The sequence below is a fragment of the Dasypus novemcinctus genome, chromosome 13, assembly GCF_030445035.2.
Source record: "Dasypus novemcinctus isolate mDasNov1 chromosome 13, mDasNov1.1.hap2, whole genome shotgun sequence".
NCBI classification, from domain to species: domain Eukaryota; kingdom Metazoa; phylum Chordata; class Mammalia; order Cingulata; family Dasypodidae; genus Dasypus; species Dasypus novemcinctus.
This window is the reverse complement of record NC_080685.1, coordinates 81,471,300-81,541,672: the sequence shown is the minus strand read 5'-3', so window position 1 is coordinate 81,541,672 and position 70,373 is coordinate 81,471,300. Positions and strand designations below refer to the sequence as shown.

General features: G+C 36.9%; 1 protein-coding gene, 1 non-coding gene and 1 pseudogene across 3 annotated transcripts; 2 read left to right on the top strand and 1 right to left on the bottom strand.

Moving 5' to 3' along the window:
• Positions 1 to 12,963: 12,963 nt before the first annotated feature.
• Positions 12,964 to 36,873, bottom strand: CFHR2 (complement factor H related 2). 2 transcript variants are annotated; one of them, XM_004476358.5, is made up of 5 exons: positions 36,717 to 36,873; positions 32,778 to 32,972; positions 31,546 to 31,722; positions 16,064 to 16,246; positions 12,964 to 13,240 (listed from the first exon to the last, which is right to left on the bottom strand). In XM_004476358.5, exons 1-5 carry the CDS (start codon positions 36,772 to 36,774, stop codon positions 13,041 to 13,043), a joined length of 813 nt encoding a protein of 270 aa, XP_004476415.1. In that variant the 5' UTR covers positions 36,775 to 36,873; the 3' UTR covers positions 12,964 to 13,040. The 2 variants fall into 2 exon arrangements, with proteins under 2 accessions (XP_004476415.1, XP_071063733.1); XM_071207632.1 differs by having other exon boundaries at positions 32,778 to 32,951; positions 36,717 to 36,866.
• On the top strand, positions 30,567 to 30,699 carry LOC111759970 (small nucleolar RNA SNORA36 family). Its single transcript, XR_002793793.1, has one exon. It is a non-coding gene; the product is annotated as a small nucleolar RNA SNORA36 family (small nucleolar RNA).
• Positions 36,874 to 58,930: 22,057 nt separating the features above from the next.
• Positions 58,931 to 59,626, top strand: LOC111759962 (U6 snRNA phosphodiesterase 1 pseudogene; annotated as a pseudogene).
• The last annotated feature ends 10,747 nt before the right edge of the window (positions 59,627 to 70,373 follow it).

Genomic DNA, 70,373 nt, shown 5'->3' with positions numbered 1-70,373 from the left:
CAGTCTTTTGGGAGAAAACAAAGCTTTATTTATGTCTTGATTTTGTTCTATTCCTAGCTTCAAAACCATGGGCTGCTATGGAAGACAGTTTGACAGTTCCTCAGAAATCTACGTATAGAATTACCATATGATCTGATAGTCCCTCTACTAGGTGTATACCCCCAAAGAATTGAAAGCAGGGACTCAAACAGACATTTGCACACCAATGTTCATAGCAACAGTATTCACAATTTTCAAAAGATGGAAGAAATCCAAGTGCCGCCAACCAATGAATAGATTAGCAGAATGAGTTTATATATACAATGGAATATTATTTAGCAATAAAAGGAATTAAGTACTGGTTCATGAAACAATATAGGTGATCCTTGAAGACATTATGTAGGGTAAAATAAGCCAGACACAAATGGTCCAATAGTGTATGATCTTATTGATATTAAATAATTAGAATAAGCAAACCTGTAGAGTGAGAATCTAGAATATAGGTTTCCAGGAGCTTAGCTGGGTAGGAAATGGAGAGTTAATGTTTAATGTGCTGAATTTCTACGTGGATTGATTCTAAAATTTTGGAAATGGATGGTGGTGATGGTAGAACAACATTGTGAGTATAATTAACAGCATTGAATTACATATGTGAATGTGGTTTTAAAGGGGAAATTTTAGGTCATATACATATTACTAGAAAAAAATTAAGTGATGAAACATAAGGTTGTACAAGACAGTGAAATCTATTGTAAATGATGGACTATAGTTAATAGTAAAATTATGCAAGTGTTCTCTTGCAAATGATAACAGATATACTCACACTAATAAGAGGTGTTAATAATAATGTGGTAAATAGGACAAAAATACACCCCAGTGTAAACCATGCACTATAGTTAATAGTACAATTATAATATTAACAAGTAAAGAAATTGGATCATTAATCAAAAACTTCCCAATAAAGAAAAGCCTAGGGCCAGAAGTCTTCAATGGTGACTTTTAACAAACATTCAACTTATTAACATCAATCTTCTCAAACTCTTCCAAAAAAACCTAAGAGAAGGGAACTCTTCTTATCTCATTTTATGAAGCCAACATGAAAATAATACCAAAGACAGATAAAGACATCATAAAGAAAAAACAACCCACTATGGACTAATTTTCCTCATGAATATACTATAGATGCAAAAATTCTCAACAAAATACTAGCAAACTCAATCCAATAGTACACTAATGGGATTATACACCACAAGTGGGATTTATTGTTGGAATGCGAGAATGGTTTAACATAGCAAATCAATGTAATATGTCACATTAATAGAATAAATGGAAGAAACTACATGATCATAGTAATTGATAAAAAATATGTGACAAAATTCAACATGCTTTCATGATAAAAACATTTGGAAAAATTATCATAGATGATAACTTCCTCAAGATGATAAAAAGCATATATGAAAAATCTACATCTTAACATTTGAGTCAGTGGTGAAATACTGAAAGCCTTTTTCCCGATTTCAGGGACAAGAAAACGATGCTCACTTTCACTACTGCTATTCAACATTGTACTGGAAGTTCTAGCCAGAACAAGCAAGCCAGAAAAAGAAATAAAAAATCTCCAAATTGGAAAGGAAGAAGTAAAACTATCAATATTCAAAGATAACATGATCCTTTATATAAATAATTTCAAAGAATCCACAAGAAACCTGCTAGAGCTAAAAAATGAATTTAGCAATGCTGCAGGCTATGAAATTAACAACAAAAATCAGTTTTTCAGAACAACAGCAAAAAACATTCTGAAATGGAAATAAAAAAAAAAACAAAAAACACCTCATTCACAATAGCTTTTAAAAGAACTAAATGCCTAGAAAAGTATTTAACCAAGGTGGTGGAGGACTTTGACAAGACATTCCATGTTCACGGATGGGAAAATTTAATGTTTTTAAGATATCAGCACTATCCAAAATGAGCTACAAGATTTACCACAATAACTATCAAAATCCCAGCAGCAATTTTTTTTCAGATATGGAAAAGCGTATCCTTATATTCATATGGAATTCAAGGGCCCCAAATTGCCAAGTCAATTTGCAAAAGAACAAGTTGAAGATCTTACACTTCCTGTATTAGTCAGACAAAGGAGTGCTGATTCAAAAGACCAGAAATCTGTTGGTTTTTATAAAGGGTGTTTATTTAGGGTAGAAGATTACAGCTATCAGGCCATAAAGCTTAAGTTAGTTCCACTAAAGTCTATTTCTGTATGTTGGGGCAAGATAGCTGCCAGACATCTGCCAAGAGTTCAGGCTTCTTGGCTTCCTCTCTTCCCAGGGCTCTGGTTCTCTCTGGGCTCAGCTGCTGTGCTTTGTCCACAAGGCATGTTGTAGACAATCAGGTGAATGGTTCTGTCTCTCTCTCTGGGCTTCTGCCATGTCTAAGGAGCTGTCTCTACTCCTCTGTGTTCTTCTCCTGTGTGTTCACTTCCCAGGCTCTAGCTCAAAACTCAGCATCAGAACTCCAATTCTGTCCTTTGCCATGTCTTTTATCTGTGAGTTCCCACCCAGCAAGGGGCAAGGACTCAAAACCCTACTGACATGGCCCAATCAAAGCCCTAATCAAAATTTAACCAAGGTATAGACCAATTTACAAACAGAATCCTATATCACTTTTGGAATCCATGAACATATCAAACTGCTACATTTTCTGATTTCAAAATTTACCACAATTTTACAGTAACCAAACCAGTGTGGGGCTGCCATAAAAATAGTCATATAGACCAATGGAATAGAATTGCGAGTTCAGAAATAAACCCATACATCTATTCCAACTGAATGAATTTCAATCATTCCCTCATGCGACTTGCAAAAATTAACTCTAAATTGATCAAGTACTTAAACATACATGTTAAAATTATAAAACTCCTGGGAGAATACATAGGAGAAACCTTCATAACCTTTTGTTTGGTAGTGATTTCTTACATACTACACCAAATACATGAGCAGCAAAAGTCAAAATAGATAAAATGGCCTCCATTAACCTCAAATACTTTGGTATGTCATAGGACAGTATCATAAAATTTACAAACCCTACAGAATGGCAGAGAATAATTGCTAAGTATATATCCGATAAGGGTTTAATATCCAAAATATTTAAAGAATTACTTCAACTCAACAACAAAAAGACAAATAACCCAATTAAAATGGACATAGGAGTTGAATAGACCCTTCTCCAAAGAAGACATAAAAGTGGCCAATAAGCACATGAAAAGATGATCAAGATCATTGGTTATCAGGGAAATGCAAGTCAAAACTAAAATAAGGTATACCACTTCACACCCAGTAGGATGGAAACAGAAAATAACAAGCATAGGTGAAGATGTGGAAAAAATGGAAACATTACACATTGTTGGTTGGATTCTAAAATGGCACAGTTACTGTGGGAACCAGTTTGACAGTTCTTCAGAAAGTTGAACAAAGCATTATCGTATAACTCAGGAATTCCAATTCTTCATATATAACCCAAAGAATTGAAGGCAGAGACTTGGACAGATATTTGTACACTAATGTTCATAGCTGCATTATTAATAAGAGCCAAAAGATAGAAGCAACCCTAGTGTCTTTCAATGGGTGCATAGGTTAAAAATGTTGTATGTACATGCAATAAAGTATTATTTAACCATAAAAAGGAAGGAAATTCTGATACGTTATAACATGGATGAAATAAACCAGACACAAAAACACATTTTCTCATCTCACTTTTATGAAATACCTAGAAGAAGTAAATTCATAGGCAAAGATAGTAGATTAGTGGTTACCAGGGGCAGGAGCAAGGGGTAAGTGAAGCAGAAGAAATTGTTTAATTGATGTAGAGTTTCTGTTTGAGATGATGAAAAAATTTAGGTAATATATGATGGTGATGATAGCACCATTTTCTGAATGTAATTACTACCACTGAATTGTACACTTGAAAGTAGTTCAAATGGGTAATTATGAGTTGTATATATGTTATACCATAAAAAAATTTTTTAAGGAAAATGTTTGAAGTCTCTGGAAATTGGCTAAAGATAATACTGTTGAGAAATATTCAAGAAAATCTCTATAAATCTGAACAAGAGTGGCTTTTCCAATCCGCATCTCACCTGTGCACAATTCTGACACTTGTACTCCATGTGGGTGGGGCAGTCCATTCCAATTAGGGCGAATGGTGGTTCTAATGTACTGCCTGAAGATAGTAACTTTAAAGCCAAATTTGAAAAATCCATGCCCTAGGGCACTGTTGAATACAATGGAGATTACAATGAGAAAAAAATCATAGAAGGCTAAATTTCTCTATGATAGATGATACTAGTTGGGGCAAGTAACAAAATAGCAGACCAGTCAGAAATTTGACAAAGGGAATTGGAGAAAGCGAGAACCAAAAATGCCCCTACTAATGTGGCACTTTCTGCTGCTGATCCAGAAGACTATGCATATTGCACACAGCTCTACCACTCAGTAAAAGAGAGAGGGCTGCTGTGAGCTGCAAGTCCCTGGCTAGATGAGGGGCAGTCTTGTGAACTTCAGAATTTAGAAAGTGTATCCCAAACCACACATAGAGCCAATAGCAAATTGTGGGATGCTGTGTAGCTCAAAGAGTTTAAAAACAGCATCTAACAAACTTTTGGTCAACTACTAAGCTATGCTGACTCAGAAGTGACCCTTAGGAAGTCAGGCACAAAAACTGAAAAATAAAATAAAATTGAGCAGTGACATTAAAGGTTGTACCATACACCCTATCAGCACCCTTTGAACCGACTCCATCCTCCCCCCTTTCCCCTATACCCCTCTGAAGTCCCTCCCTTCTCCCCACTTACCACTTACTCTCAAGCCTGGCTCCCTGACTTCAATCCCCCTTTCCCAGCTCCTGTCCTCCTTTTCTGAAAAGTGGCCAAAGCAGAAAGCATTGTGTGCATTCACATCCCCTTCTCCCTCTCTGATCTCTCATTTCTTATTATCAAGGAAACCACTTAACTCTGCCTTCCATGAATTCCCCAAACCCTTAATCACTCCTCCATCTAAACACTGAAATTCCTATCATCACTGCCCACCGAACCCCAAAATCCTGTCCCTCTTGATGCCCTGCAAAATAACAAGCCTGCAATTATTCTCCTCCTACAAGTAAGTCCTTAGCTTACTCCTAAATTTTGAGTCTAAGTGTATTCCTAAAAGTAATAATCCAAAATATATGTGTTAATTATCTATCTAAATTGCTAAATTAAAATCTAACTCCATTTATACTGCCCAAATATTCCTTACTGGTTGCTAATTACTAATAAAAGTGTTTCCAAAAACAAGCTTGCATATTACAAGAAACACTGATTCAAAAAAAAAAAAATCTTAAAAGCAGTAAAATCAGAAATGTAATATAATAAAAAGGTTAAAAACAGCCATACCAAAAAGGTAAAAATTATAAGTTAATCATTTTGTGTTTTGGTTGGTGTGTCTTAAATTCTTTTAGTGTTTGTCTGTTGGTTCAGTATCAGTGTATATTTTCATACTTCTGGATGGTAATATTAAATTAATAATTAAAATTCTTAAAAGAGCTCTATTCAAAGGCCAAAAATTCAAATAAGTGCTTATTTTAATAAATAAGTAGAGATGCTAATAAAATAAATTAGCATTATGTGTTAAATCTCTGAGATAATGAAAAGTGTAAGTTTTGACTAATGAATTTACTACAAAGCTCTTAGAAAAATTTTTGCCCAAAATTGAAATGAATAGCTTATTTTTCTTCACAGAATGGAATGAGGAATATGAAACTTAAATAGATATTTAAAAAAGTAAAAAGTCTTTGGAAGTGCTGACTGAAATTTAATAAGTTTGTTCAGGAAAGTACATTTTGTCTTAAAATAAGATGGCTGGTTGTCATAAAGCAGAATGGAAGTATGTAAGACAAAACTTAAATGCATATAGCAAGTTGAGGAAGGTATTGTAGGAGATAACATTAAGTAAGGAACTGTGTTCTATAAAGGTAAAATTTGTTTTAAGATAAAGTAACTATAGTCTATATAATTATATGAATAGTTATGAGTTTGTACATTGTTTAAACTGAAGTATTTAAATAGCTAATTTCAGAAAATCATTATTAAATGGAAGCTGAATTGATGTCAATAGCAAAAAGTACTTCATTTCAGAAAAACCTGTAAAGTCCACCTCAATTTGCAAATTAAAGTGCTGGTAAAGAGAGGATAATCTTGATTCCATTGAAAATCTTAAGTTTTCATAAGGTAATAGAGAAAGTAGTTTTTCCTGAATTGCTAAAACAAAATACATGTTAATTAATGTAATCATGGTAATTATGTGTTGTAAGAAATTTTCTTTAAAACAGTTTCCAAAGTCATTTTGGTAACTTAAGTATGAAAAATATATAAAATGTGTTTTTATTATTAAGAAAAACAAAGCAATTTTGTCCTAAGATAAAATGACTGGCTATTAAGAAAGAGGAAAATGTGGGACAAAACCTGAATAAATACAGAAAGTACAATAAGTTTGTGGAAAAGAAATTTCTGTGGTTAAAGTTAAGAAATATTTATTAGGTCTATCTATAAAGTTTTAAAAGCTGTAGCATCAAATAGCATACTGTGGGATTAGTTCCACCAGGCCAACAAGGGCATGGTTAAATGATTTATTAAAGCTCATCTGTTCTTGCTTCAGAGCAAAAATAGCTCTGTCCTTGCTTATCTCTGCAGAAGCTGTCTCTTTGCTTGAAGTTTGAAAACAACTTCTTCTTGCATCTCTGCTGCTAGAGAGGATGTTAAGCCTAGGAGAAAGGTTCCTTGTTCCAAGACAAAACATCCTTGAGAAATTTAACTTTAACCACAGCCCTTGGCCAAATCCAAAACTACATGATGTATAAGCAAGGGAAATAAACCAGACAAGGCCCTCCCTACATATGAGTGTTTGTGTGTCTTTCATTCCCGTGGCCAAATTAAAATTTTGTTCTTTCTCTGTTAAAGTAACAAAATTTCTTAAATAATTGGTCTGTTTTAATAAAAGCTTATAAGAATTTTCCTCTTGAATAAATATACAAAATATGCAAATAAACAAAGAAAAGAAAATCTGTTTTATCATAATAGCTTCTTGTACTTTAACTTTATTATTTCCTCAGTTGTTTAAGAGAAAAAACAAGCCCTATCACTTTTATAAGAACATAAGGTTCAAACATGCTTTCTCAAAATCAAGCCCTTAAAAGTGTCTTTTTATTTCAAGCTACTGCAAAAGATGTATTCTTTTACCTTGAAAAAAGTGAAGTGCTAAAAATTGTTTAAGTTGTTATAAGTTGAATATAAAGTGTTCAAAAGTGTTATAAAATTAAAAGGGATTCTTTAACCCTCTGTTAATTAAACTTGTATGAGTAAAAGGTTCATAGGAATACTTAAAGAATGTATAAAATTCCTGAAAAGTTAGTTAATGTTTTCTGCATCATATTAGATAAAAGTATCATGCTGTTTATCATGGTTTTAATTATTTTTAAAAATGGTATGTGTCACAGAATCAATCTCTCTGCCTGGTAGCAAGAAGCAAATGCTTTGGCTGATTTGCCCCACCTCTGCTAAAAAAGCATCTCTATAGCTGCAGGAAAGAACTAGCCATTGAAGGCTGCTGTGAGTGGTGTACAACAAGAAGCTATAAGTTAAAGCAACACCACTGCTATATGCAACAATCCCAAATATTGCTAGTGTGGTGCAAAAAATTTATATTCAATTATGTCACTATTACTTTGTTTTAATACATGCTAAAGCTCTCTTCAGTATCTCCTTAGGCAAGTCAAGCCAGCCTGCATTCACCTTAATGTAAAGAGGCCAACAGTGGATTTGGCAGTGTTTCCCCACCTGTGTGCATCGCCCAACCAGCTGTCCTGGCCAGATGTCAAAAAATCTAGGTGCATGAAAGACACCTATGGCTGTAACCCTATTTCATTATACTGATGATATTATGTTAACCAATAATTCATTTTTCAGAATTAAGAGAAGCATCAGATCTTCCTTCATAAGACTTTCATGCGAATGTGCTGGAGGTGCAGTTAATGTTGGGGTTTAAGACATATTTAGGGGATTTGAATCTCTGGACTGGCAAGGTGATAGCCAGGTCCTGAGCCTCAACAGACTCCAGCACCTACAATCTGATTTATTGGACTTACCACACTCAGCTAAGATGGAGTTGAAGAAGGACAACCACCACACCATGGAGCCTAGAGTGATTACAACTGAAAGTGGGAGGATTGCATCCAGCATCCATGTGGAATCTGAGCCTCCTCTTGACATAGAGGTGCAATGGACACAACCAATCCAATGTCCACATAGAAGAGGTGGCATTGGATTGGGAAAAGTGGACATGGTGGCTGATGGGTATGGGGAAAGGCAGGAAGAGATGAGAGGTGGAGGCGTCTTTGGGACATGGAGCTGCCCTGGATGGTGCTTCAGAGGCAATCACCGGACATTGTAAATCCTCACAGGGCCCACTGGATGGAATGGAGGAGAGTATGGGCCATGATGTGGACCATTGACTATGAGGTGCAGAGGTGCCCAAAGATGTACTTACCAAATCCAATGGATGTGTCATGATGATGGGAGGGAGTGTTGCTGGGGGGGGGGAGAGGTGGGGTGGGGGGGTGGGGTTGAATGGGACCTCACATATATATTTTTAATGTAATATTATTACAAAGTCAATAAAAAATATATATATAATAAGGAAAAAAAAAAAAAAAAAGAAGGCACAGGAAGAAAGAAAGCTCCATAGGTACTGGAGAGGAGAGAACTTGGTTATGTTCAGTTCTGCCATTTGATGGAAAGGAGAAAGTTCAAACAGCTAAAGTCAAGGGGGATGCCAAGCCATTTGTCTGAGAGTTTGTAGCTGAAGAGTCCAGAGCCCTAAGCACCTGAGAAGACCCAGAAGGAAATGAGCCCTCCAGCCAACAGCTGAGATTGTAATGGGCCTATGGAGCCTTAAGAAGAAAAGTCTGAACACTTGCAGAAATTGGAAAACATCCTGTTTCAACATGTGGCAACAGATTTTGGTGGGAAAATACCTCTTATGGTATCTTGAATTAGACTCTTTAGGGTCTTATAACTGTAATATTCTAACCCAAATAAATACTCTTTATAAAAAAAAAAAAAAAAAAGAGAAGCATCAGAAACAATGGTATCTTATTATTGATACTTGAGGTGAGCAAACAATTGGAGTAAGTTGCAAGGTCCCTGCTGCTCTGTTAAACTCTTAAGTGTCATTAAAGTATAATGTTTTCACAAACAATTAATGACCTTTATGGGGGTGTTGGGATACTGAAAACCCTTCGTCCCTCATTTAGCTTAGATGTTAAAATCATTGTATGTGTTAGTAAAGAAAAAAAAAAGCGTGTGCATAGAAATAAGAACTCCTCCCCCTCAAGCAGGCTGCTTTAAAAACAATAACACAGGCTCTAGCAGTAAATGGGGTGGACTCTTACTCTGTAAATTAGATGTAGTCAGCACCAACATTTGCTTCAAGTAAAGTTTGTGGCAAAAGCAACATTCTAAATAAATACCCTTTGGGTTGTAATCACAATTTGAAAAGGAGGCCAAATCACAAATAGCCTCTTAATAAAAAAGCAACTATGTGCAGCATACCATGCCCTGTTGCAAGTAGAAGTCTTAACCCATTTGTGTCCAGTCACTCGGAAAACTGCCATCTCTATCCAGGGGTGGATTGCAAATACTAAAAACAAGACAGAAACAATGAACTGTCATGAACCACCCTCTGCTGGGAAGAGATCTGCAAAAATACGTCTAAAATGCCTGCCAGCAGCAAGAGGTAACTGTCTATCATATTCCTGCCCACTTCTCTAACACCCCTCTCAGAACAGTTAAAGCAGATGCCCTCTCAAAGACCAGAGTCATACATTGAAACCCAAAAAGCAGCAGAGTGGCTCCACAACAAAAACGATCATCGTGACTACTGAACCCTGTGGCAGCAGTATGTTACTCACCAACAGTTCGTACACATCACCCACAACTGTCCATCATATTCACTCCAACAACTGCAACATCAGTCCCCTCCTGCTCTCAGAAGAGACAAGGTATGCTTTCACTGCTGCAGACATTACATCTGAACTCCTAACACCAATTAGTGCTGTGAGCTGTGTCCACAACTCTAGTTAAAATGCTAACAACAAGACCAAGGCAGATACTAAAATTAAAAGTTAAAGTGCCAGCCTCTCTCTGGCCCAAAAAGGAAGTAATAATAATTTGTCATTGCCTATGCCTCAAACTATACAAACTGGGAAAAAATAAAATCATTTTATCCATAGGCTTATGCAGCCCTACTGGTTGGGAATCTTAAATCCATGAAAAATAAAAATCACTCAAAAGCATTTTTATAAAACCACAGTTAATAATCTCAAGTCTCCTATTCCCACTAAAACTCTGTGTCTATGCAAACTCTTCTTACGCTTAAACTAATTTTTAATGTGCTTGTATACTGTTATTAATCCTTCTCCTCAGACTTCTGGAAGCAATAGCCTCATAGCCAGGCCTGAATTTCATGGCTACTTCCTATCTGTACCCCACTTATAACTCTCATTCTCTTCATATTAGCAGGTCCATACACCTTCCACACAATAACTCAGTTTATCCAAACAACCATCTGAAATGTCATAAATAATCTCCTGCTGTGAAATTACAGTACCACTGCTGAACCAAAAAACACACTGAAAAGAAAAGAACTAAACCCAACAGCACCCCACAACATCAGGAAGCAGCTCGATGAGTCATTACCCCTATTCCTGCTCTCCCTTCCCACCCATTAACTATATCAAAAAAGGTTGGGAATGTTTGTCCCTTTTGGCAAAATGACCCACCCATGACCCCAGCCAGCACCAACAAGTCTCCTCTGCCCCAATAACAGATAGCCAAAACCCCCACCCTCCATCCCTGAAAGACAGAATGTGTTTTCCAACATGTCCACCTAGCCTCCCCAACACCCCCTCCCAACAGAGTAACAGTCAGTATGTCCTCACTAATTCCCCACCCCTGTGCTACTTAAGAGCCAATGCAAATCAGTCAGATGGGCTGAAGTCTCACTCAGACCCCGCTGCACCAGTGTTCTAATAAACTTCACCACTTCAACTTCGATCTGCCTCTGAATCTCACTGAACTGAAATCTAACAACTAACTCAACAGCAGATTTAAAGCTGCAGAAGAAACAGCAAACTTGAATCTATAAAAATTAACCATTTTGAAGATCATTTTGTTCAATATTTTTTAATAACCACTATACATTAAAAATGAAAGAATTATTTGATTTCAAGATCATTATTTAGAAGCTTTTAAATAATTCTTACCTTTTATTATATTCTTTTATAGCAACATTATATTAAAACACCACACTTTTAATTAAAATATAACAAATGTTAAAGATAGAAAAATTGGACTATACAGGTGTTAAATCAATTATCATCTCCATTCTATCCAAACCAAATGTAGTTATTGAAAATATTATATTCTATATCCTGCTAGTGCTTTTCCTCAATATATTTATATAAAGTTAGAAACATTCTATAAATTTAATTGTGTAATGTGATTATTTGCATAGTCCATAAGATGGTTTGGCTTAATAGGAATTTATTGACTTATGGTGTCAGAGGGGTTGTTTCTTTCTGTGTTGGTATCTTCTAGCTGACAGGCAATTCTTGGGCTTTCTTGACTTTTCTGTCACATGGCAATATACATGGTGGCATTTTCTCCTTTCTCCAGGTTTTCTTGACTTGCAGCTTCTGGCTGTCCTCCATGGCTTCTCTTTCTGTGTCTAATTTCATTTGTTTATAAGTACTTAAACCATATTGGATTAAGGCCCACCCATCTTCAATTTGGGCACATTTAGCTAATATCTTTAAAGGTTCTATTTACACATGGGTTCACACATATTCTTTTTGTGGGAGACATGAATCCATGTTCAACAATGCTTTTATTTTTCCCCATATCTACAATCAAAGGTACTCTCTTTGATTTGTTTGAGTTTCTATGGATAATATAAAACTTTTTCAGAAGGTCATATTTTTCATCATGGTTAACACATTCAACTATTGATAAATAAACTATACAAGGGACTGATAAAAATAATTGATATCTTGGGTCAAGCATAAGGGATTTGTTATTTTATCTTTGTGCTGGGCTATTAATTTTAAGATTGAGGTTATTATATTTTCTTTATCTTCTCTGAAATAGAGAGATAAAGAATGCCTCTGGGCAGCGGACTTGGCCCAGTGGTTAGGGCGTCCGTCTACCACATGGGAGGTCTGCGGTTCAAACTCCGGGCCTCCTTGACCCATGTGGAGCTGGCCATGCGCAGTGCTGATGCGCGCAAGGAATGCCCTGCCATGCAGGGGTGTCCCCCGCAAAGGGGAGCCCCACACGCAAGGAGCGTGCCCCGTAAGGAGATCTGCCCAGCGCTAAAGGAAGTGCAGACTGCCCAGGAATGGTGCTGCACACAAGGAGAGCTGACACAACAAGATGATGCAACAAAAAGAAACACAGATTACTGTGCCGCTGACAACAACAGAAGCGGACAAAGAAAAAAAAAAGATGCAGCAAATAGACACAGAGAACAGACAACTGGGGGGGGGGGGAAGGGGTGAAAAGGGAAAGGGGGGAAGGGGGGAGAAATAAATAAAGAAATAAATCTTAAAATAAAAGGAATGCCTCTGAAATTATCTTAAAAAGTTTTGAGAAAATTATGAGTGCTAGATGGAAGCAAGCATAAAAATGAAGATATCTCATTTCTTGCCATAAATATTTTATGAATAGGGTACATACAGCATGAAACTGCCCATTTTTAATAAGGTGCTTAAAATAAGTGAGACATCCACTTAATATTTTATATTAAATCTGAGTCATGGATGAAAATGAGTTCTACTGCATTTATAAGAATAAATAAAATAGAGATAAAATTGTATTATAGCAGACACATTAAGCATATATGTACATACTTATTTTTTTATTTTTGTACAGATTTTGTACATATTTTAAATACACATTCAGGGTGAACATGCTTATTTTATTCACATCTGGGATATTCCAGTTTCCCTTCCCAACAAGTTGCTCGAAATAACTGTCTTGGTGTTTTTTCCCTATATCCAAATTTACATTCAAATTCAACAACATCTCTTGTTTTCACATAAAGTTTTTTTTTTTCAGCTGCCCATTTTAACCTTATGTTATTTTTGTTCATGTTTTCTTCATTTACTACACATGCATCTGAAATCAGAAAAATAAACATGAAATCAATTCATTAATCACTGAAATGCTACTTTGCATAGACTCCTAAAATTGCATTCTAGTGAACATTTTAAGATTAAGTAAAATATAGCAATAACTAATATTTAATGAGAAGTTCCAGGGCTTGTCCTTAGACAATTTTTTTTTCTCATTTAAATCTCAAAACTCCTCCTTCAAAGCTGGTGTAATTATCTTGAGGTTACAAATGATGAAAGTGAGACAAAGAGAAGGTAAGAGAAACTTTCCCAAGATGAAAAATTTTACCAGTCTAGGAGATGATTACGGGCCTGAGCCTGAGCACAGAGCCTGTGCTATTTGTCCTATTTATCAAATAGGATTATTGTTGTCATTTTGGGGTAATGGATATTCATGATTTTTGTTTCATTCAGGATCTAATTTCAAACTCCTTGTCAACAACGTACATGCTAAGTTGGTTAATATTTTATTGTAGTTAAAATACAATATTTCTATATCATGCTTTTAGAACCATACTCCTGAAAGTGTACTGTAAAGAGTCCTAAACTTTTTATCAACCAATATTTTATTAAAGTTCAGCTCTGTCTAGGTTATCCTCTGCCCGGAAGACACATATCTATTACACAAAAATATATAATATATAGATAATTTATATGTGGTATATTTTTCAAAGACTCTAAGGAGCACCTCTATAACTCAGGAAATCCAGGCACTGTCTTGGCCCCTGATGTGTGATCACGTTTTGAGGATCACTTTCATTCTCCTTGGCCTTTGTACAAGTACTGAGAGATAACATAAATTAGTGTTAAGCACACGGACTGGGTTTGAATCCTACTTGACCATGTACTAGCTATGTGACCTTGAATAAATTAATTTCTCTGTGCCCAATATACTCAACTTGGAATCAAGGTAATATTATTACCTTTATCAGAAGTAGCAGTAGACACTTAGTTTCCCATTGCTTTAATATAGCAGGGACTATCTTTTTATTAAATTTCATTTACATATGAGAATATATTTGTAAGTTAATTTTCCAGACTAGAATTTTAAAGAGGATATATGCTTTTTACATTTATGTAAGGATCCCCAAATTACCAAGTTATTACCCCATTTATCAATTAACCAAGTGTATCCTTGCCTATTTCCTCAATATTAAAAAAACTTTTTCTTCTTTGCCAGTCTAATAGTTGAAAAGTGACCCTTTCTTTAGTGAAAGTATTTAAAGGTCAAATGTTTATTGACAATATCTGTTTCTTTTCTGATAATGTAACTCTTTGCATGTTTTTCTAATGGTTTTAGATATCTTACATGTTAAGGGCCTTATTACTTTTTCTCTCTTAATGTACAAAGGGATACTTCAAGGTATCTTTGACTCTTCTTTTTTTTCACTTGAGCTAAATTTTCTTGAGCCACAATTTAGGCCCCATTGTCTTATAAAGTCTTGAACAATGTTCCAATATCATAAACTTCTAATTCTAATACATTTTGCATGCTATTACTCAATATATCATAATCAGTATCAAAATATTTTAGGAGCTCTACATTGCATTTTGGGACTGTTTAACATCCAGTAATGTCCACGAATTGCCCTCCATCTACTTATCCAAATTTATTTTCCAAAATATTCTTACTTGGATCTACTGTTCCAGGGAAAAGTTTCCACTCTTTACTCCTTGAATATGCCATAGCTATAAGGAATATTTTTCAGAGTTGATTCCTAGCTAGCATGTACTTTCTGAATGCTCTATGTTTCCTCACAGGTTAAATTTTCTTTTGGATATAATTTAAGTCTCATCCCACCTACACCCACTCCCCAGAAAAACTTATTTTATGACTGCAGGTTTTGGAAATTCCTTCCTATTTTTCATTCTTGGATGGCTCAACAATTATTTTGCTGAGTTACATACATTAATCAAGGGCATTTCTATATACATAGTCATACAAACTTGAAATTTAGACTCTTCTCTAGAATCTACCCACTTTTAGCCCAATCAAATTTATTTTGATGATATTTCTGCCTATTTGGACTTAGAAATCCAAACATGTCTCTATCTGCAATGCTACCATCTGAAGTTAATCTACAGACTGATGTTATTATAACCTAAGATGTGAAGACAGATATGAGTGACAGTTATTAAGACTTGAGACTCTCTTGGGGTAAAAATTTCTATCAGCAACATTTCATAACGCTTAAGTGAAACCAGCATAATTTAGATAGGAAAGGAGTCATATGGCTGTGAGGAACAACTGGCTTTATCCTGTTCAGAGAGGGCTTAAGCATGAGATACCAAGAAGTCTGGCTAGCTGTTGATAGCAAACATTCTTTTTTTTTTTTTTTGGTAATTTTTGCTCTTTCTATAGTGAACTCTATTCCTTGACTTTGTCTCTTTAAGTTTATACTTTCAACTAAGTAAAAATCCTGTTATTTCCTAAAGTTTAATAAGGGGTAGATTTTTAAAAAAGATTTCCATCAAATGCCACAAAATTTGAGGACTGAGGTTTTGGAAGGATATTCCTGAAAATATTTATTGGGATACTAGAGTGAGGGAAAGAAGTGATATCATTGTTTTGAAAACTGGCTGGGTTTACATCTTGTCTCCCATTCCTGCATGTGCTTGTGGCAAAATGCAGATAAGAGATACTATCAGAGAAAATATTTACCAAGAGAAACAGCTTAGTATTCTAACAGATATGCTTTTTCAGGTTTTATTAAAAAGTGGAAACTTTTATATTGGTCCAGAATACTTTCCCTTAACTAACTTATACCAAACTCTTTCTTTGGAAAGTCTTTATGGAGAGGTTAATGATTAGAAATTAAGAACTTACCTAAGCATCTTGGTGGTTTTGACCACTGTCCATTTCCACATGTCACATATTTGGAGCCCCAGAGTTCATAGAAATTCTGGCAACGGTACTCAACTGTTGATCCTTGTGGATATTCTTTCAACAAGAAAGAAATAATATCCCCATTGCTAATAATTGGAGGGTGTCCACAATTTTCCGTAGATCCTGAAAAATGGCACTTGATTTATTGCGAGAGAAAATCAATACATAGGTAAACTAGAGGCAATAAATACAAAGAAAGCACCATACATTATCTTCACAGCTCTTAAATGGTGTCTGAGAGACTTATTCGCTAAAGAATTTCACTTAAATAGTCTGAGAGCTACATATTTTATAATTACTCCTTTTACCCTAAGATAAAACTCACAAACACATTTGGTGAAAAATCTCAGAGGCTTGCAGGGTGTAGATAGAAATAGTAATATTGTATGAATAATGCCAGAAAAAAGTGTTGCTAAGAATGAAATTAGCAAGAAAGCATCAAACTCTCCTTAATAACACATTGTAGTATCTATTGGTCTTTAGATATTTTTTTTGATTGTTATTTTATAACAAAATCTTTATAACATATTCTTGTTATGTTTTTTCCGTTGCAAAGGAATACAAAAATTCTCCTAGTTAAAATGTCCATGGTCTGCTCCATGCTATCATTCTTTGAAATACATGAAATCTATCTATTTCTGCAAACTTGTACACTTCTATTGCATAAAAATTGGATAATGTTCCTTGTGCACTACATGTTTTTAAAATTTAACATATATTATGGACACTTTTTTCTCATCAGTAAATGTTATCTGTACCTGATCCTTCTTAATGGAGAGTTGTAATCCAGTGTATAGACTTAGCATTCTTCGTATAATTTGAGATAAAACTGTGGACCTACATAAAAGAGGAACCAATACCACTCTTAGAGAAAAAAGGAACTTTGATTGAGGAGTGTTGTATAAATTAAGACCTAAGGGATGAGTACATTTTTTTCTTTCAATATTTCAGATCCTTCCAGGCTGAAGGCACATATTGTGCAAAATCATGAGATAGAAGAGATTGTAGTATATTTAAGAATTAAAAGTAGACCATTATATGTGGAGCCAAGAGACAAAAGTGAAAGCTACAGATGAGTTTGAAGCAGTCAATAACATGAGGGGTTATGTGATTAATGCTAAGGAAATATTAAAACCAGTGAGAGGATTTAAGCAGAAGAGCGACATGATCAAGTTGCAAGTAATAACACTGTTTGTGGAATATTTTAGAGCAGAGACTAGAAAAAGGGATATCTTTTAATAAACAGTGAAGCAGGAGTCAATAGTGTTTTCACTTACATATGGTTTCTTCTCTTCCCCACTTGCAGCCATCCTCAGCCACTACTGATCCTATTCTATCTAGATCTACGTATGCTATCTTAATTTTAATCATTACAGAGACATCATTTTCTACTGTTTTTTTCAGTTCACTTGCACTTCTAAATCGGTCCCAACAATCAAGTGAACCTGACACTTTTGCACTATTCTTTCCCCCATTCATTTCTTCTCTTCCTTCTGTATCCAGATTAGATTCCATGGTTCATCACTGTAATCATTCCCTTGCATGCACACTCAGTTCCTATGCCTTTCTTTCCATCTGTAACCCAAGTCTTAGAAACATCAGTCCTCTTCATATAAATTCTCTGCCTACTCTTTCCCTGTATTGGAGAAGCAGACTTTGAGTACAAGAAAAACAGATGCAACTGTCCAGACTTGTCTCACCTTAAGTTAATTAGTATAAACCCAAAAAGGACGTCAGCACTGCTCAGTCTGGGTCTTTTTCCTTCCCTACTTTAATTATCTCTCTACTTAACCACCAACTGTAACTCTGTTATATTAAATAACTTTATTAACATGTAGAAGGAATCATAATAAAACTACATCATGTTATCATTAACAAATCTAACAATCAAATGCGTTCTATGCCTGTGTTCTCTATTACATTGGATGAAGATACTAGCTTCTATCTAATTAAGACCCCTTCACTTCTCTACAAGATTTTACTCCCATTTCTATGCAAGCAAGCTTCTCTTTCAGTTATCCTTTCACAACTGTATCACTAATTTCTTCATTTTTCTAGATCAGTACTCAAACATAGTGAAAATATCCCATCTCAAAAGAATTTTTAAAAAAAGTCAAAAAGTCTCCATAGAACGCAACTCTTTCTCCAGTCATCCCGTTTTCCTTCTCTCTATAAAAAAAGATTACTGCAAAGGATTCTCTGCCATCCCTGCTCACTTTATCCCACTACTACATTAAAATCAGTGCCTTCCATCTAGTCAAATTCATTGGTCAAAATCAAATGTTCAGTAAATTGAAACTGGGTGATCAGTCCTTTAATTTTGATACACTTCCTTGATGTGGTTTTGGGACACTGTGTTTTCCTGCTATGCCTCCTATCTCATAAGTTTCATCATCTAAGACTCTTTTGTTGGCTCCTCCTTATTTCTCAGATCTTTCAAAAATGGGAGTACCTTTTTCATTAATCCACTAATGTCAGATTTTACTTGGTCTGAATACTTTATTGACTTTGGCTTTTTTTTTTAAATCCATCACTCAAAAATGATTATTCAGTTTTCTGCTGAACACTTGTTTGAATTTTGAAGCTCAGGTTTCCTTTTCCTTTTTCTGGTTCCTTTTCTGCTATTTCAGGAAATAATACCCTGTTTGTGGAATATTTCATTAACAGATCAATAAAGAAGACAACTGTATCTTATAAATAAAAGAGGAGGATAACAAAGTCCTTTGCCTAAATAAATGAAGTTTGATCGTGACAGATTTTATTTTCCAAAGATGGTCACTACATTCTCTTCCATACTACGTGATCTCTGCAATTTAAACTTGCCACTATCCTATCAAGAGTTAGACTCTAATTCCTCTCCTTTTAGATATCTATGCTGATCTTAGTATTTTTCCAGTGACCAATACAATATAGAAGAAATGACACTGCATGATTTTAGAATTTTGTCTTGAAATCTTGGAATGTTCTTGTTCTGAACACCCTTTCTTGAAAGCTGGCTTCCACTGTTCGAGATTCTCAATCCATATAGAGAAGCCATATGTAGGTGCTCTATTTTACAGCCTCAGGAAAGACCAGGCTTTCATCAGACGATGTGTGCAGAAGTCTCCAGATAATTCCAAATCCCAGCTTTTTGAGTCCCCCTACCCATTCAAATCTTTTATAGTTGAGACCCAGATATTGTGAACAGTTATAAGCCAACAATGCTGTGCCCTGTCTGAATTCCTCACTGACAGCATCCCTGAACATAGAAATTGTTGCTATGTTAGGCCAATATGTTTTGTATAGATAATTAAGAACCAGAGACCTTTGAAGAGTGGAGGATTTCAGGTCAGGGCAAAGAAAGTAAAGGTAAGTTTTAAATTATTTGTTGTGCCAGAAAATAAGGAAGTGTTAAAAGACAAATTGTGGCATTAGAAAATATATAGGAAACTGCTTTCAGTAGGTACTACTGGCAAATTTTGGGATGGATTTAAGTGTCTCAAAGGATACTTACTGGAATTGTTTATAATACACTGAATACTGAATATCTTCATCCCCAAGAGTATTGTAAAGAGTAGATGTCCTAGCTCACATGAACTTTTTTTTTAGTTTATTGAAATATATCACTTGTACATAAACATACATAAACAATAAATATAAATAGTTGTGAACTTACAAAACAAACATATATAACATCTCACCCTACCACCAATAAGTTGCATTGTTTTTAAACCTTTTAAACTAATGTTTAAAGAGCATTGTCAAAATATTACTACTAAACAAAGTATTTTTCCCCTAACCAATCTGATTATTATTATCTTTATATCGTTTATATATGATCACACATAAACAATTAAGTGTATAGTAAAAGTTGTGAACTTACACAGCAAACATGCATAACATCATACAGGGGTCCCATACATCAACCCTCCGCCAACACCTTGCATTGTCATGAGATGTTTGTTACAAACTATGAAAGAACACTGTCAAAATCTTACTACTAATCATAGTTCTTATCTTACATTTGGTGTGTTTTTCCCCCAACCCACATATTATTATTTTTTAAATATATATTTTTATGACAGAAGTTGTAAACTTATAAAACAATCATGCACATGTGCAGAGCTCCCAAACAACACCACTCCATCAACACACCACACGTGGTGTGTCATTTGCTACAGATAAAATAATATCATCTGATTATTGCCATGTCCATAGCGTACATTTGGCTCACATTTTCCATACTGCCTCAGTATCAACACAGTACATCTTTTGTATAGATGCAAGAATATTATACTATTACTACTAACCACAGTCCATAGGTCACTCCAACTGTACTTTTCCCATGCTTCTCCACATACCCAACACCCTGCAGTAGTGATATACATTTGTTCTAGCTAACAAAGGACACTCTTGCATCTGTACCAGCAACCACAATTCTCACCCACCTCTTGGTTTACTCTGCTATCCAGTTCCACGATTATTCTCAAGCATTCTGTCAATTGGCATTTACATAACTAGACTACCATTTTCAGTCGTATCCCCACTTATAAACTAGCTGTTACTCACTGTGTGTTACCATCCACTCTATATATTTCCACACTTTTACAGTAAAGCTAATTAAAACCTCTACATACACTAAACATCAGTAGTCCATTTAGTCCTTCTCTTATCTCATTTAAGAATCCACCATCTACCACCAGGTCCTGAAGATATTTTCCAACAATTTCTTCTAGAAGTTTTATGGTTCTTGTTTTTATTTTTAGTTTTTAAATCCATTTTGAGTTAATTTTTGGATAAGATGTGAGATAGGGGTCCTCTTTCCTTCTTTCAGCTATGGATATCCAATTCCTTGAGCACCATTTGTTGAATGGATTGTTCTGCCTGAGCTGTGTGAGTTCGACAGGCTCGTCAAAAATCACTTGACCATACCCGTGAGGGTCTGTTTCTGAGCATAAATTTGGTTCCATTGGTCTATTGTGTCTGTCTTTAGGCCAGTACCATGTTATTTTTACTACTATCGGTAGGTATTATGATTTAAAGTCTGGAGATGAGTGTTCACTTTTCCTTTTTATGATGTTTCTGGCTATTCAGGACTCCTTACCCTTCCAAATAAATTTAATGATTGTGTTTTCAATTTTTTTCTTACTGCTGGTAGAATTTTTATCAGTATTGCATTAAATCTGTATATCAATTTGAATAGAATTGACATCTTAATGATATTTAATCTTCCAATCCATGAGCATGAAATGTTTTTCCACTCATTTTGGTCTTTTTCGATTTTTTTAACATTGAGTTGCAGTTTTCTGAATACAAGTGCTTTATATCATTGGTTAAGTTTATTCCTGACTATTTGAGTTTTATCTGTCATATTTTATTTTTGCCACTCTTTTGACACTTTTAGTTACTTTTATTGATATAATCTTCATTTCTAGATGCTCGTCCAGGCCCCTCTCTTCTGTCTTTTCTTTTCAGGCTCTAGCACAGCCTTTAGTATTTCCTGAAAATCTGGTCTCTTGCTTAGAAATTCTCTCAGTTTCTGTTTATCTATGAATATTCTAATTTCACTTTCATTTTTGAAAGACAGTCTTGCTGGATATAAGATTCCTGGCTGGAAGTTTTTCTCTTGTAGTATCTTAAATATCAGACCACTATCTTCTTGCTTCTGTGGTTTCTGGTGAGAAGTCAGCACTTAATCTTATTGGATATCCCTTATATATTATGTATTGCTTTTCTCTTGCTGCTCTCGGAATTCTCTCTTCGTCTTTGACTTTTGACATTCTGATGAGTATGTGTCTTGGAGTTGGTCTATTTGGATTTTTTCAGATGGGAGTACATTGCTTCTTGGACAGGGATATCCATGTCCTTCAATAGGGTTGGGAAATTTTCTACCATTATTTCTTTAAATAGTCCTTCTTCCCCTTTCCCTTCTCTTCTTCTGGGACACCCATGACACACATGTTTGCACGCCTTTTGCTGTCATTTAGTTCCCTGAGATCTTGTTCAATTTTTTCCATTCTTTTCTTCATCTCTTCTTTCATATGTTCACTTTAAGAGGCCATTTCTTCAAGCTCACCAATCCTTTCTTCTGCCTCCTCAAATCTGCTGTTATATGATTCCAATGTTTTTAAAATTTCATTGATTGCACCTTTCATTCCCATAAAATCTGCTATTTTTCTATGCTTTCAAATTCTTTGTGCTCATCCAATGTCTTCTTAATATCCTTAATCTCTTTAGCCATCTCATTGAATTTATAAGGAGATTTGTTTGAACATCTGTAATTAGTTGTCTCCACTCCTTTATGTCATCTGGAGGCTTATCTTGTTCCTTTAACTGGGCCATATCTTTCTGTTTCTTGGTGTGGATTATAATTTTTGGGTGGTGTCTTAGCATCTGGCTAACTAGAGTATTTTTTTCTGGGTGCAGTGTTTCTCTCTAGTTTAGGGCTTCCTCTCATTTCTCCCTTGCTGGTTATGCAGTAGGAGCCAAGCATGTAGTTGGTGTTGTAAACTGTGGAGGCTGAAGCTGCTCTCATTGCACCAGGGACCAATGAAGCTTTTCCAACCTTCTCCTTTGCCAGCGGTAGGGACAGAGTCACAGCTATGTGGAATAATACAAGTGCAGGCCTAGACTGTATTTGCCCAGAGAGACTGATGAAGCTTCACATCCCTTTCTCCCCTACCTGGGGCAGGGATGGAGCTGCAGGTATGGGCAGCAATCTATGAAGTCCTGGTCCTAAGATGACCGCAGTTGCCCTGGTAGACTACTGATTTTCAGTCTATGCCAGCCAAAGTTCCCTGAAGTTACCTGCATAGGCTGGTGCAGGGCTCCTCAGCCTGCTCCCTGCCAGAGGCAGGGCTGAAGCTTAGGGGGGCTGCAGGTTGATCTGTCTGAAAGAAACTGTCAGCCCGGCTTCCCCTCAGGCTGGCGGCAGAGTCAGAATGGTGGCTATTGGCCCTTTCCTGACTTGGGCTGGTTCTCATCCCAGCTGTTCCCAGTGTCATCACTTAGCCAGCCAAGTCTCCCAATCAGTAGCTGAAATTGGCAGTCAGCCATCTCCTCCTCCCCTGTTTCTGGGAAATGGAACTTCCAAATCCCGTCACAAAGCAGCTCCTGGGGTGGCTTGTACCGCCAGAGTAGGATGATCCTTGGTCTCTGCAGCTTGGCTGGTAATTTCCCAAAGAGCCTGGCACAGGTTCTCGCAGCTTCCTCCCTGCTGGAGGTGGCACTGGGGCCTAGCCTAGAGCTGCAGTATGGGAAGAAACCAGTCTCCACCAGCTCTGGGATTTTCAGTCCCCCCCGATTCCCCTCCTGTCAGCGTGGAGTTAAGATGGTGGCTCCCAGTCTCTTTCTGGCTTGGATGGGCTCAAACCTTGGCTGTTCTCAGGATCATACTGTAGCCAACTGAAATTTCTCATCGTAGCTGAAATTGGTGCCCAGCTGTCTCTTCCTCCCACATTTTCGGGAAGTGGAGCTTTTGGTTCCAGCTGCAGAACAGCTCCCAAGGTGGCCAGTGCCTCTGCTGGAGGATGGGCACTGCCTCCATGGCATGGAGCGCTCTACTTATGAGTCTTCTCGGCAGAAGGGCAGTCTCTTCCTTCCATTCTTTCAAGGATGTTGCAAGATTCTCTTCTGGTCTTCTGGAGCCCCAAACAGGTGCTTCAGCTAGCTCCAGAGAGCTCTGGGTATTTGTTAACTGCCCTGTAGCAGAAGCTGAATCTAGGAGCTCCTTACTCTGCCACCATCTTGCTGGTTCTTCACATGAACTTTTAACTTTTTGTTTTGAAATGATCTTGGTCTCACAGAAAAGTTGCGAAAATAGTACAGAGAATTCCCAGGTACTTTTTACCCAATTTTCCCAATGATAACATCTTTTGTAGTAATAGTACAATAACCAAGACCGAGAAACTGACATTTTTACAATACTCCTAACTATAATACTCACCTCCTTCAGATTTTACCTTTTTCTCCATGCACATGCTTCTTGTCTGTTTGTGTGTGTGTGCATGTGTACACATACTTTCATTAGTTTTATCACATATATAGATCCATGTGAACCCAGCTACATTCAGTTGGGATACAGAAATGTTCCATCACTCCAGCAGTCTCCCTTGTGCTATCCTTTTATAGTCACTGCATCCCCTTATCTTTCATCCCTAGCCACTACTGCTCTGTTTTCCATTCACTGTAATTTTTATCATTTTGAGAAATTTAAATACATAGGATCACACAGTGAGATTGAATTTTTCATTTCATGTAACTCCCTTGATATCTAGGCAAATTGCTGTATATATCAATAGTTCATTACTTTTTATTGCTGAATAGTGTTCCCTTGAATAGAGGTATCACAATTTATCCTTTCATCCATCTAAGGACAATAGCGTCTCCATTTTGGGGCTATTACACATAAAGCTAATATGAACATTCATGTACAGATTTTTGTATGCACATATATTTTTATTTTTCTAGGGCAGACATTGGCAAACTTTTTCTTAAAGAGTGAGATGATAAGTATTTTAGGATTGTGAACCATATGGTCTTTCACAACTGCTCAATTTTGCTGTTGTATCACAAAAGCACTCATGGACAATATGTAAATAAAGGCATGTGGTTCTGTTTCAATAAAATTTCATTCACAAAACAGGCTGTTTTGTAAATGGGCTGTGGTTTGCCAACACCTGCTCTAGGTAAATAACCAGGAATGATATAGCTGCATTGCATGTAAAATAAATGTTTAACATTATGGAAACTAACCATTTTCAACAGTGTCTAACCATTTTGCTTTCCCATTTGCAATGTGTGAGAGGTTCAATTGCTTTGTGTTCTCACTAGTGACTGCTATTAACAGTGATTGTTTTTTTTATGTCAGTCATTCTAATAGGTTAGGGTATCTCATTATGTTATATTATGTGTTTATCTAATGGATAATGAAGTTCCATCTATATAGTTTTTTTGGTAGAAGGTCTGTTGAAGTCTTTGGCCCATTTATTAATTGTATTGCTTTATTCACATTTAAGGTGTTTCTTATACATTCTGTATACAAGTCCTTTGTCAGACATATTATTTGAAAATGTTTTTCCAATCTATAGCTTATCTTTCATCCTTATAAGTGTCTCTTACAGGGAAATTTTTTTAAAATTTTGATGAAATCTTATTTATCAATTCTTTCTTTTAGATCATTCTTTTGGTGTCATGTCTAAGAACTTTACCTAACCCAAGCTCATGAAGATTTTCTCCTGTTTTCTTCTAGTCATTTGTAATCTTTATTTCACATTTAGATGTAGAATCAATTTGTAGTTAGTTTTTGTATAAGGTGTGAGGCTTAGGTTGAAATTAAGTTTTTGACTAAGGATGTACAATTGCCCCAACTCCGTTTGTGGAAAAGACAATCCTTCCATTCAATCGTGTTTGCACCTTTATCATAATTCAATTGTGCATATTCGCATAGTACTATTTCTGGACTCCCTATATGTCCTATTGATTTATGTCTATCTCTCCATCAATACTGCATTGTCTTACTACTGTTGCTACATAATAAAGTCTTAAAATTGAAGATATAATTCTTGTGACTTTATTCTTTATCAAAGTTGAATATTAGTTCCAATCCCTTTCCATACACATTTTAGAATCAGCTTATCCAAAATACACAAAATATTGCTAGGGAGCAGATGTGGCTCAAGCAGTTGAGTGCCTGCCTTCCACATGGGAGGTCCCGAGTTTGGTTCCTAAAGAAGGTGAGCAGACAATGAGTGGACACAACAAGCAGGCAATGAGTGGATACAGTGAGAAGACAATGAGTAGACTATTTATATTTTCAGTTTTATCCTCTTTTACTTCATGCATTTTGAAGTTCTGTTGATCGGTGCATACACAGTTAAGCTTTTGGGTGAGTTGACTATTATTGTGTAGAGTCTTTCTTTATCTCTGATGATTTCTTTTGCTCTGAAGTCTACATACTTCAATATATGCCCTTTACTAGGTTGAAGAAATTTCCTTCTATTTCCTTCTATTCTTGATGCTTGAAGTGTTTTTATCAAGAAGGGATACTTCTTATCAAATGTCTTTTCTGTATCAATTGAGATGATCATGTGTTATCTTTATTGTGTTAATTTGGTAAATTATGTAATTGGCTTTCTTATGTGGTTTCATATTTGGTTTGATAACACCTAAATTACAATAGCATATACATATACTTTTCCTATATCCCTCCATTTTCTCACTTTTTTTCTTTTTTTGGTGCTTGTGACCACTTATATCTTTGTGCATTGTATGTCCAAAACCATAGACTTATCATTACTTCTTATGGATTTGCATTTTAGCATCTGTAGGAAGTAAGAAGTGGGCTAACATACCAAAAAACACAATACAATAGTACTGCATTCATAATTACCCAAATGCTTACCTTTACTGCATTTTATTTCTTTATGCCATTTTGAACCATTCTCTAGTGTCTATTCCATTCAGTCTGAAGAACTTCCTTTAGTATTGTTTGTAGGCAGGTCTAGTGGTGATGAACTTCCTTATGTTTTACTTTTCTAGGAATGTCTTAATACCTCCTTATTTTTGAAGAAAACCTCATTGGAAATAACATTATTGGTTGGTTACTGTTTTCTTTCAGCACTTTAAGTATTTCAGACTACTCTCTTCTTGCCTCCATGGTTTATGAAGAGTAATTGGCACTCAAGCTAATTGGGACTCCCTCGTACATTAGATGCTGCTTTTCTCATGCAGGTTCATAGCACTCTACTCATCTTTGCATCTAATGTGGAGAAGTAGGAGCCTGTGACCACCCCCACCCAAGAGGAAAACTCCACAGCCCCCTAACCGCATATATCTCGCTTCTGTAACAAGCTTGCTCGACTGTAAAACCTTATCTCAAGGCCTCCTCCTCTAGAAAGTCTCATCAGTCCCTGCCAAAAGACCAGCCTGACCCAGACCCTTGTAAATAACAAGAACTCCCCAAAGGCTTGTCTCCCCTGATAGAATTCCCAGCGCTTGACTGACCGCAAACACCTGCTTCTGTAGTGCTTGCTTGCTGAGCTATTGCCCCCTGCCCTGAACCTAAAGCCTAAATAAGCAAACTCCCCCTGCAACTCAGGGCTGCTCTCTCCTCTGCATAGGATGAGGCAGTCGCCGCGTGGCTAATAAAGCCCTCAATTGGAACTTTATTCAGAGTCTGAGACAGGTCGATATTGCTGGTCTATAACACTAATAGTGTGATCATTATATGATGGACTATATTTTTCTTCATGTTAGTCCTGTTTGTATTCCCTGGGCTTCTTGTATATGTGTATTCATGTCTTTTGCTATGTTTGAAGAGAACTCTGTCATTTTTTTTTAATATTCTTTCTGTCCCTTTCTCTCTTCTCCTGCTGGGACTCCCATAATCCATATATTGGAATGTTCATTCATTGCTCCCCTGATATTCTTTAGCTCTTTCTATTTTTTTCTTCATCTCTGAGCATTTTTAAGATCATTTTAAAGGCTTTGTTCAGTATGTCTACATTTTGATTAGCCTCATTGGTGTTTTCTGGATTTTAATCTTCTTCCTGTGTATGGTTCACTATTTCCTGTTTCTTTGTCCATCTTGTACTCTTTTGTTTCACATTGTAGTAGAATATTAGCACTGGGATTTATTACCTGAAGTGTCTGTTTCTTGATTTTGTAATCAGCTTCAAAAGGTCTGCCCAAGGTGAATGCAATATGCAGAGTTTTCCCCTGTGTCTCTAGACCCTTGTATTGTCCTTGACTTTGACTTGTTAGTTGATTTGGAGTTCCGCTGTTTAAAGAAGATTGGTTGTTCCTTCTCTTTTCCAAGAGATAGATCTCCCACTCTTGGATGAATGCCCTAGAACTTCCACCTTTATCGTTTCCTGTACTCTTCTCATTGTCTCAGGCTTCTTTTTCATGGAGGGAACATTCTGAAAAGAGGGGCATATTGGAGAGGACTTTTCCAAATCAGTCTTTCCCTGCTGAGACAGGGCCAGGGACCCACGAATAGGTTCAGAACTGCTTCACAGCACCCTAAGGAGGGAATCAGGAAGGGTGCAAAGAGCTTCTTACGTAATTCTCAAAAACTGAGCTAACTTGGCCTGCTTCACAAATCCAGCCCTTCAAATAACTGTCTTTAGCAGTCCTGATGAAGCATAGCATCCTTAAATCTCCCCAGTCATTGATCCTGTCTGGGGAATTTGGCAACAATGGAGGTCACTGTCCTTTTCCAGGTGGGCTGAAACACTGACTGCCCTCAGAGCTGGGCCCTCTGCTACCTCTAGTTGCAAATCAAATCTGTGATAGGAGACTGGTTGTGCTCCTTCTGGTCTTGAGGAAGAGGATTTTTATGTTTCTTCCAGTCACCAATAAGTTAACAAGGGGCTAGACCCCATGGTGGCCTGTTGTGTCACACTGGTAGCCACCACATATACAGAGCAATTTACTGTTTTTTTTTTCTCTTTTCTTTTGTTTTCTGTTTTCTTTTGTTTTGTTTTCTTTTCTCTCTCCTCCCTTCCTCCCTCCCTTCCTTCTTTCCTCCCTCCCTTCCTTCTTTCCTCCCTTCCTTCCTTCCCTCCCTTCCTTCCTTCCCTCCCTCCCTGTAACTAATCAACCGTTTCCTCCTGTTCTTCTCAGGATGCTGTATGTTTTTCTTCTGACCTCTGGAGCTTCTAATTTTTTCAGTTTTTGCCTGTTTAACAGTTTTTCTGGTAGAAGGATTACATCTTGGAGCTCCCTACTCCATTGTCTTCCTACAATCCTCTCTTGCTGATGTTAAATGTCTTTCTCCAGGTTTAGGAAATTTTTAGCCACTGTTTCTCTGGATATATTTTAGCCCCACACTCTTCCTCTTTTCCTTCTGAATCGCTCATAACACAAATTTTGGACCTTGTGTTATTGCTCAGGTTTTGGGAAGCTCTGCTTTTTTAGTTCAATACTTTTCTCTCTCTTGTTCAGATTGCATAAATTATATTGATGTATCTGCAAGTTTGTCTACCAGTTTTCTGCTATCTCCATTCTTCTAATGACCCCATCTGGTGAAAATTTTTTTTTAAAATTTTGGTTACTGTATTCGTCAGTTTTAAACTTTCTGTAGGTTCTTTATTTCTTTGATATCTTTGCATCAAATTTCTATTTTTACAATTCTTTACAAAATTTTGTGATTGCTTGTTTTGGCATTTTTATATCTCTTTTAAATTCTTTATCAAATAATTCCAATATCTTTGTCCTCTTGTGCTCTGTGCCAGTTGATTGTCTTTTCTTCTTTTTTTTTTCCTGGTTCTTAGTGTTTGGGGTAATTTTGGATTGTATCATGGACACTTTAAGTATTATGTTTACAGAGACCAATTCTAACTGAAATGTTCTATTTTAGTAGGCAGGCAGCCTATTCATATTTAAAAAAACATATCCTGGCACACTTTTGTGCCCTTCAAATGTCAATCTTGCTTTCATATCCTTTTCTATGCTATTGCAATATGCCCTTCTGTGAGCTACACAGAGACCATTCCAAGCCCTTGGTAGCATTCTATACCATAATTCAGTTCTCAAAGCTTCTGCTGTGTTAATTTTGGTTATTTTCACATATTGGCTCCTGAGGGATGAGGGCAGTACTTCACAGATATTTAAAGGCTCCTTTCTATTCTGACTTTCTGTTAGATTCAGAGAGAGATGTTGCTTTTGTTAGCATTTTCTTAGTGAAGGACTCAGATAGTCCCAGAGCTCCACTTGCTAGTTTATGCAGCAGCTGAACCAATGGGCAAGGGAAGAGGATACATATTTGCTGGTGCTTGCCTATACAGATGGAAACAGTTGAGAGGATTCCGTCCCACAGTTTCTTTGGCAACAGCAACCTATGGGGAGGAACAGGGCTATCCCTTCTTTGTTGGCATTTACTACAGCCAGCTAGGCCAATCAAAAGGGCTCCTTCCAATAAGTCTCTTTTGTTGCATTGCCCAGAGAAATAATGGTGGTACAGGCTGTTTGCTATCATTTTAATTGCTTCTTTTATGGCATTAGTAGAGCAGGTGTAATCAAAAGGAATCACTGCAGTAGGGCCTTCCTATTTCCTATCCTCTGACCGGAGAGCACAGACTCTTCCTCCCCCTACCCCCACATTTTTGTTCTTTTATGACTACACCCGTTAGCACTTCTGGATTTGGGGTTTCTCTAACTTAGATTTTCTCTAGCTCAGATATAACATAAACAGTGTCACATGATATAATCAAACTGTTTTGTCAATGCTGAAAATTTTAAGCTTTGTTTTCTCACTACACACATTCATTCAAACTTCGTACAAGTTAAATAATAATTCAAGAGAGGTAGACCATTTTTGTAACAAAATTAAAATAAATCTTAAATCAGTTCATATTTTCTTACTGTCTTTGACTACTTTAGTCTGGCAATTTTTTTTTCTGCTGACAAATATTTTCTTGTCACTGAGATTTTTTTCTAACTTTCTCAATATGACAGATTATTCCAAAGTGTTGAGTTCAGTTCACAGAGGCTTCCCTGTTCTATTACTTAAACTTTGGGAAATTGAAATGGGACAGGGTAAGTGTTTGGATAGAAAAGTACTGTTCTATTCATTTATGTCCTGGCATGCACAATGAAATAAATTAATTAATTAAAAAATATGACAAATTTGAATTTTTAAACATAATTCATTCACATTATATCTTAATTCCTAGTGACAGGAATATCATTATTGATTTCCCAGTGAATATTTTTTTCTTGTGATCACCTTTGTTTATAGATTATATGTAGTTCTTTTAGATTTAAAAAGAGAAAACTTTCATTTTTACTTTGAAGGAAACCAGCAACTGTTTTATACAAAATTATAAGAAAACTCCAAATAGATTTCAGATGTAAAGTATAATCAATCTTAACTTGGTTTCCTTTAAAAATTTTATTTCATCTTCTAAACAATACATAAAACCTAACTTTCAGAAAAACATGTCTTTTATAATGTTGCAAATGGCAATAACTGCTCATTAATAACTTATTTATTTAAAATTAATATTAACAATAAAGAATATAATACAAATGTCTTAAATATGTGATATTTTAATAGTTTTCTTTATTTTCTCTTAGAAAACAATTTTATTTCTGTAGAATTTCAATTGAATTTGCATAATTTCAAGATAACATTTAGTAGGTTTTACTTAAATATTAGGTAATGTTTTACTTAAATATTAGGTAATGTTTTACTTAAATATTAGATGTTGTCTTCAAAGTTTATCACCATTTTTCACTATTATTTCCCATTAACACCTACATTTCATCTATATAAGTAGGCAAATTAAATCTGCAACTATCATTCAGAGATTTTCATATTTAGTCAGTACATTTAGAACTATAACTCAGTAAGGGAACTTCTGCAAGAAAAGCAAGTAGATACACAGTAGATTTGTTTTTGTTTTTTTTTTTAAATCATAAAACATATTTTTACTTACCATTGGGGCTACATTTGGGATGGGAGGACCAGCCACCTTCCGTACATGAAATGGTGCTCTCATTATTTTGAAGGCTGTAGCCTGAATCACAGAAAATTTGTACCGTGGCACCTTCCAGATACATTTGTCCTGAAGATGCAGAATAACCATTTTCCACCCAAGGGAAAAAGCACAGTCCTAAAGAAGCAAAAGATAAATTTGAATGTGTTGAAAATGGTAAACTAAATTCAAATTTTGAAATATTCAAAGAGAATGTCAAGTTTTAAATCAGAAGGCAGTACAAAATAAATTTCTAAAAATAAACTTTAGTTTATGCTACCATGTGCATACCAGAAAAAGCAAACTAGTAGCCAATGCTATTAGCCATTATTTAAATGAAGCCATTTTGCATTCAAAAGCTATTCCAGATAGTTCAAAATTATCAATATTTTAGTTAGTGTTTCGATTTCTGATTTACTTTCATCAATTACTCTTCACAGAAGAAAATGGGGCATTTTTGTTTCCTTTGAGGGCCTGTTTTCTTTTCCCTCTGTTTTTATCTTTCTGGATTCTGCCATCATTTTGGGCCTGCTCTACTCGCTGAAGAATTAATATAGACAAATGGTCCTCATCCAGGAACAATTTTGTCACCCAGAAGATATTTGGCAGTGTTTGGAGATGTTGTTGGCTGTCACAACTTGGTTGGGGCTACTGGGTAGAGGTTAAACTTCCTGCAATGCACAGGATGGTGTCCCCACGACAAAGAATCTGGCCTAAGATGCCAATACCGCCAGGACCAAGGAGCCCTGCGATAGATAAACATTTAAGGGACAAGATGAAATTAGCAGAAAATATGAACACAGTTAAAAGAATAAACCAAAATTGCTCTTTTAGAAAACTTATAGTGTACTGCAAAATAGAATTCATTTTTAATAAAATGATGTTTTATAAAATGATGTTATAGGAAGTATTAGAAATATTAGAAAGGAGATATGAACTGTCAAAGCTGCTGACCATTTGTATGCAAAATTCAAACATTTCCGTTTGTAGAGCAGCTTACGTTTTCCCAAATTTCATCTTCGTCATTTGCTTTTCATAAAAAGTTCCTCAATAAAAGGGAAAACATTCCTCATCTTGGTTGTCTTCCTGAGTCCCCACCCCTGTGACTGTGTCAAGACCCTGTGATCTCTCTGGTTCCTGCCTCTCCATTCACTGAATAAATCATTCAGATGATGACCAAGGCATTTACTCACTGCGACAATTTGGTGTTGGTGACCATCCTTCCTCTGTGCACGTTATGCGAGTCCAAAAGGTTTGTGAAGGAGACATAAAACTATATTCACAGGAATAATAGAAAAATTTTCCCAAAGGAACTGGAAAGACTGATTTGTATCTGCTTTCATCATATAGTTGCCCATGCTTTATTTCTGGAAATTCACAAAGTATCTCTTGGCAAAACAAAGCAAAACAAATAAGAATATGCAAAAAGAATAAATAACATCAATTTCAATGATATATTGATGCATTTCATTTATTAACCCATTACCCTTTTGCTATTAGTGATTAAGAGACCGAGAAATATCATTTAGCATAAATACAAAGATATTTAAATAGGCCATTGTCAAAGAAACGCTACTAACATTTTTGGAATCAAATAAAGTATAAACTCTTTTCAAGTATCTCCAAGAAGATAATAGAGAACAACTTAAAAATGAATACAGAGGGTAAGAGCAGCTTTACTGAGTAAACCTCACTGATTTAAGATATATGTTGGTGGGATGAGAGTGCTGATTTTAATTCTCCATTTACTCCCTTCCTCTCTTCCTTCTTTTGCTTATCATGAGTTGTTCCATGTGAAATATCAGGCATGTCTGCCCCCTTCAATCCAGTCAAGATATTATGTAGGTTAGGTTTTATTTTCATATCATCAATCATTTTTATGGATTATGAATATATTTTCAATGAAAAAAATTAGAATAAGCAAAGAAGCATAAAATAAATAAATTTTAAAAGTCACTCCATTCAAAAATCACCCCAAACAAAAAATCCAGGATATGTTTACAACTAGATTCTAATGAATAAGAAATATGTATATATGTGCCTATATTTGATTACATACACATTTATTGTGGTGGGAAAATGTGAAACTAATTTAGCATTGTCAGTGCCTCTAAAGAAACAGAATACTGGTGGTGGACTTGGCTGAGTGGTTAGGGCATCCGTCTACCACATGGGAGGTCTGCGGTTCAAACCCCGGGCCTCCTTGACCCGTGTGGAGCCGGCCCATGTGCAGTGCTGATGTGCGCAAGGAGTGCCATGCCACGCAGGGGTGTCCCCCACGTGGGAGAGCCCCATGTACAAGGAGTGCGCCCTGTAAGGAGAGCCACCCAGCGTGAAAGAAAGTGCAGCCTGCCCAGGAATGGTGCCGCCCACACAGAGAAGTGACACAACAAGATGACGCAACAAAAAGAAACACAGATTCCTGTGCCACTGACAACAACAGAAGCGGACAAAGAAGACGCAGCAATTAGACACAGAGAACAGAAAAATGGGGGGGGGAGAGGGGAGAGCAATAAATAAATAAATAAATAAATAAATAAATCTTTAAAAAAAAGAAAGAAACAGAATACTATGTACAATAGTATTTATAACAAATAAATATACAAATAAATATGAAAATACTTAATTTGCAAATTAATATGCAAATATTTATTTAAATAAATATGCAGTGAAAGAAATAGATGAACATAATTTTATACAAACAAATATGCAGTATGTTCTATAAATAATATACACTATTTAAATATACTATGTAATATATGTTACACTTTTTACGCTGCTTTTGAAAATAATATTTCACTTTGTTTTCTTACTCAAGCCATTTCCACAAAATGGTACTTATGACTCATAAGGAGACTATTTCCCACTTTTAAAAACTACTGCAAAGAACGTTTCTGCTGATGAACTGGTCAGATAGTCAAATTCTCTTAATTTAACCAGAGATAATGCACAGTAACTGAAACTATTAGTTCAGGTAATATGAAGCATTGTAAAATATGAATTTATTTATCTATCTAAAAATGTGCTTTAGAAAATTTGGCAAGGACAAAGAGACACTCATATACTAAGATGGGTTTCCAGTCTTATTTCTCATTACTCTGTTCAAATGTCCTGCTTTCAAAGTTGGAATATTAAGTGCTTCATAAATTATTACACATTGTGCCTTCTTATTCTTACTCCTCTTGTTTCTAGTGCCCAGAATGATATTACCCACTATTTGCTTGTCCCTATTTTACCTTTCAAAAAGTAATTCAACAACATTCAGCAAAAGTTTGAGTGCCTATATAGATTACACAAGACACAGAGCTAGCCACGATGTCAACTTCTCTATGCTGTATTCCTTATTAACCACTCACGTTGAGTTGAAAACAAATTACCTTATCTAGGAATTCTACTAAAACCTTGTCAGAGATATATTTCTCATGTTTCTCTTTTCTTTTTTTTGACTGTTATATGTTTACAGTTTTCTCCGTAAGAATAGAGTTGTTGTAAGGTAGTGCATGTGTTCTTTCTTTCTCTCCCTCCCTCCTTCTTTCCTTGTCTAATTCCCTCCCACCTTCCATTCCTTCCTTCTTTCCTTCCTTCCTTTCTCTTTCTCTTTCTTTTTTATTTTTGTTGCTGTAGAATGAAGCATAATATATGATACAATATACTCTTTTTGACAAAATATGCATGTTTTTATATACAAAAAGTTGTTCTTTTCTTCTTTGCCTTTTGACACTTCTTTTAATAGGCTTGTATGTGTAAATGCAGTGTCAATTTATAGATCACTTAACTCAAGGAACCACTTCTAGAAAGTGTTTCTTTAAACATGTTCCAGAAACCTAGTTTGTAGTTTGAAAATAGGTTTTTGGCTAAGGATTTTTCAAAGTTCCACAAAATTACTTTAACATTTCAAACCCCTTCCTCTACCAGTTTGCTTATGTAGAAATCTTTTTTAAAAAATACCAGTACTAACAGAAATCTAGAGCGTTTAACATAATTTACATACAGAAAGAGAAGTCAATCAATGTACACATCCACACACTTTTTAAATGGGCATGAAATAAGGATTAATTCCTTGGTACAAACTAATTGAAGAATTAGAGTACTTTTAGTTGAGACTGCATAGTATTTTATACTGGACAGAAAGTCGTTGTTTGTTTTTGTTTTTTCCATCAGTTAATTGTTCTCTACTGATTATAACTCAGTACTAAGATGAAACAAAAAAACTTAATAAACTTCAAATCTGTAAAAACATTATTTTGCAACTTTTAAAATGGTGGCAAACAATGTTTACTTCTAATATTTTTTCTTATATTAAATTCCCCAAATACCTTTACATAATATACAAAATTTGGTGTGAAGCAAAGTGGTAAATTAAATTCTTACTGGAAATTAAACAGTAAAACACAGTGAGTCATATTCTACTTATACAAATATTTAGTAAGTAAAGGTTTCATTGCAATAAATAGAAAACAATTGGAGTGAGCATAAAATCTGAAAGTAAAATTTTTAAATGTTTTTCATTTACATTTTTAACAATAGAAATGATGTGCAATTCTCTCTGGTTTTCAACATTTGTTGATGTCCTCTGAAAAATAAAATAATAGTTCATTCTCATTATATAGCAAAGCTAAAAATACTTTTTATTAAAATAGATATATTTTTAATGTTCTGCTAATCTAATTGAAGTATTAAATTCAGAATGATTTATGATATTTAAAATTTGAAGTTATTTATTATGTGAAAAGTAATACTCCATCAAACATTGTGGAAACAAAATCCAGCTCTTCCTGATGTGTTTTTCAGCCAAAATTTCATGAGCATACATGGGATTGCAATGTCATGTCACTCTGTCACCCTAAGTATATTCTGATTTTTCATGTTTTAATATTTCTTCATAATTAGAACTTGGTGGCTTTTCATATTTTGAGACTCAGAAAATAGAGAAAACACACATTATTTAATTTTTCCCTTAGGTGACTGCAAGAAAATACTTCCCATGGATGCCGCTGCTGATAATAAAGACAAAGGTCACAATTAAAATATTCCCACTTATTGTTTCTACCAAAAAATTAGATGCATAAAAAAGACATGACAAAATCACATTTGAGAGGAAAACTGAGTATTTAAATTTTTTTTAAACTTACCTTGTCTCCCAACACAGGATACCCACAGGATTAGAAAGACATTAATTAAGAGAAGCATATTAGTAAGTCACAATCATATATAAATAAATATATTCCAGTTGTGTTGTTTTATTTTGAATTCTGCTTCCCTTACTAGGAAGAGACTGTGACTAAATTTCAGTGCACTATAATGAAACTAGTTTAGTGATTTTTTTTAACAAATATCAAAGTTCAGAGAGTTGTGCAATATCATTAAGAAATCCCTTATCATGTCAGTGTTTCACCATAATTCTTTAAATTCATAACTTGATAAACATTTGCAAAATTCTCAGTGCTTACAAGCCTGAACTGGCTCTGAAATTATTATGAAGTATTAATTTTTATAAACAATATTTCTTTAACAGAGGTGAGGACTATTAGATCAATGTGAATGATTCCCAGAGTCCATGTTTTTTCGATCTTCTTTTTCATTCTAAAGTCACTTCATCTCACGCTATTACTTGTGCTTATATTTGAAAACCAACAAATGCTTGGGTCTTAGTCAACTCTCTGTGTTTTCATGATTGGGAGAACAAATCTTGATTTTTTTTTTTAATTTGCCTTAGATTGCAATCATTACTGCAATGATTCCAGCACATTTTAGATATTTGAATTTTCTCCTGGGATCCCCGTTTTACATCATAGATAGTTTATTCTGACAGAGGGAATGGTTTCCTTTCAACAAATAAGTATATTCAGTCTTCTTAATGACCAAAACAGACTTCTTACTCTACACTAAATGCTGTGATTTAGACATTATCGATAAAAGTATCCATATGCTGACTGGTGGATGTATTATTAATTTCTTATCTTCATTGTTGATGTAATTTACTCCACAATTAATGTTTATCATGGTTCTAGGATACCATTTGGTAAGATAATAAAAACTGTTTTCAACAAACCTATTAAGAAAGAGATGAAAACCTGAAATAGTCATTTAAAGGAGAGAACAAATCAGTCTTCAAAGACATGTAGCTAATTCTGATAAGCCCATTGCTAATATACTCTTAAATAAAAGAGTACAAACATCAAATAATTTTTGAAATTCTAATTTCACTGATTAATTTCAACACATTCTATTTTTAAACTTCCTTTGCTAGTTTTGCATTCCTTGTTTTTAGTACTGTTATAGACTAGAGATATTGACCAGACTCAGACTCTGAATAAAGTTCCAATTGAGAGCTTTATTAGCCGCGTGGCAACTGCCCCATCCTACGCAGAGGAGAGAGCAGCCCCGAGTCGCGGGGGGAGGGGAGTTTGCTTATATAGGCCTTTAGGTTCAGGGCAGGGGGCAATAGCTCAGCAAGCAAACATGTACAGAAGCAGGTGTTTGCAGTTAATCAAGCGCTGGCAATCCTATCAGCGGAGATAAGCGGTTGAGGAGTTTTTGTTATTTACAAGGGTCTGAGTCAGGTTGGTAAAACCTTGAGATAAGGTTTTACAGTCGAGCAAGCTTGTTACAGAAGCGAGATAGATGTGGTTAGGGGACTGTGAAATTTTCCTCTCGGGTGGGGGTGATCACAGTCTCCTACTTCTACACATTCCCTACTTCTCTTTTGGGGAGAGATTCAAACCTTTGAATTTGAGTACTCTCCAGTGTTCTGCATAGGTAAGCTTTGGTATGGGGTGTTCAGGATTAAGAGCTTAATGGTTTGCACTCTCTCTCGCATAAATTGAACTAAATGATTATGAGTGGGCCGCAGGTTAACAGCAATAATAGGAGGAGTAAGGGGCCTGAAAAGGCAGTGATAAGGGTTGTAAGCCACGAGGACTAATTAAATAAGCCTTTATACCAATTTTTGGTGGCTGACAGCCTTTTCTCGTTCTTCTAGTTGTTTCTAGATTAAGTTTAAGTTTTTTTTTTTTTTTTTAAATGATGCCGGAGTGGTTAGCATAAAAGCAAGTTTTTCTTAAAGGTAAACAGAGGCCTCCTTGTTTGAGGAATAATAAGTCCAGTCCGCGCTGGTTGTGGAGTACTACCTCGGCTAAGGAATTAAGTGCCTCTTTTAAATGTGAAATTTGATATTCAAGGTTCTTGAGGTCCTGGGTAACCAGGGCTGACAATTGGCTGACATCAGAGTGACATTTGATATTCAAGGTTCTTGAGGTGCTGGGTAACCAGGGCTGACAATTGGCTGACATCAGAGTGACATTTGATATTCAAGGATCTTGAGGTCCTGGGTAACCAGGGCTGACAATTGGCTGACATCAGAGTGACTTTTTACGAGAGCTGCAGATCTTACCGGTTGACCCAGCAATGCTCAGCCCAATTAGAAGGGGAACTAGGATTGGGGCCCTCTTGTACCAGTGGTGCTCAAGACTTGATGTTTCAAGATAGTCTCTCTCAGTTTTTTCAGAGAAGTAATGTATGGGCTACTATGCCTCAGTTTTTAACATTTCCCCCTTTTTGTTTTAGTCAAAGTGACCATACCTGTCTTAGGTTGCCCTCCTTTGAGAGTTTTACCCGTCATTGGCTACCAGCCAAGCTCTTTGACTTGGGGAAGTTACTGAAGTACTTTTGCCAGCACCAGATCACTTACATGTCCCATGGCTGTTATCCTTTGCAATTTCTTCTGAAAACACCATCCAGCACAGGTGAAAATTATGAGCAACAGAACAAACATGATCAGCCTTATTCTCAAAGCTGACAGGAAACGCCGTGACTTCCACTAATTGACTGGGTTAAATTTTGTAATATATGAAATCATACCTGAGAAAATATTCTTATTATTTGCTACATGAATTTGATTTTGAGACATTTCTAATTTTTTTTTGTAATTCAATTATTTCCAGAGAGATATTACTCTTATGGTTTAGCAAATGATTCTTAATTTTTTTCTATTCTATATCAGATGAATTATAGGCATGAGGAGTAATATAAAAGTTGCTTTCATTCAATCACCTTTCAATCCCCTTAACAAGTTTAAATTATACAATTGATTTTCAATATGTAAAACAGCAGATTCTAATTCATTAACTCAATTACTTAACTGTTTACCAATGTGATCTTGGCTATGCCATAAATCACTAGCATTTTATGCTAATCATGCCATGTATTGTTGAGTTTGTACTTTTATGTAAAATTATCATAGCAGTAGCAGCAGCTGTAATGATTCCAGTCAGTCTCAAAATGCTTATAATAAGCAGTTCAATAAAGTGTTTAGTCTGTTTCAAGAATTCTTGTACCGTATGTAGCAATAACTGACTTTCAGGAGACGACTGCCAAATCCTCATCATTCTCATAGGTATCCAGATGCCTTTTCTTCTTCTGGCCATTGTTATTGTTTTTCCACCCTGCAACACACTTTTTGGTAGACATGTATACAAGGCACCATTTTCATAAAACAATGAGTTATTCTTAATAGTTACTTTACAAGTCATGAAAACACATGGATCTTTAACACAGGCTTTAAAATGATATGTTTAAGGTTAAATACTGTCTTGCTTTATTTATATTTCTCAGCCATTCATACAGAGGGGCAATTCCAAGAAATGTTTTTTTATAAATTCTTTTGCAGGTCATGACTAGTATTTACTTTTCTTTACTTTTCTTTGCAATGTTAACAGTTCCTGCTACAATTGCATAAGGAGAGAGCACACAGGCCCAAAGCCACAGGCAGACACAAGCTGCAAGCTCACAGTTCCAGAATCTGCAAAGCCAATGTGATGCATGGCAGCGATTGCCACAGGTTATCTGAGGGCTCATTCTTCTCAAGAGCAGGAGGGACTCTACGTTAGTTATTGGCGTTGGCGAGTAACAGGCAGCTAGAACTGCCAGGCTAGGCACCACAAGGTTCGGTACTCACGATGCCTGTTTTTTCCAGTGGAGCCACTTTGCCTTTTTTCAGGTTTTAGTGGTAGGGTCCTGGATCTTCACAAAGGCATCTGCGTCAACAGTCCTGAAAGGGATGTTAGTGGGGTGGGCAGAGACATGACAGTCACCTGTTACTACTAGCAGGTATCCCCGATGTTTTTTCATAGATCTGAGGGTGATTTACAACAGTCCGTCATTTCTGTTTTGCTTTTGTATTTGCAATCCATCCCTGGATAGGGATGGCAGTTTTCAGAGTGATCAGACACTATTGTGTTAAATCGTTCACTTTTTGCAGGACCTCTTATGCGGCACATAATTGTTTTTTTATATTGAACTTTTGGCTTTTTTCCAGAATTGTGATTAAAACACAAGGGGTACTTGTTTAAAATTTTGCCTTTGCCACAAACTCCACTCAAACCAAATATTGGTGGTTGCTACATTTAATTCATAGGCTAAGTTAATGTCCACAGTTTACTTTTTTTCTATCATTTAAAGCAGTTTGCTGAAGGTTTTCCCACTTTTATGAAGGACTTTTTTTTAATTAATACATACAACAGCTTCAATATTTGAGCTAAATGAGGGATGAAAGATTTTTAGTATTTTAATAATATTACAGATTCTATTAACATGAGAAAACATTGTACTTTATCAATTAGAGCAGAAAGTATAGTTTTATCTTACTCAACTAAACAACACTTAATATAGAGTAGCAGGGACTTTGCAGCCTGTTCTAATTGTTTGCGTAGTTCAGATTCTTAAGATACTACTGTCTCTGATGTTTCTTTTAATTTTGAAAAAAGGATTACTGGTTAGTAACATTATCAGTAGGGTTTTAGACACAGATTTCTTCTACACAGTCAGACCACCATCACCATGCCAGGAGAGATGGTTGGGCTATGCACATAGCCCTGAAAACACTGCAAAAGTCCATTGTTGGGTTTTTCACAGATAGAGGAATGCAGGCTGCCCTGACCTGTTCAAGAAGACACTAAAGAAAGTCTTAGCAAGTTTTAAAACAAACTGATAGCAACACAGCTGGACATTAACTTTTTGCAACAAACTAGCAATATTTGGACTGCTGCATACTACAGTGTTATTTTAATTTATGATAAGAGGTTGTTTCTGTGACACATACTTTTTTATAATAATTAAAACCATAATTAACTACATTGTACTTCTGTTTAATATTATGCTGAAATATTGGTAAATTTATACACTCTTAAGTATTCATTTGAACCTTTTATTCATACAACTTTAACTAAGAGAGGGTTAAAGAAAAAAACATGTTAATTTTATAACACTTTTAAACACTTTCCATTTGACTTATAACATATTAAATGAACTCAACTATTACTTTAAATTTTTTTTCAAGGTAAAAGAACAAATCTTTTGCAATTAGCCTGAAATAAAAAGCTACTTTTCAGGAATTGATTCTGAGAAAGCAGGCTTGAACATTATGTTCCTTTAAAAGAGATAAGACCTTTTCTTCTTCAAACACTGAGGAAATGATGAGGTTAAAGCACAAGAAGCTATTTTGATAAAACAGACTTTTTTTTTCTGTATACTAATTATTCAGGAAACTTTTACCAAAACAGACAAACGACTTGAGAGATTTTGAGAAAGAACAAAATTTCCAACCTTGCGTCAGTACATTACCCGATACCAAACTCTTTAAAACTCTACGGATAGACCCACCGAATTTCACTCAACCTTAATAACAAAAATTTCCCCTTCACAAACCTTCTACACTTTCTGCATTCACCCAGGCTTCGTCCCACACTCTACTGTTCCCAATAATCAATCATTTTATCTCAGGACAAAATCTCCTGTTTCCTTAACAATAAAAACACATTCCATACATGCCACATACATAAGTTACCAGGCAAACTTCTTATGACATATAATTACCATTAACATTAAACTTTTCTTCACTTTAAACTTAGTAGCATGCAATACCAAAAACAGTCTCCCAGAAGCAAGTTGGCAGGGGATGCTGGCCACCGACAAGCCCTACTGTTATAAAATTACCTTTTATTATTATTATTATCAATTCAGTTTTTGTTTAATAGTGACTTTCTGGATTTGGCTATTTAAACACTTTAATTTAAACAATGCTTCATTAAACTTTTTATAATTATTTATAACTATATAGACTATAATTATACTAGTTTTGTTGTAGAATTTGAGAGAGGTTCAATTATTTGCATATAGAAAGGCCAGGACTCAGGAATGATTTTGAGAAGGAAAAATGGTTTATTGACAGCCGGCTGGACTCGGGTGCTTTCCGTTTCAAATCCGAGTTCTGAACAAGATTTTCAAGCTCCTTCTATACAGGGTGGGGAGTCAAATGGTGCTTTTATCAAAGAAAACTACTTTCTTGGTTAGTTAAGTCTTTGCCTGAGTACCAGGTAGGTTTTGAATTAACCTATTGCTTATACCTCAGGTGAGCTTGAATCAGCATCATGCCCACATTCTGTCTGGATACAACTTTGAATACACATTCAGTCTTACATCCTTTCTGAACATTCAAAGACCATATTACTTAACTGGATTTCTAGAGGCTAGGCACACTTGGATATAGAATTAGATGATTTTGAATTTATGCACAGGCTATATTATATTTTTTATTCGAGGCCAAGTCCAAGTTCCCTTAAGTTTTGGCATTACCACTATCAGAGTTTCCCTGGACTGACTGGTATGTATAGAGTTTGCATTGCTAAATTGCCTCCTGGGACTGGAGTTGTTGCCATGGTCACCAAGAGCAGGACAGCAGCCTCTTACCATCCCACACCCACAAGTCAGTACAGAAAGTCTAGGGTAAGGTTATCTCTGAAGAGATAAACAGCCTCCCACCCATAGCCCATATCACTTTAAGACAAATTTTATTTTCACAGAACACATTCTCTTACTTAAAATTACCACAATATCTTCTACAATTCACCACATGCATTTAAGTTTCATGAGTTTATGAAAATTAGCCATCCTATTTTAGGGTAAAACACACCTTTTTGAAAAACTTATTAAATTTCAGTTAGCATTCCCACAAATTTGTAACTTTCTTTAATATTCATTTTTTTACATCCTTCATTTTATTCTTTGAGGAAAAAACCTATTCACTTTAATTTAGGCAGGAACTATTTTTTTAATGAAAAGACACAGTAATTTTGTTAAGACTTACAATTTTTGCCATTGTAGAAATCCCATTAACATTCAAATTTATGTATTAATATAAGCACTTATTTAATATTTGGCTATTTGAATAGAGCTCTTTTAAAAAATCTTTATATATTAATTTATATCACCATCTGGAGGTATCAAAATACACACTGATATTGAACAAACAGACAAATACAAAGCAATTGCAACACATTAGCAGAAACATACAGTTTACAATTGATTCACAATTCTTCACAAATTACACAGAACAGAAATACAAAAAGACAAACAAGACAGGCTAAGAGACAAATCAGACAACCTGAACCAGAGTCAAGAGTGACGTCTTGCTCTGACCGGTGGGTGGGATCTATTTGCTGCATTCAACAGATCCACTTCCCCACAATCCAGACTCTGCAGAGGTTTTCCAGAAAACAGATTCACCTAGGGATGTCCCATTTGCTGATCCTGGGCCCAGGAACTCCTGACGCTTTCCAGATAGAATTTAGGTGGAGACAAGTTCTAGGGCCAGGCAGTTTCCAGGGTGGAGGAATGTCTCTCTGAGGCCTTCCCCTAGACTGCCGGTCTGTCCCCAGAACAGTATCCATCTCCTCTAGTCTGAGGAGATCAACCCTGCTGGAGTGGGGGATCTTGTTGATCTATCTTGCTGGGGCCTCCAAATGTTATAGACTAGAGATATTGACCAGACTCAGACTCTGAATAAAGTTCCAATTGAGAGCTTTATTAGCCGCACGGCAACTGCCTCATCCTACGCAGAGGAGAGAGCAGCCCCGAGTCACAGTGGGGGGAGGGGGGTGTGGTGAGTTTGCTGATATAGGCCTTTAGGTTCAGGGCAGGGGGCAATAGCTGAACAAGTAAGCATGTACAGAAGCAGGTGTTTGCAGTTAATCAAGCGCTGGCAATCCTATCAGGGGAGATAAGCGGTTGGGGAGTTTTTGTTATTTACAAGGGTCTGAGTCAGGTTGGTCTTTTGGCAGGGGTTGACAAGACTTTCTACAGGAGGAGGCCTTGAGATAAGGTTTTACAGTCGAGCAAGCTTGTTACAGAAGCGAGATATATGCAGTTAGGGGGCTGTGGAGTTTTCCTCTCAGGTGGGGATGGTTACAGGCTCCTACTTCTCCACAGTACTAGTTGCCTGCTTTCAGTTGATATGTAATAAGAGGGAAATCATTCAACTTTCACATCGCGACTCAGCCAAGACATGGAGTCAGGCTATTCAGAGAGCATGTGAGGTGATAATGCTGGAGATTACCTAATCTGTAGTCCCTTTTTGCTAAAATCTCCTTCATTCTTCAGTTTTACATCACACCCAAGTCCCTAATTTATGTCCCATCCTTCTCTTTATATTCTTCTTACTGATGCTCTGGGAAGCTAAAGCATTTTTAGAAATGTGTTTCATGCAGAGTTGGGCAAGTTTACTAAAATACTCTCGGATGCCTTATACTGTATACTGTTTCCTAAAGCCAACTAATGGACAGTACCTAGTGGAAAATGTCTCACTTCTTCTTTCAGCCCTTTTACAATTCAATCTAAATAGCCTTTTGTTTACAAAGTATCATTTTACATTTCAATATGTCTTTTCTTTCTCCTCTCATCCACTTTCAAAGTTTCTCCATTTTCTTACTTATTTTTGCATAGTTTCTACCATATTATCAGAATGGCATCCAAATATTTGTATTTTGTATTGTATTTGAATTATTAACATTGCTTTGATGATTTTTTTAAGGTTTTTAAATTTTTGTTTTGATAATTATTTTAAAGAATGCTCAATTACTTTCAATTTCTGTAGCATAATTTATAATCCTTTTCTTGAATATTAAAACTGCTTTCAATTTTTCTTATTGTGAAGCTGGAGAAAAATTATTTGCAATCCTTTTACTAAAAATTGCATACATGTCAGTAGATGGAAGATGATGACAAAATATTTGTGCTTGGATATGGCTTTGGTTAAATCTGCATATTTGTAAAATCTTGTTCCTAGGGATTCAATTGTGTACTCCAGTTGGGATGTTTTCTCCATTTTATTCTGCATTCTGGTTGGTGTGGATTCATTGTAGATAAGACTTCGCCAAGATAGTGTGGTCCACTGAATCAGATTGGGCCTTAATCTGGATTACTGGAGTCCTTTACAAACAAAGTGAAAGTCAGATGGAAGGAGAAGCTACAGGTGGCAATCGGAAACTGGAAGTCAACAGAACTGGAAGAGAAAGGAGAAGACACCGCCATGAGCATTGCCTTGTGACAGAAAAGGTAAAGATATTCATCCCCAGAGCCAGCTCCAGAATGCCACAGTCTTCTAGGAGAAAGAATCACTTTGCTGACAACTCGATTTTGGACTTCTCCTGGCCACAAAACCATGAGCAAAACAGTGAGCCAGTGAAGTCCTGATTTTTAAGCCAAGCCACTGTATGGCATTTGCTTAAAAGCGGAGAAACTAAAGGACATACATATGTATTTAACCTGACTCCAGCAATGTATATGAATGCTACTTTTACCATGCAATCTTGCAGGCTTTAGCTATTTAATCTAATAATAAATCTGAAAATTATGATGTATTTTCAAAATTATTTAGGATTGAACATTTTCCATTTATTTGTTTGCCATTGTACTCTGTTGTATAAATTGTATATGCTCACACCTATTTTTTGGGATATCATTGATTTTATAATTTTAACTTCTAATTATAATTTTTACTGTATCTGATCTATATGATATTCCCAATTGCATTTCTTTTTGAGTTTTATGTTTATTTGTGATACAAATGCTTAATTTTTGTATTCTCAAATATGTCAATGTTTTAACTTTATGAAATAAAGAGCTTAACACTTTCTACATTAATAAGAAACTTAAAAACATATGCATTAGGAACACTCCATATTCTGATTCCTGAACTGTAGTTGGACTCACTGTAATCTAGGTTCCATACTCATATGAGAGTAGCAAATTTGCCTTAAAAAGGAAATCTGTTGAAGCTACTTACTTCCTTAAAATCCATCAATGGATGGATTCCTTATAACTTTGTGGGTAAAGTTAAGTCTCCTTGTTAGATCTAGAAAATCTTTTCTGATTCTTCCCTACTCCATGAAGCCTATCACATGTTCCCTGTGTTCCAGTCATACTGATTTTCTTGTAGTTTACAGTTGTGTTATTTCTTATCTTGTTTGTCTTTTCACAATCCCTCTCCAGCTTAAAACGATGTTTCTTTCTCTATCCACCTGCCAAAATCATGACCAAGTTTAAATCACATCAAAAATCTCTTCTTTTGGGGAAGTCACAGACATACCTAGCAACCATCTCCCAGCTCTAGCCAACCCCCACCTCCTTTCCTATTGTGTGATGTTTCCATTCAGTAATTGTGTAGCCCAGGGGAGATGTTAGACCACATGAAAAAATGGGAACTATCAGTGGCACAAACCCCTGCACCTAAGTTGTATAAATATCCTGCTCTCAGAAAATGCAAGTGTCTCTCTCCTCCAGAATGTAGTGGGGCATGCAGAGCTGCCATCCATCAACACTGATCCAAGCAGTTTGATCTCCCTGGGAGTTGAGCCATGATGGGATCTCTTCCTCTGCTATTTTGGACACTTTGTGCTGAATAACTAACAAAGTGGTCATTTGCTGGAAGTTTCTGTTGTTCCTGAGCCTGTGTCTCCATGACTCACTCATTTCCTCTCAAATATATTTCCTGGTCTTCCAAAAAATGTTTATTTCTCCTCTAAATTTGAATGTCTTGCATTGTTTTCTATTATTGTGCATATTGTCTTGCTATAATTATTTTATATGTCTGTCCTGTAGGGGTTTTGTATTGGTTATATTATCTTTAGGCTGCCCTCATCTCACTACTGCCTACTCATTAGTTAAATGTGCTTGAGGAAAGATTTCTTGTTATACAGACTGATTCAGGGAAAGAAAACAATTTCTAGCTACCATGTTTTCTTTTTCCAATGAGTTATGTTATAGAAATTATTGAATGCCCAAAATACTGCAGTATATTTACATATCACAACTAAATCCTGGTTTCAGAAATATTATTCCATATGTATATGTTTGGTGCATATAGAGTATTTGAAAATAAAATTAATAAAAAGCAAAAGATATCTCCATTTGCAGAGGAAGCAAAATGTGTACAACAGTACACATTTATAAGCAATGAGGCAGAATGTAATGACAGAAATAGACATTTATTGAGATATTTTTCATTTGAAAGTATTTTAATTGTTTTACATGCATTAACTATTTAGTTTCAGTTGGTAAGAGTGTTTATGTATTAAATACTTATTAATCATTTTAAGTGTTAGATGCTCAAAGGATTCACAGGACTCAAACAGTTTATACTTACTTAATAGCTTTATCACAAACAAAGTATGCAGCAATAGCAGAATATTATGCATTGAAAAATATGCATCTGTAGACGTCAGGCACAGAATTCTTTTCTTCCCACTGCTGGATTGCAAAGAATGGACCTTGTGTCCACTCTCTGTGTGTGAGTAGAAAATTTGAGTACGGGAAGACTAAAGTATGTTTATGGTGTGTCTTAGGCACACTTAGGCACATTCCAGCTCGATGAACCACCTTAATCATCAAAATCCCCAAGTGCCATGGAAATGAGATGTTTCAAATCATGAATAAGTACAATTATTAAACAATGCCCCTAAACTGATACATTCTACCTCTGAAACCACTAACAGATCCAAAGTTAGAGAGAATTCATCTACCTCTAGGGAAGAGATTTCATAGTGTTTGTCAAGGGCTGATAGCATTCATCAATCTAAATGAGTTGAGATTAATCCATGCTATGCAATCCAACCCTATGAAACTTGGTCAAGGACTTTTACAATGAATCATTCTTTATTTGAGTAAATACAGTTGCATTTGTCACGACAGTTTTATAATATATAAATAAAAATATGCACATAATTATACCAAACATTTGTAATAATCAGTGACATGTGGGTATTCATTTTAAAAAATAAAATAAACTATCCTATAATTCCTACACAAGTTTCCTCATACTTTTGCACTAGGTTAACAATTTTCTTGAAACCTTTATTCCTGTAATTTGGACTTGAGTTGCTTGATTTAAAACCATCAATAACTGAGTATTAATTAATTCTAAGTTCTTTCTGGCCAACTCTCTTCCATTGAGATCACATATTGAGGAGGTTTTAACTCAATTTCCTATTGAGCTCATTCTCTATATCTGTATTAGCATAAATGTATCAAATTGATCAATCCAGTGCCTTCAGTATTATACCAATTTGCTGTTTGATTATGGATATCAGAAATATTGTTACAAACCAAACAAAATTTATGACTGTAGTATTTATTGTTCCTTCCTAAAAAATGGCCATTTTCTTTATACCTAATATTATTGTGTTCTGGGATATACACCAAATCCTGCATCTTGGTGAATTTGAGATTCCAGGTATGCTAAAGGCATAACCACACACCTTCCCTCATCTCACAAGATTGAATTGAAATGGATTCACAATGGTAGGCCCCATGATTTATCATTGTGGTTATCTGCAGAAGGCAGAAAAATGACTCCTGAATATATCCACAACCAAATGTCTAGGACGTGTAAATATGTTTTGATACATGATGTGATGGTTAGGCTAATGTGCCAACTTGGCCAGGTCATTATGCCCAGTTGTTTGGTTAAGGAAGCACTGGGTTAATTGTAATACAAGGACATTTATGGACTTTAGTCACCAGTGACTTTACTGCATAGATAGCTGATTATATCTACATCAATCAGGGAGATTGCCCTAAGCAATGAGTAATGCTTTATCTAATCAGTTGAATGCCTTCAAAGAGGAAGTGATTTCATCATTCAGAGGGAATTTCCCAACTCCTCTTTGGACAGCCAATGTTTCCCAGAAACTCATCAAGGACCTTCACTGAACTTTCATCAGAGCCCTAGTTTGCAGAACCTGTACTTGTGCTCCCCCATGATCTTGTAAGAGACTCTTATAAAATCGCTTACCATTGATAGATACCTCCTGTTGATTCTGTTTCCCTAGAGAACCCTGACTAATACACTTGGCAAAGGAGAATTAAGGTTACAAAGGAAATTAAGGCTGCTTATTAGCTGCCCTTAATATAAGGGAATTGTCCTGGACTATTGATTGAGATCATTGTAATTGTTAGAGGTTCCCTCTTACTAGGTTTGCATTGATTAGCAAGCTGTGACTCAGTTCCCTGAGATACGCATTGAGGAAAATCAAGCCTCCCTGCCCTTTAAGCCTATGTGTCTGAAAGCAAAGCACTTCCCCAAAGGTTGAACAAAGAAACCATGTGGAAATGGGAGTAAAGGGAGATAGAGACCTTCACTCCCTGAATATAAAAAACAACATCTGCTCCTCCAGCATTACATGAAAACATAACTCCCTAACCCACTACCCCCTAGCCATACAAGAGAAAATTTTCACCGCTAGGCCTTCCTGTTGACCCCTGTACCTCACTTGGACTCTCAACGCCCTCCTACCAACTGTCATTTCCCTGCCTAGAAATGTACTGTATAAATTCAAATCCCTCCTTTCCAGGAGCAGGTTAAAGTCTCTCTTCAGACCCCTGCTATGCCAGCAGGGAGGCTGAAGTCTATTCTTCAGACCCCCTCCATTGGGAGAGCTTCCCAATAAACTTTATGCCTGCAATCAGTCTCTGTGTCCCAGGGAGCACCCCCTTTTCTCCAACAGTAATCACAAGGGTCCTTTATTTATTTTTTTAATTTAATTTTATTTTTAGCCATTATAATAGGTGTATAATGGTATCTTACTGTGTTATTTTATTATTTTTTTAATTTTCTATTTTTTTGTCTTCATTTATTTTTTTAATGTTACATTCAAAAAATATGAGGTCCCCATATACCCTCCAACCTCTCACCTCCATCCTCCCCCTATAACAACAACCTCCTCCATCATCATGAGACATTCAATGCATTTGGTGAATATGTCTCTGAGCACCGCTGCACCTCATGGTCAATAGTCCACATCATAGCCCACACTCTCCCACAGTCTACCCAGTGGGCCATGGGAGGACATACAATGTCTGGTAACTGTCCCTGCAGCACCACCCAGGACAACTCCAAGTCTTGAAAACGCCCCCGCATCACATCTCTTCCTCCCACTCCCTACCCCCAGCAGCCACCATAGTCACTTTCTCCACACCAATGCCACATTTTCTTTGATTACTAATCACAATAGTTCATGAATAGAATACCAGTAAGTTCACTCTAATCCATACTCTCAAGGGTCCTTTAAAGTGGAAGAGAAAGGCTGAAGTGAAGGCCAGAATTATAGAGACTTTAAGATGCTAACCTGCTGGTTTTGAAGATGGAGGAAGGGCATGAGCCAAAGAATGCAGGTGGCTGCCGGAAGTTGGAAAAGGCTGGAAACAGTTTCTCCCCTTGAGCTGTCCAGTCCTTTGATTTTTGCCCAATGAGACCCGTGCTGTTCTTATGACCTATGATACTACAAAATAATGAATTTGTGTTGTTTTAAGTTGTTAGGTTTGTTGTAACTTGCTATGGTAACAATAGGAAATTAATTGTGGAATGTAAGTAAAATTTAAAATGATTCTTATCCCTAAAATAGGTCTTATTCTGATCTATTCTTTGTGCCATAATTTAAAGGCTCTATAAGTCTCTCAATAAATGGATTCTCTGTGTTGCTGAAGTTAATTTATCAGGCCACTAGGCTTGGGATACTTCTTCCATCTATAGTAATATATCTAAAGTCTCTCCTTGGGTTGCAGTATAAATTATTTACCATTATTGTGTTTAGGCATATTGTTTTAAAGTTGCTTCCATTTATAAAACCCATTTAGTTAATGTCATATCATTAGACCATACAGCTTACCAAGTTTTGTTCTCTTTTTGGATTAGGATACTCTTGAGGTGACTTATTCTTGCATTTTCTCTCTTTGTTAAAGGAAATTCCTGTTTGGCCTAATATTCCCAGATTTGTTCCTATTTCCCATAAGGCTTTTTTTGATCTAGTAGACTAATGTGGTTTAATCTACCTTATATGTTGTTTCTTCTATGTGCTAATTGCCAGGATGCAAATGGGAAATAGGTATATTCTGTACCTAGTCATTGGAGTAGTAGTTACTCCTAAACTATATATTTGTTGATATGTACTAGAAGAATCTCTCATAAGCAGTCCTATTGATTTCAGGAGTCATGTATAGGTCCATCATGTGATCCTCATGGTTGGGTAAATCTCAAGAACTCACACGTTCTTTTCATTTCTTTAAAGTTTTCCATTTACAAAAACGGTTTGAAAAACTAATTTATCACATAACACTATGATATACTGGGCAAGTGGCAGACAATTTGCTACCATTATAGCCTGGTAATAATCTGCTTAGTAATTCATGCTAATATTAATAAATACATAATGATTTTCATCTCCATTATAAAAGGAGTTCAACTGGGGGTAGAATTTCTGATAGATATTGCCCCACTATGGTTCCTGATAGTAAATAAACAAGTTGTAAAACAACAAACAAAGTGCAGAGCTACATCAGATGTTCCATTTAGTGATTAAGAGGGTTTCCTTTGTTTCATTGAAGCATAGGATGTGAACCACTCTAGTAATGGAGTTGCTCAATGCTGTCTTCTGGGTATACAGAATTTTTTTCTAGTAATGGTCTGCACTCTAGCAAATGGCCTCACCCTTACACACATCTGGGTAAGAGCTCAGCAGGAAAATTATTTTCTTGCCCTAACACTCAGAGGCAAACAAAGTTATGTTTGATCCCCACACCTCATCCCCATCAAAAGAGGCACATTAGAAAGATATAGATTTATTGGACTATTACTCCCACTTGAGAACAGACATTTGTCACTGTGAGGCCAAGTCAGGCCAGGTTGGGGGATAGACATTCTAGCCCAAACTTTTAGGCTTTGTGGGCTTTGTTGCAGCTACTCTGTTCTGCATTTGTAGTGTGAAAGCAGGCATAGACAACATGTCAACTAGTGAACATGGCTGTGTTCCAATAAAAACTTTTTTATGGACACAAATATTTGAATATTGTTGGAGAAAAATGGTGCTCACTGAGACATGGAGACTGATATGACCACAGGCAGAAATTTATTGAGAAGCTCTCCCAATGGAGGGGATCTGAAGAACAGACTTTGGCCCTCCCACCAGCATGGTGGGGGTCTGAAGAGAGACTTCAGCCCACTTGTTGAAGGAGCTAGTGAGAATTTATATAGTACATCAACAGGTGAGAATATGTTAGTTTATGGGGAGGGGGTTAGGATCTAGAGTACAGCCTCGGGTCAATAAAGGACTGTAAAAGTGAATTCTTATTGTGTGTGGCTTGGGGGTGGAGAGCTAGGAGGTAGGGTTTTCTTGGAATGCAGGAGGGTTTGATCGTCCAGAAGGGATGCGGGTCATTATCTGCTCCATTCCCATGGTGATATGGCTCATTCTTGGTGGGAGATATGCCGTCTTCAACATGCAGGCAGCTTGCTCAATTGATTGGAATGAAGCCACAGCCTTATGACCTGGTAATCGTTGCAATACTCTAACAAATACATATAACTTTCATGTGTAACAAAGTATTATACTTTTTAATCTTTAAAAAATATTTTAGACTGTAAAAACCAATTTAGCCTACAGCTCTACAAAAACAAGAAGCAGGCCAGATTTGGCCTTTAGGCTGTAGTTTGCAGATCCCTCAACCTGCCTATCAATATTTTAAATTCAAACAGCTAAGTATAAAAGTATAGTCAGTGTATCCTGCTTGAGAATGTTCCAGCTTTAGGTACTCTTAATTTTAAACTGGAAGCAGGAATCATAGGCTCAGAGAGAGATAGAAAGGAAAAAATTGTGATGTGTTTGGGAAGGCTTGTAATTAAGTGGTAGTATTATCCCCCAATCCTTCTTCTTCCCCTTACCCACAAAAATGACCTTATGATGTGCCAAATTTGGCTTCTCTTATGATGAATTTTAATGCACAATCCTGTGAACATGTAAATCAGCCTTTCAGTCCATTATCACTCCTAAAATTTTTAGCAGGTACTTCAGTTAATGGTTATAAATTTTTCCACTGCTCTAAGGATGGTAAGGGATATAATATATCCACTGATGGTGCTATTTCTTTGCCCACTGTTGTAAAATGAGCTCTTTGATCAGAAGAAATGTAACTTGGTGAGCCAAAGGATTATACTTCAATAAAATCATTTAATTATATTAAATAGCTTTAACTTCCATGACTGGATAAACAAAAGCAATTCTTGAATATGTTCCAACAACAGTCAAAACTGACTTTTTAATCTTCCTGGTACTAAAGGCAGAGCTCCAATATAATCTATTTTTCCAGATGTGCATGGGTCTTTAATTCCTGTGGATATGTCCCAACACATTTTGCTCATAAATATGGCCAGGAATCTTGCTGTATGCTCTTGTGTGTCTAGCTTTCTTTGTGTCTTTGTGTCAGTGTGGGGTATCTTGCTCTCCTTGTGACAGGTGCAGGCATCTGCTTGTCTTCTTTAGGAGGCATTAGGACATGAACCCAGGCCCTCCCATGTGGAAGGCAGATGCTCAACTGATTGAGCCACATCCACTTCCCAAGAGTTTGCTTTTAGTAGTCTGTGGACTATCTTTTGTAGCACCAGCCCAGCTGATTTCTAGAAAGTATACTGTTTTGGCTGGACTCTGTTTTAGCAAGATTAAATAGTTACCCAAAGTCAGTCATATTACTTATTATTTTTTTTAAATCCACCTTGCTTGATCTCTTTTTGAGACAATATCATCATGTCATAAATACAGTGACTTAAAACACTGTCAAATTGTAACAAGTCCAGTACTCTACAAAATTATGGCAATATGCAGGCATGTATAAATATCCTAGTGGAAGTACAGTGTACATGCATTAGCATCCATTATTATGAATGCAATTTTTTTTATTTTTTGGACATTTTAAAATGCACACTTTTTTTTTAAATTAGAGAAGTTATGAGTTTTCAAAACAATCAGGCATAATGAGAAGATTTCCCATACATCACCCCTCCACCAACATCTTACATGTTGTGGAATATTTGTTACATATTATGAAAGAGCATCAACAGACTTTTACCACTAAATGTAGTCCATAGCTTATATTTAGTATATTTTTTAATAACCACTGCTATTATTAACACCATATATTAGTACTGGTATACTCATTATAGTTCACAAGAGAGCACTCTCATATTTGGACTTCAGTCCATTTTCTACCACAGGGTTCACTGTGTTATACAGGCCCATGACTTGAACAGTTTATCCAAAGTGTACATTCAGTGGCCTTCATTTTCATCACAAGGCTGTGCAGTCTTTGTTTCAGTAAATTTTTGGGTGTTTTCTTTAGTCCAAAAGAAAGAAATCCCATACTCCTTATTTTTGACCTTTAGCATTGGCACTGATGCAAAAATATTACAATATTAGTGTTTACTATGGTCCTTAAGTTACATTAATTGTATTTTTTCCTATGCATCACTATATTCTTACCACCTTATAATAGTGATGCACATTTGTTCTATTCCTAGAACATTCTTATATTTGTACTATTGTCACAAACCTCTCCACCTCAAGGTTCACTGTGTTATTCTGTCCTTAGAGTATTCTCTAGGTTTCTTTCAACTGACATTTACATCCCTAAACTTCCCCCCTTTCAGCTACAATCCCAATTATAAGCCAGTCGTATTAGTTATACTCACCGTAATGTGTCACCATCAACTCTATCCATTTCCACACTTTCACAGTCAAACTAATTAAAAATTCTACACACATCAAGTGTCAGTATACCTTCTCAGTTCTCCTCCTATCTCCTAATAACCTTATACTCTAGGTTTTAACTTCATGTATTAGTTCTTTGTATTTAGTTCATATTAGTGAGATCATACAATATTTGTCTCTTTGTGTCTGGCTGTTTTCACTTTTCACTCAGTATAATTTCCTCAAGATTTATCCATGTTATCATATGTGTTCTAATTTCACTTCTTCTTAGAGCAGCATAGTATTTCCACTGTGTGTGTGTGTGTGTGTGTGTGTGTGTATATGCCACATTTTATTTATCTATTCATCACTTAATGGTCACTTGGGTTGTTTCCATCTTTTGGCAACATTGCCGTGAACATTGGTTTGCAAATGTCTGTTTGCAACACATTTTTCAGTGATTCTGGATATATTTCTAGTGGATAGATTGCCAGATCATATAGCAGTTCTATAGGTAGTTTCTTGAGAACCTGCCAAAAGGTCTTCCACACAGGATGCTCCATCCTACATTCCCACCAACAATGAAGTGTTCCTATTTCTCCACCTTCTCTCCAACACTTGTAATTTTCTGCTTTTTATTTTTTAATGGCCATTCTATGAGGTGTGATATTTCACAACAAATACAATGATATTTCATTGCAGTTTTGATTTGCATTTCAATAATAGCAAATAATAGCATTTTTTTTTTCACGTGCCTTTTTGCCATTTGTATTTCCTCTTTGGAAAAATGTCTATTTAGGTCTTTTGCCCACTTTTTAACTGGGTTGCTTCTTCTCTTATTGTTGAGTGGTATGATTTCTTCATACAGCATGGAAATCACACTCTTATCAGATATATGGTTTCCAAATATTTTTTCCCATTGAGTGGGCAACCTTTTCACCTTCTTGAAAAGTCCTTTGAAGCACAAAAAAGTGTTTAAGTTTGAGGAGGTTCCATTTTTTTCTTTCATTGCTCATACTCACATTGTAAGGTTTAAGAAACCCCCACCTACCACCAGTTCTTGAAGATGTTTCCCTACATTTTCTTCTAGGAGCTTTATGGTTCTTGCATTTATATTTAGGTGTTTGATGCATTTTGAGTTAAGTTTTGTATAAAGTATGAGATGGGGTCCTCTTTCTTTCTTTTGGTTATGGATATCTGTTCACCCATCACCATTTGTTGAATAGATTATTTTGTCCTAATTATATGGGCTTGACAGCCTTGTAAAAAATCACTTTACCATAGATATGATGGTCTATTTCTGAACCATCAGCTCAGTTCCAAGCATCCACATGTCTACGTTTATACGAGTACCATGTTGTTTTACCACTGTAGCTAAGTAATATGATTTAAGGTGTGGAAGTGAAAGTCTTCCAACTTCGTTCTTCTTTTTTAATATATTTCTGGCTATGTGGACACACTTACCCTTCCAAATAAAACTGATAATAGGAATTTCCATTTCTTAAAAATGCTGTTGGAATTTTTATTGTATTGCATTGACTGTATCAATTTGGGTAGAATTGACATTGTAACAATATTTAGTTTTCTAGTATGTAAACATGGAATGGTCTTCCACTTTTTTAGGTCTTTTTAAAATATAATTTAGCAATGCATTATAGTTTTCTGAATACAAGTGCTTTACATGGTTAAGTTTACTGCTAAATATTTTATTCTTTTAGTCACTATTGTAAATGGTTTTTTTCCTGACTTCATCCTCAGATTTCCCATTACTAGTATGTAAAAGTACTACTGATTTATGAATATTACTCTTGTGTTCTGCCCCTATGCTGCACTTGTTTATTAGGTATAGCATCTTTGTTGTAGATTTTTTGGGTCTTTCTAAGTATAGGATCATATCATCTGGGCATAGCAAAAGTTTTACTTCTTCCTTTGCAATAAGGATGCTTTTCTTTCTTTCTTTTTTTGCCTAATTGCTGTAGCTAGAAGTTCTGGCACTATATTGAACAACAGTGGTGACAGTGGGCATCCTTTACCTTGTTCCCTATCTCAATGGGAAAGCTTTCAGTCTTTCATCATTGAGTATAATGATAGCTGTGGGTTTGTAAAAAAATTAATTTATTGAAATATATCACCCACAAAAACATACATAAACAATAAATGTATAGTAGTAGTTGTGAACTTACAAAACAAAAATATATAACATCATACAGGACTCTCAAAACTCACTGTACCACCAACACCTTACATTGTTGTTAAACCTTTTAAACTAATAATGAAAGAGCATTGTTTAAATATTTCTACTAACCAAAGTATTTTCCCCCAACCCTCTCTATTATTATCATCTTTATGTCATTTATATATGAACATGCATAAACAATTAAGTGTATAGTAAAAGTTGTGAACTTACAAAGCAAACATGCATAAACATCATACAGGGATCCTATACATCAACCTTCCACCAACACCTTGCATTGTTGTGAGATATTTGTTACAAATTATGAAAGAATATTGTCAAACTCTTACTACTAATTACAGTCCTTATCTTACATTTGGTGTGTTTTCCCCCAACACACCTTATTATTATTTTTTAAATATATTTTTTATGACAGAAGTTGTAAACTTATAAAACAATCATAAACATATGCAGAATTCCCAAGCAACACCCTTCTATCAACACACCACACTGAGGTGGAACATTTGTTACAGATAAGATAATATCATCTGATTGTTACCATGTCCATAGTATACAATTTTCCATACTGCCCATTATCAACACAGAACATCTCTGGCATAGATACCGCTATATTATATTATTACTGCTAACCACAGTCAATAGGTCATTCCAGTTGTATTTTTCCCATGCATTCTCAACACTCTGAAGTAGTGGTATACATTTGCTTTAGCTCACATCTTGCATCTGTACCATCAACCACAATCTCATCCATCTCCTGTTTACTGTGCTATTCAGTTCCTAGATTATCCTCTAGTATTCTGTCAATTGGCATTTACATCCCTAGACTACCATTTTCAGCCACATCCTTATTTATAAACTAGTTGTTACTATTTTTACCATCCATTCTATACGTTTCCACACTTTTAAACTAAAGTTAATTAAAACTTCTTCATACATTAAACATCAATAGTTCATCTCAGTCCTTCTCTTATCTCCATTAAGACTCCACCACCTACCGCCAGGTCTTGAAGGTATTTTCCCACAATTTCTTCTAGAAGTTTTATAGTTCTTGCTTTTCTTTTTAGGTTTTTGATCAATTTTGAGTTAATTTTTGGATAAGGTGTGAAATAGAAGTCCTCTTTCCTTCTTTTGGCTATAGATATCCAGTTCTTTCAGCACCATTTGTTGAATGGACTGTTCTGCCCAAGCTGTGTGGGTCTGACAGGCTAGTCAAAAATCACTTGACCAGAGGGCACTTCCGGCGCAATGGAGCACCTGCCGCCAGACGCCCTTGCAGGCTGCTGAGCTGAGGCGTCTGGGAAGAGGCCCCATGAGCGCGGCCTACAGCAGCAGCGGCTCGGAGGATGAGACCGAGACTGGGGCCGCGACCAGGCCGGGGGCTGGAGGCCGCCGTCATGGCCAGACCTCCCTTCCCGGCCAGAGGTTGCCAGTGCTGGACAGTGTGCTAAGCATGTTCCCAGGCCCTGAGGAGGGGCCCGCAGATGACAGTGCAAAACACGGAGGGGGAGGGGGTGGCGAGTGCGCACCTTCCCCCATGAGTGGGGCAACCGGGCCACCCACGTCTACGTTCCCTATTCTTCTTTACTGCCAACTGGGTAAAAATGTGTACCAGTCAAGAGATAACCAGGACCTTCGTTGGGCTTGAGATCACCTCAGGGCACACGCAATGCCTGGACCTGGTTTCAGAGGTTGACAGAGTCATGGAAGAATTCAACCTCACCACTTTCTATCAGGACCCTTCATTCCACATCAGTGTAGCATGGTGTGTGGGTGATGCACGTCTCCAACTGGAAGGGCAGTGCCTGCAGGAACTACAGGAAATCGTGGATGAGTTTGAAGACTCTGAGATGCTGCTAAGTGTACATGCCGAGCAGATCCGCTGCAAGTCTGGGAACAAGTTCTTTTCATTGCCTTTGAAGTGAGTGCCAGAAGAACCCCTTGTCCCAGGCCCTGCAGCAGGCCAGGACACTGCTGAACTCAGTGAGGAGGTCCCCAGTCATGCCGTCAGCCTGGCAGTCCACCGGGGCTGGTTCTCTCCTGCCCCTTTTGTGCGGCGGGACGGGTGCAGCTGTGTTGTGGTCGTTTCTGAAAATCTCCAGTAGAGGGCAGCCTGGGTTCCTAATTCCAGCTGCAAGGTAAAAACAAAAACAAAAAAACATTGGGGTCACCTGGTGATCCCCCACACATTCTCCGCCAGACTCCCCGCTGCACATTCCCCTTAACCAATACCTCCACCACCACCTCCCTTCAGCAATCTGCATTTTGATGCCATTAGCCTCAGGCGAGGGTTTTTTAGATTGTCATGCCCTGGCTTGTGGCTGCTCAAGCAGGGACATTGAGCACTTCTGTGGGTCTGTCACCCTCCCTTGAAGTGTATCACTTTTGTTTATTTTTAATTTTGCCCCCTCCTGCAATAGCAGAGGCTGTATTAGTCAGCCAAAGGGGTGCTGATGCAAAATATCAGAAATTGTTTGGTTTTCATGAAGGATATTTACGTGGGGTAGGAGCTTACAGATACCAGGCTGTAAAGCATAAGTTACTTCCCTCACCAAAGCCTATTTTCATGCATTGGAGCAAGATGGCTGCCGATGTCTGTGAGGATTCAGGCTTCCTGGGTTCCTCACTTCCAGGGTCTTGCTTCTCTCTGGGTTCAGGGTTCCTCTCTTCCTAGGGCTTGCTTCTTCCTGCGCTCAGGGTTCCTCTCCTCCTGGGGCTGGCTTCTCTTTCCTCTGTGAGCTTACTTCCCAGGGCTCCAGCTTAAGGCTTCAACATCAAAGTCCACCATCAAAACTCAAACATCAAAACCCCTCAAGTCTGTCCTTTGCCATGCCTTTTATCTGAGTCCCCACCCATAGGGGTGTGGACTCATGTCCTAATGATGTGGCCCAATCAACGCCCCAGTCATAACTCAATCACACCCAGGTACAGACCAGATTACAAACATAATCCAATATCTATTTTTGGAATTCAAAACCGTATCAAACTGCTACAGAGGCCGTTACAGGTCCAAAGCACAGGATGCTAATTTGTGGTTCAGCGTCAGTTTTTTCCATTTCTGCCTCCCACCCGCCCCCAGCCAGGTGCCTGGGAAGACCTGAGCAGATGTTTCATTCTGGCCTGACTGGGGCCGAAAGCCAGGCCTCCAACACTCCATGACCCCTGGCTTCGCCAGAAGCTTTCCCAGAGAGGCAGGGGCAGCCTTTCCCTGAGAACTCGTGCTGCCTCCTCCGCACCTCCTGCCCACTGTGGCTGCAGGCTTTCTGAGGAGGAGCATCGACGCAGGACCAAAGGTTGCAATAATTTTCTACTTTTTATCAAGCTCCCACTGGGGCAAAGGACCAGTCCTATCAAATTACTGTCTTGATTCTTAGTGGTGGGTAAAAAGCTCTTTTTCATGTTCTTGTTTCAAATTATGTTCAACAAATAAAAACTACAGTTTTGTTTTGGACTCCTGCTAAAAAAAAAAAAAAAATCACTTGACCATACATGTGAGGATCTGTTTCTGAGCCATCAGTTTGGTTCCATTGGTCTATGTATCTGTATTTATGCCACTACCATGCTGTTTTTACCACTATATCTTGGTAGTGTGATTTAAAGTCCAGAGATGAGGGTTTGCTTTTCCTTTTATGATGTTTCTGGCTATTCAGGACCCCTTACCCTTCCAAATAAATTTATTAATTGTGTTTTCAATTTTTTTTAAATGCTGGTGGAATTTTTATCAAGGTTACATTGTATATAAATTTGAGTAGAATTGACATCTTAACGATATTTAGTCTTCCAATCCAGGAGCATGGAATGTTCTTTCAGTTATTTAGGATTTTTTTGATTTCTTTTAATTTTGGGTTGCAGTTTCTAAATACAAGTGCTTTACCTCATTGGTTAAGCTTATTCCTGACTACTTGAGTTTTATCTGCCATATTTTATTTTCATCACTCTTTTGATACTTTTAGTTACTTTTACTAATGTAATCTTCATTTCTAGACTCTCTTCCAGTCCTCGCTCTCCTGTCTTTTCTTTTCAGACTCTGGTATTTAGTATTTCCTTTAGTATTTCCTGAAAATCTGGTCTCTTGTTTAGAAATTCTCTCAGTTTCTGTTTATCTGTGAATATTCTAATCTTGTCCTCATTTTTGGATATAAAATTTTTGGCTGTAAGTTTTTCTCTCATACTTTCTTAAATACATCAGACTGCTGTCTTCTTGCCTCCATGGAATCTAGTGAGAAATCAGCACTTAATCTTATTGGGTATCCCTTGTATGTTACGCATTGCTTTTCTATTGCTGTTCCCAGAATTCTCTCTTTGTCTTTGGCATTTGACATTCCAATTAGTATGTGTCTCACAGTTGGTCTATTTGGATTTTTTCAGATGGGAGTACATTGTGCTTCTTGGACATGGATATCTATGTCCTTCAATAGGGTTGGGAAATTTTCTAACACTATTTCTTTAAATATTCCTTCTGTCCCTTTTCTCTCCTCTTCTCCTTCTTGGACACCCATGACATGTATGTTTGCATGCCTTTTTCTGTCATTTAGTTCCCTGAGACCTGTGTTAACTTTCAGAGGCCATTTCTTCAAGCTCAACAATCCTTTCTTCTGTTTCCTCAAATCTGCTATTATATGATTCCAGTGTATTTTTAATTTCATTTATTGGATCTTTCATTTCCATAAGATCTGCTATTTTTCTATGCATGCTTTCAAATTCTTCTTTGTGCTCATCCAGTGTCTTTTTAATATCCTTAATCTCTTTAGTCATCTCATTGAATTTATTAAGGAGATTTGTTTGAACATCTATGATTAGTTGTCTCAACTCCTTTATGTTATCTGGAGACTTATCTTGTTCCTTTAACTGGGCTGTATCTTCCTGTTTCTTGGTGTGGATTGTAACTTTTGGTTGGTGTCTTGGCATCTGGATTACTAGAGTATTTATTCTGGGTGCAGTTTTTCTCTTTAGTTTAGGGTTTCTTGCTCTTTCTCCCTTGCTGGTTGTGCAGTAGGAGCCAAGGATGTAATTGGTGCTATAAACTGTGGAGGCTCCAGCTGCCCTCACTACCGCAGGGATGGATGAAGCTTCTCCCAACTTTATCCTTTCCCAGAGGTAGGAACAGAGTCATAGTTGTGTGGAATAATCCAAGTCATGCAGGCTTAGACTGTAGTTGCTCAGAGAGACTGATGAAGCCTCAAGCCCCTTTCTCCCCTGCCTGGGACATGGATAGAGCTGCAGGTATGGGCAGCAATCTATGCAGTGCAGGTCCAAGATGACTGCAGTTGCCCTGGCAGACTTTTAATTATTCAGTTTGTGTCAGCCAAAAGTACCCTCAGTTACCTGGATAGACTGCAGCTGAGCTAGCCAGCCATCTCCCCGCTAGAGGTGGGACTGAAGCCTAGGCTAGGGCTGCAGGCTGATCCAGATGAAAGAAACTTGTTTCTAACTTCACTATGATTATTTGGTCAGGCTGGCATCCCCTCAGGCTGGGGGTGGAGTCAAAATGGCAGTCACTAGCCTTTTTCTGAGTTGGACAAATTCACACCCCAGCTGTTCCTAGGGTGATTCCTTAGCCATCCAAGTCTACCAATCAGTAGCTGAAATCAGCAGCCAACCGTCTCCTCCTCCCCGGTTTTTGGGAAATGGAGCTTCCAATTCTGGTAACAGAACAGCTCCTGGGGCAGCACCACCAGAGTAGGACAATCACTGGCCTCCACGGCTTGGCCAGCAATTTCCTGGAGAGGCTGGTGCAGGTCCCTGCAGTTTTCTCCCTGTCATGGGTGGCACTGGGTCTTAGGCTAGACCTTCAATCTGATCTGGATGGAAAGAATCTGGTTCCTACCAGCACTGGGATTTTCAGTCTGCCCCACTTTCCCTCATGCCAGGTGCAGATTTAAGATGGCAGCTCCCTAGCCTTGTACTGACTTGGACGGGCTCAAACTTCAGCTGTTCTCAGGATTATACTTTGGCCCACTGAATTTTACTCATCATTACATGAAGTTGGTGCTCAATGCCTCTTCCTCCTCCTTGTTTGGGAAGTGAGGCTTTCAATTCCAGTTGCAGAACAGCTCCTGAGATGGCTTGTGCCTCTGGTGGAGGATGGGCATTGACTTCCAGGATGTGGAGCACTCTACTTATGAGTATTCTTTGCAGATGGGCAGTCTCCTCCTTCCATTCCTTCAAGTATGTGGCAGGATGCCCTTCTAGCCTCATGAAGCCCCCAAACAGATGCTTTGGCTAGCTCCAGAGTGCTCTGGGTGTTTACTAACTGCCCTGTAGCTGGAGCTGACTCTAGGAGCTCCTTACTCCATCACCATCTTGCTGTTGAATAGTATCTGTGGGTTTTTCATATATTCCCTTTATCAAGTTGAGAAAGTTTCCTTCCATTCCTATCTTTCAAAGTATTTTCATCAAGAAAGGATGCTGTATTTTTTCAAATGCCTTTTCTATATCAATAGAGATGATTATGTGATTTTTCTTCTTTGATTATTAATGTGGCCTATTACACTGATTAATATTTTATTTTTTTAGAAGTTTTTATTTTAAAGATTTATTTATTTATTTATTTTTCTTCCCTTCCCCCCCAACCCCACCCCAGTTGTCTGTTCTCTGTGTCTATTTGCTGCGTCTTCTTCTTTATCCGCTTCTATTGTTGTCAGCGGCACGGGAATCTGTGTTTCTTTTTGTTGCATCATCTTGTGTTGGCTCTCCATGTGAGTGGCGCCATTCTTAGGCAGGCTTCACTTTCTTTCGCACTGAGCAGCTCTCTTTATGGCACTCACTCCTTGTACATGGGGCTCCTCTACGCGGGGGACACCCCTGCATGACACTGGCACTCCTTGCGTGCATCAGCACTGCGCATGGGCCAGCTCCACACAGGTCAAGGAGGCCTGGGGTTTGAACCACAGACCTCCCATGTGGTAGACGGATGCCCTAATCACTGGGCCAAGTCTGCTTCCCTGATATTTTTATGTTGAACCAACTTGCATGACTGGGATAAAACCCACTTGGTTATGATTAATAGTTCTTTTATTGTGTTGTTGGATTCAATCACTGGGTATTTTTTGAGGATTTTTGCATTTATATTCATCAGGGAAATGTAGTTGCAATTTTCTTTTTGTAATATCTTTATCTGACTTTGGTATTAGGGTGATATTGTCTTCATAGTGTGAGTTTGGTAGTTTTCCTTCTTGTTCAATTTTTTTGGAAAATGTTGAGTAAGATTGCTATTAAATCTTCTTTGAATGCTTGATAGAATTAATTTGTAAAGCCATCTGGTCTTAGGGTTTTCATTTTGGGGAGTTGTTGAATGATTCTGTTAATCTCTTTATTTGTAATTGGTTTGTTGAAGTCTTCTATTTCTTCTAGGACCGGTGTAGAAGTGTAAGTTATTTGTATGTTCCAGTGTAGGGGAAACTTTTTCTTTTTATCTGTATTATCTAGTTTCTGATGTACAGATGTCCATTATATATATCCTATTATGATCTCTTATTTCTGTGGGGTCAGTAGTAATGTTCTTGTTTTCATTTTTTAGTTCATTTATTTGCATCTTCTCTCTCTTCTACTTTGTCATTCTAGCTAAGGGTTTGTCAATATTGTTAATCTTCTTGAAGAACCAATGTTTGGTTTTGTTAGTTCTATTTTATTTTTGTTCACAATTTCATTTATTTCTGCTATGATCTTTGTTATTTAATTCCTTCTGCTTGCGTTAGGAATAGTCTTCTGTTCTTATTCTAGTTCCTCCAGCTGTATAGGTAGGTCATTGATTTTAGCTCTGTCTTCTTTTTTAGTATAAGCGTTGAGGGCTGTAAACTTCAGTCTCAGCACTGCCTTTGCTGTATCCATAGGTTCTGAAGTGTTGTGTTTTCATTTTCATTCCTTTCAAGATATTTATTGATTTCACTTGCAATTTCTTCTTTGACCCACTGTCTATTTAACAGTATGCTATTTAACTTCCACATATTTGTGTTTTTTCCCTTTTTCTGCCTGTTGTTGATTTCCAACTTTATTCCATTATGATCATGGATACTGCTTTGTATAATTTTGAACTGTTTAAGTTTATTGAGATCTGCATTGTGATCCAACGTATGATCTTTTCTGGAGAAAGATTCATGGGAACTTGAAAAGAATGTATAACTTGGTGTTTGGGGATGCAATGTTCTGCATAACCCTGTTAGGTTTATTTCACTTATTATATTATTCAAGTTCTCTTTTTCTTTATTGGTCTTCTGTCTAGATGTTCTATCCAATGATAAATGATGTATTGTTATTGTAGTGATATCTATTTTTCCCTTCACTTTTGCCAGTGTTTACCTCATTTAATTTGAGGCATCCTGGTTAGGTGCATACTTCCGCATTTATTATTTATATTACTTCCTTGTGAATTGTTGCTTTTATTAATATATAATGTCCTTCTTTGTCTGTAATAAGAGCTTTGCTCCTATATTCTATTTTAATATGACAAAAATATAGCTCCCCAAGCATTTCCATGGCTACTGCATGCATGCAGTATCTTTGTCAGCCTTTCATTTTCAATCTAGTTGTATCCTTGGTCTAAGGTGAGTCTCTTGTAGACAGCATACAGATGGCTCATATTTTCTTATCCATTCCACCAGTGAATTTAATTTATTAATGTTACTACTGTAAAGGCAGTTCTTAGTTCACCCATTTTGATCTTTGGGTTTTATCTATCATGTTTTGTTTTCACAATTCTTTTTAAAATTTTAGTTATTTTTCCTGGTATAATCTTCATTTCTAGACTCTCTTCCAAACATCTCTCTCTCTCTGTTTCTTTTCAGGGTATACAATTCCCTTTAGTATCTCTTGAAAAGGTGGCCTCTTGGTTACAAACTCTCCCAGTTTCAGTTTATCTATAATTATTCTAAATTCATCCTCATTTTTAAAAGAAATCTTGCTGGATATAAAATTTTTGGTGTGCATTTTTTCTATTTCAGTATCTTAAATATATCATACCATTGCCTTCATGCCTCCATGGTTTCTGATGAGAAATCAACATTTAATCCCATTGGGTATCCCTTGTATATGATGAATCATTTTTCTCTTGTCGCTTTCAATATATTCTTATTCTTTGGCATTTGACATTCTGATTTATATGTGTCTTGGAGTTGATCTATTTGGATTTATTCAAGTGAGAGTACACTGTGCTTCTTGGACATTGTGATAGTTAAGCTAATGGTCAGTTTGGTCAGATAATGGTGCCCAGTTGTATGATCAAGCAAACACTAGGCTAACTGTAATACAAGGATATTTCATGGGCTTTAATGACCAGTGAATTGATGGCATAGATAGCTGGTTACATGTACAATTAATCAAGGATATTGCCATCAGCACTGAGTTGAAGTCTTTGGCCCAGTGGTTAGGGCATCTGCCTACCACATGGGAGGTCCGTGGTTGAAACCCTGGGCCTCCTTGACCCATGTGGAGCTGGCCCATGCACAGTGCTGATGTGCACAAGGAGTGCTGTGCCACACAGGGGTGTCCCCCATGTAGGGGAGCCCCACGCTCAAGGAGTGTGCCCTGTAAGGAGAGCCGCCCAGTGCAAAAGAAAGTGCAGCCTGCCCAGGAATGGTGCCACACACACGGATAGCTGACACAACAAGATGATGCAACAAAAAGAAACACAGATTCCTGTGCCACTGACAACAACAGAAGTGGACAAAGAAGAAGACGCAGCAAATAGACACAGAGAACAGACAACCAGGGGGGGGAGGGGAGAGAAATAAATAAATAAATAAATAAATAAATAAATAAATAAATCTTTAAAAAAAAAAAGAAGTGATTTTAGCATTCAGAGAGAGAGAGTCCTTATCGCCACTTCAGATAGCCAAAATCTCTTGAGGAACTCATCAGTGAACTTCATTGGAACCCCTGCCTGGCAGTCTGGCCTATGAAATTTGGACTTTTGCATTCCCATGGTCATGTGAAATAATTTTATAAAATCTCATACTATTTACAGATATCTCCTGCTGCTTCTGTTTCCATGGAGAACACTGACTAATAGAACTTGGTATTGGAAGTGGTTCTTGAGAAACAGAATCTTAAGAATAGGAGTTCCTAATTGGTTCTGGGATATTTGCAATTGGCTCTCTACTCTGATTAAGTTCAAGGGCACTAATGACTGTCTTTACAATAATCAAGAGGCCACTGACAGTCCATGGCATGAGTTGGCAAAATATCACCCTGGATATGACTACTTCCATGCCTATAAGAGGTAAAGATCTGGGTGAGAGTGTTTTTAAGCTTTAACAGAGTTTTGCAGAGTTAAAAGGATATTGATGTTGGCTCACTATTCCAAAATATGCTGGATAAAGTTGCAAAAGAAAGGGATGAGATGAAGGCTTCAAATTTTCAACTTAAGTGCTATGTGAATGATGTGAAAGTTTCTATGCATGCTGTGAAAGAAAATCTTTTTTTGTAAATATGCAGACTTGATATCTCTGAAAACCAGACTCAGAATTTTATTTTATGAGTAATAGAATTACAGCAGAAACTAAAATCTCAACCTTGCATTGTGTCTGCTGTTAAAGTGAGGGCATTGATTGGAAAGGAATGGAATCCTGAGGATTGGGGTGGATACATATGAGTTGATGATCATATCAGTGGGGATATTGAAACCCTAAATTCCACTGAGACTTTGCTAGATAAACCTGTAATGGCCTGTCCTGAGACATTCCAATGTCAAGTTTGCACCACCCAACCTCTAGCCTGACTCACAGAATCCCAACCCTCTCTCTACCCTGAGGAGAAAGCCACACAATGTTAAGTATACATCACTCAATCTCTAGTCTGCCCCAAGGAGACTTGACTTTCTCCCTGCCCCAAGGAACCAGCACCCAATCTCCATCCTGCCCCAAGGAGCCTGCCACCCAACAGCAATCTGAAGAGATGGCTTGTCTCAACGGATGAAATTGCAAGGGAATGCCCTGAGGTAATTGGCTTGCAAGACACTTGTAATGCTCCTTACCTACCCCAACCCCTCTTCTCTTCCAGAGCTATAACGAGACAAAAGTTATTGAACTATCCTATTTGCCATGTGAGGAAAGCAGATGGACCTTAGAAGATAACAGAGAATTATTGTAAAATTAGCCAACTGGTGGCTTTAATTGCATCTGCTTTTCCAGATGTGGCATCATTGCTTGAGCAAATCAACACATCCCCTGGTACCTGGTATGCAGCTATTGATTTGGCAAATGCTTTATTTCTCAATTGCTCCTAATAAAGGCCACCAGAAACAGTTTGCTTTCATCTGGAAAGGCCATCAATATACTGTCAATATCTTACCTCATGGGTATATCAACTCTCCAGCCCTATGTCATGCAGGGAACTTGATCATTTCTTCCTCCAACAAGACATAATACTGGTCCATTATATTGATGATATCATCTTGACTGAACCTAACTGGACATAATGAGAAAGAAGTTACAGCTATGTTAGACTTACTGATAAGGTATTTGCATGTCACATGATGGGAGAAAAATCCAACGAAAATACAGGTGCCTTCCACCTCAGTGAAATTTCTATATGTCCAGTAGGTTGGAGCATGTAGAGATATCTGTTATTAAGTCAAGGATAAGCTGTTGCATCTGTCCTCTGTTACATCCAAAATAGAGACACAATGCTTAATTGGTCTCTTCAGAGGCATATTCCTTATTTCAGTGTGCTATTCTGGCCTAGTTTTGAGTGGGGATCTGAAAAGGAGGAGGTTCTGTGAAAGGTTCAGCTGTGTGTAAGCTACATTGCCACTTGGGCCATATGATTCAACAGATCCAATGGGGCTGGAAGTGTCAGTGGCAAATAGAGATGCTGTCTGGAGCCTCTTGCAGGGCCTTATAGGAGAATCACAATGCAGATCCTTATGAATTTGGAGCAAAGCCCTACCAACCTCTGCAGATAATCACTCTCTTTAGAGAAATAGCTTTGTCCTGCTACTAGGCCTTAGTAGAGACTGAAAGCTTAACCAAGGGACACCAAATTGCCATGAGACCTGAGTTGTCTCTCATGAGTTGGGTAGTGTCTGACCCACCAAATCATAAAGTTGGGTGTGCATAGCAGTACTCCATCATAAAGTAGAAGTCCTGGAGGCACAAGTTAGTTACATGAGGAAGTGACTCAAATGCCACAGTCACCACTCCTCTCACATTATCTTTTCTTTCCCAGCCTGCAACTATGGCTTCTTGGGGAGTTCCTTACAATCAGTTGACTAAGGAAGAAAAAAACTAGGACCTGGGTTATAGATGGTTCTGCATGATATGTAAGAACCATACAAAAGTGGACAGATGCAAGACTGCAATCCTTTTCTGGGATGCTCCTGAAGGTCAGTGGTGAGGAGAAATCTTCCCAGTGGGCAGAACTTTTGAGCAGTGCACCTGATTGTTTATTTTGCTTGGAAGAGAAATGGCTGGAGGTACATTTGTACTCATTCATGGGCTGATGCCAATGGCTTGCCTGGATGGTCAGGGACTTGGAAGGAACATGATTGGAAATTGGTGACAAAGAGGTCTAGAGAAGAAGTATGTGGATAGAACTTTCTGAGTTGGCAAAACAAAAATGAAAATATTTGCGTCCCATGTGAATGCTCACCAGAGGGTGACTTCAGCAGAGGAAGATTTTAATAATCAATTAGATAAGATGATCTATTCTGTGGCTTGCATTCAGCCTTTGCCCTCAGTCACTCCTGTTTTTGCTCAATGGGCTCATGAACAAAGTGGCCTTGGTGGTTGGGATGGAGGTTATTCATGGACTCTGCAAAA

What these genes read in the sequence shown, in the direction of transcription:
- CFHR2 (XM_004476358.5), bottom strand. Translation starts at nt 36,774, where the DNA reads ATGCTTCTCTTAATTAATGTCTTTCTAATCCTGTGGGTATCCTGTGTT. An exon ending in ATCCTGTGTTGGGAGACAAG is followed by an intron (nt 32,973 to 36,716) that starts GTAAGTTTAAAA and finishes TGTTTTGCCAAG; the next exon opens with AGATACTTTGTGAATTTCCA. An exon ending in ACCAACACCAAATTGTCGCA is followed by an intron (nt 31,723 to 32,777) that starts GTGAGTAAATGC and finishes TTGCTTCTTTAG; the next exon opens with GACTGTGCTTTTTCCCTTGG.